The sequence below is a fragment of the Lutjanus erythropterus genome, chromosome 5 (assembly GCF_056507025.1).
Source record: "Lutjanus erythropterus isolate fLutEry1 chromosome 5, fLutEry1.hap2, whole genome shotgun sequence".
Lineage (NCBI taxonomy): Eukaryota > Metazoa > Chordata > Actinopteri > Lutjaniformes > Lutjanidae > Lutjanus > Lutjanus erythropterus.
Genome location: NC_139321.1, coordinates 27,767,944 through 27,840,032, shown reverse-complemented (window position 1 = coordinate 27,840,032; position 72,089 = coordinate 27,767,944). Strand labels below are relative to the sequence as shown.

Here is a 72,089-nt window from a genome sequence, read left to right as displayed (position 1 = left end):
AGAAACCAAGCCCGACTAAACCCAGCTGAACCCCACTGAGCTGTCGGGCACCTGTTTTTCTGCAAACGCCAGCGAGCTTTTGCACCTCACAATAACACCCTCCACTCACAGGCAGACCATCTCTCCCCTCCCCCAATGCTGAAATCTTGTCCTCAAGGGATTCAGACACCTCTTATCACAATTCCTCTGTCCTGGATTATTCCCATCCTGCGCAGTGACTAGTGGGTGCCAGCAGGCCACGACTGCCGACACAGATGGGAGTCCAGGCCTGTGATGGCTTCCATATGTCACATCACACTTGTGAGTCTGTGCTTTTTTTTTTTTTAATGTTTTTCTTTCCATCTCTCATCTCTTTCTCTGTTTTGCTCTTTAAAGCAGCCTGAGCAGGGAGGGAGAGGTGAGTGCCGCCGAGGTTGGAGAGGGTCAAACACGATGCCCATTAATACATTTCAGTGTGAAGCAGGGATTCAGCCCCAGCTTGAGGTCTACCTTTTGCTGAATGATTATTGAGAGGTTAAAGACTGCAAGGTTAAAACGACCACATTTTACTGCCAAAAAGCCAACGGGAGATAATTTGTACATTTTGGAGTGCCCTCGGTGTCCACTGGGGCCTTGGAATTGGACCCATGGTGAGATTTCCCACCATAACTCCTTCTCCCTTTAACTGTCACAGGCTTGAGACGTCTTAAAGCTGCCCTGGGGACACTGGGACTTGGCTCCATGTTGTTGTATGGTAAATATGAACTAATCGGAAGCTGAAAAGCATGCTTTGACATTGCAACACTGGGAGGTTTTCCCAGCTTGACTGACACACGAGAACGCTAATATTCCCTGTCTGATTATAATCCCTGTAGTCGACCTCATTAGCCAGGCATCCGCATTGAACCCTGGCTGAGCAGGGTCCAGGAGCTCAGCTGTCAGTCAACACCTTTTTCTTCAAACAAAGGGCATCAGGGAGAAATAATCCAGCTCTCCCTCTCTGGAGCTTATGAACAGCCTGTTTTGGGATTTGTGTAGACGTATGCATGCAAGCATGAACACAGTTATGACACGTCACCTTGGTTTCTAAATGTTTTGGGACAAAATCAAACAGAAAAGCTTAAATACACATGTGAAAGAAATAGAGAAAACGGATATTGGTCTCAGGAGTTGAAAATCCTGTCTTACTCAAAGTGAGGTAATTATTTTCAGTTTCTTTATCATTGCACTTTGACATGCAGAACATGGCCCAGATCTCTGCAGGAACAGTCCAAACCAAAACCCTCCCTGGTTTTCGCTCTAAACCTCTCCCATGAGCCCTCACACAAAGTAATTCATTGTATAAAGCGCACATGTTAATGCATGTTAACACTGATACGTTCAGGTTCACATCCTCAAAGAATGCAATAAAGCCTCCACTTTCCATACTAAAAGAATTAGCTGAATTCCTCGAGGTTCAGATTCTGGACAAAGGTTGGTTTGAGGTTCCCCTGCAAACTTTGTGCCGTCTTTCTGTAGGTGTCCCTCCATTCATCCCAAACACATCAGCATTTGAAGCAACATGATTTTAGAGCCCTCGTCTCGACAACATGGAGTGAAATAACAACCTATAAAGTGACACTGGCTACGGGCAGTCTGCCGCTTCAAAACACAGAGCTGCCAAGGTGATTTACGGCGTGCTCACTTTTCCTGAGGGTGACAGCGGAGACGGAGAGGAAGAGTGATTCAGGCCTTTGTGAGTTCTTCTCATAAAAGGTTGAGCGATGAGACCCCACTGCTCTCATAACATTCCTTTGTTGTTTAGGTAACATACCCAAACAGAAAATGATACGCCATTTATGGCATTCGTCGTGTCACCAAAAACTGACGCCGCTCGTCTTCATAAAGGAGAGCAGAAGTGGCTTTTCATGGGAAATTCACACGGACTGACAACTTTAACATGGATTGCAGTGAGACAGTTGTCCTTGCACTAATTCTATCATCTCTGGGGCTGCCCCCCCAAAAACAGAAGATTTGAATCATCAGTCAGAGACCCCTCAGTTGATTGAGATTCTTCCAGTTCACCATTGTACAAATAACATTAAATAACAGGATAAATCAATGAAGAATTATGGATAAGGGTATTCATATATATCATATATATCTTTATGTTGCTTAGCGCTCTTGACAACATGCACTTAACTGCTTAACTGATGAGAAAAGGTGAAAAATCTGTTTTTTTACTTCTGGTTTTTAACAGAGCAATGCAACAGAATGTCAAGCCGTAAACTTTACAAACTGTGTCTAAAAATCACCACAAATGGAAAAACTAACTGTGATGGAAGTGGAAAAGAGTGATGAAATGGAGTGCAGGCAACTTGCTGCAGCCACTTCACCCCAGCGCACCACAGAGTGTGCAGGTATATGATTGTCTGTTATTATGTGTCTGACAACATTATGAAAATGATCGCTATAGAGAGAAGCCTTCTTTTAAAGAGTAAGATATGCTTTGTTTAATGAGAAACTAACCAACTTTCACTTTGCAAAACTTGCAAAAATTTTTATATCATCATCAGCTTCATTCGACAGAAACAAAATAAAACTCACTTTGTACCATGTGCAGTTTTCATAGGCACTATTTACTATTTTGACCTATAATCTTAACTATCAATGTATATATTATTCTCATAACACTAGCTTGCTGAGCAGGGACACCTAATATAGCAGTTTGCCTCAAGAAGTATTTTATGTTCTAATTTTGTTTGCAGTATAAAAATGATGTTGCCAAAATAAAATTCACAAAGACTGACTGATGTGATGTGCATTGTTTCAGAAATATGAATCAAGATATAGAGGCCCTAGAAGTGAATGATTCTACTTTTTCCAGTGGTAAAACAAACTCATGCAGGCTGATATAGGAATATAGGAATTCCTAAATTAAGCATATATTGGCCAAATCTCATTCAACTGAAAAAAAAAAATTGTTAGTCGGGTACAGCCCAAATAATCTTCCTTGTCTGCGTTCTCTGTCTGCATTTTGTAACTCTATAGCTCAGCAATGTGGAGAAAACTGTGACTGTGCCAGTCCTTTTTCTTAGAGTTGAGAGAGTGCCACAGACATGAAAAACAGACAGACGATAGACAGATGGGCAGTCTGAGTGTAAGAGAGCTTTTTTTATGTATCTGTGTGTAGCCTGAACCGAACCCACATCGCCCCTACAAACAGGCACGGGAGGCCGGCCACGCTGCTATGTTAATATGAAATGCTGCAATGCCAATAGTGCAGCGTGGTGGGCTGCTCCTTACTCCCTCATGCCTGTGCACTCAACGTAGCACTGCTGGACCGCCGCCTGGGAAACAGATGGCAGGGAATAACACTGTCACCCACCCTGAACACTGACATCCTGGGCCAGGCCTCCGCCACGCACTTTGCTATCTGTCTGTTTGTATCGCCTGTGAAATCCCCCCCTTATCCTGAGCCACCAGCAGATTAGGAGATATACATGAGTGAAACTGACTGGACAGCTGAGCCCCATTAGCCAAACATACGCTTCCATTTTGCAATGAGTCCGTTTGCTCGAGGTTGTTTAAGTGGCCTAGGCGGGTCTGATGGGTGGGCGTTGTTTTGGGTTTAGGACAACCGGACAGATGACCAGTGAGCCTGACCCCATGTGAGCTCTTCAAGAGCTGGAATCTGAAGACAGGTCTCCTTATTACTCCCTATTGTCTGGATTTAGACAATTAGAAAATTAACTGGTTAAGAGGCATCAATTGGTCCTAGGATTAAGACCAACTGGAAATGCTGAAATGCTTCAGATTAGAAAAAGATTACAGAGACAACATAATGTTCTAATACTAATTTAAAGCAAAATAAGCCTCCTTACACCAAGGCGAAGCTGACATTTGATAATGAAGCTACAGTTCAAGGTCAAGTTGTCCAAAAGAGCAGAAAAGTTAGTTTTTTTTAACATATATTAAAATAAAATTCATTTTTACATATGTCATATGGTATTGTATTATCATCCATAATTTAATGTATGTGTTGGATTTGTAATATAGAAATTAAATGTTTACAATGTTACTGGCTATTTACCAGCTGCACTAATAAAAGTTTTAGGGATGCACAATAAATACTGGGGCCGATAATTTCCCAGCTAATATTGGTTTATCCAGCTATATCAGTCTATATTGGTATTAGCGTTTAGCGAATAAATATCAGCTAACTAATATCTAATTTAAAAGGCTGTCAGAGCATTTAATTTGAATTCTTAGGCCAATTTACAAGAACATTTGAAGAGTCAGAACGGCTCTTTGTTTTTGTTGTAACAGAGATGTCAGCTAGATTTGGTTCAGAGCTTTAACATATTAAGTCATCTATCTTTTCTCACTATATCCCAGTCTTACCCTCAGATGTCAGGTTATATGAACTTCTTTTACAAATACGATTTTTTGATTATCGGTATTGTTTGAAAGAAATCCATATTAAGGGCGATTATTGGCAGAATATGGCAGAAATGGAATATAATATTCATAAGTATGGTTACTGTTTTCCTTACCTTAGAATGAGCCATTTATAACTACAGAGGGTACAGGCCCTCCTCCATGGAGGCTGACACGTTGCACCACAATCTGGATAGACTATAGGAGTTTGCATGTTTTCTCCATGTTTGCACAGGTTTTTTCTGGGTGCTTAAGTTTCCCCAACCACACAAAAACATATTCAATCAATATACTGTAGTCAGTACCCCTGACCAAGGTGCTGGCTTACACCTGGTTCCTAGTCCTGAGACTAGGCTAAATTAAATATATAGAATGAATCTCATTGTATTTTATACTCTTGCAGTTTTCCCAAATGAGAAACTTTGACACTGAGCGTAGAACCACTCAATGACCTCAGACACGTGCACACCAACCAGACAACAAGGAGAAGTGACTTTAGCTGAAGCCACAAGGACAATTTCTCTGTCAGATTTTCTTCAGAGCGGGTTGTTTTCAGGAACAATCTCTCCTGAATGTGTAGCTCACTACTGTTCAAAGACTTGTCAGCAGCATGGGTCCTTTTTAATATCAGCCCGCTAGCCTCTCCTCACCCCCCTACCAGCACTTCTAATCTGGTTGGCAGGAAGTGATTTGATCTCAGTGAAAAGCGGAGCATCTGAAAATCTAATAGATTGGGACATGAAGCGACGCTATTTGACCTTGTGTGTTCATGCTGGTTTTGAGAGTGGGAGATGGTGACAGCAGGTGTTTTGCCTCCTGACCCTCTTGATGTCCTGTGGCAGCACTTTCATCTGTGATTTCTGTCTGAGGCCACAGAGGCAACAAGCAGAAAACACAGAGCAAAAAACAAGAAGAAAGTGTGAGAGTGTTGTTCTGGAAGTCAGGTTTACTGGCAGGAAAACTTCAATCTATAACTAACAGGTTCATCTGGGGATAACTCCAGTTTTATCACAGCTTTGATCATAATTCCTGACATTTGGGATCATGGCTACAACCAAGAAGCACAAGCCGGCAGAAGATCAAACAGGTTGTGAAGAAGCCAACAGTTTAGCCAGATTATCTAAAATACTTTGTTTGACCTACTGTACTTTGGCAAGTACAGTAGGTCAAATGTGAACCAGGAGCTCAGTCTTAAACTGTGGTCTGACTTCTTCCAAGCTATTTGTGCTGCATTCCCAGACCGCAGCAATAGACATTTTTCGAGCTATATTAATATGTAATAGTAGTGAAAACACAGGTGTTACCAATGATACTAATTAAGATCCTGTTCCATTTAGTGTAGCAGAGCCTTTCCAATGAGCTAACATGCAAAACAGCAGCACACAGAATAGAAGCTCTGCTCTCACTATTTCATGTCAAAATGGTGTGGAAAAAGGTCTACCATTACTTCAGTCAGGTGTAAGCTTGGAGGGGATCATGCGAGAGCAGACCTGGAGCTTGTCTGTGGCTAATCTTGCATACTACTGGACCCATCAGCCCTCTTTTTTCTGCATATTCATGACTGTACGCTGAAGGACGTCTGTGACTCACAATTTCTGAAAACCCTTTTTTTTTTTTTTAATGCCTCTACACCACCGACAGCCGTGGCCAGAGATAATACGTTTTCACTCATTCACAATATCTCAAGAACACCTTGTAGAAATTTCTCTAAACTTAGCACCAATGTCCACTTGGATTCCAGGATGAACTGATTTGATTTTGGTGGTCAAAGGTCGCTGTGACCTCACAAACACATTTCAAACAAGAATTTGGGGTTACATCCAAATATTGTTTTGAGTTTCCTGGTGGAGATCTGCCCTCTACTGAGTGCACTTATCATCTGAAAATGTTAATATACACAATTGCTGCATGACCGTTGAAACTATTAATATGAGACTCAAGCTGGAATAGCTCAAAATTATTCCTTTAAAAACTATTAGTTCTATGTCACCTGGCAACATTTCTATATTAAAATGTCTAAAAATACTGGACCTATGTCATATTTTGTGGAGTTTTGAACTTACATAATAGCAAGATTTGCAACAATTATCAACCCCAGAGAAATCCATAATTTATTCAAGGTAATGCTGCATTCCCCACTAGCCACTACACATCAGATATGATGTCAGTGATAAGACAGATGATGATAAGACAGTGAGGAAGGACAGTTGTGTGAAATATGGTGTAATGAGAGGATGTTGTGAAGTAGGAAACAAAAAAGACCAATGCAGAGGGCAGGGAGAGGAGAGAGCGTGTATAAATTTAACCAAACTGTGACCATTTTACAATGTCAACCAAGTGTTTAATGTCATGTGACTTACAGTACTCTCTACCAGTTATATGTGTCGTTTTGGGAGTGACTGGCAGTGAACCTGTTTTGTCCGATGTAATGATGTGTTGCCCAAGTCACAAAAGGATGAAACACAATCATCACAGTTTTCAATGGAATTTGGTTCTACCAAATAAATATGCAATAAAAACTGTTCACAGCCTGTATAATAACCAGGACAATATTTAATCCAACTCAAAGTCTCCTTACTGGCCTTTTACTGACTTTCAGTTGTGTCACATGGTTGTCAACAGTGGGTGGAATTTGCTCAGTTGTCATGGAGATTAATCTATTGACATGTGAGGTCAGTCACTGACATAATGTCATAACAGTTAAACAAAGTTGCTTAAGCCGACAAAGGGGACTGAACCTGGAAAAAGGTAGTAAGTGGATGTAAAGTCGAGAGAGCTGTTTTGACAATCAATAAGGTCAAGAATGCTGTTAATTGCTTTTGACTTTCTTCAGATGTATTTCTTCAAAACCTTTTTCTAAATTCCTTTTACCTCCACTGCAGTAGGTTGATTGCAGTTTTCGTGACAAAAACTGTCAGCACAAGTACATACCACTATGAGTAAATAGGAACATTGGGGTTTTTTGTGATTTTGACCTGACCTTTTAAATAATATGTAAAAGAATTCAAAATATTCCTGAGAAATTCTCTGGTTAGTGAGTAGATACCTTAAACACACTGCGGGCAATGACTTGCATTATCAAATGAGGGATTTTCCAAAAGTTGCTCACTTCACTATTGGTCAAAGGCAGACAAAACACATTACAGTCATGATTCTAAATAAATCCCACTCGGTTGCTCATCGCCAGCCAAGATAATTTTATTCCACCGGTTAAAATAATTCTGGCATCACTCACAGCTAAAATGCCAACTCTTAAAACAGTTCCCATGTATATATTAACACCTCTGAAGTAGAACAAGCAAAAGGAGTGTAACATGTCTTCTCATGCGGGTGACTCATATTCATAGCTGCTGCTTTCACTTCTCAGTTGGTGTTTGAACCTTTTCAGACTCGCTCAAAGTGCAAAATGTCAGAATACCCCAGTGACATTTTCCATGTTTCATTTTCCTCTGGACCTTGACTGGAGTCCCTGCAGTGTCTTATATCTCTTGCCTTCCCAGCCACAGTGTAAACTGTCACGCCACTGGTGACGCCGTCCTCACCTGAAAACCATCTCTGATGTAGACCACCAAAGGTGCCCTTGACTCAAAAATGTTGTTCCCTGTACACAAAACATCAAGGGAGCTTAAGTTTAAGTTGAGAGTGATTTCTTTAATAAGATTCGTCTCTGGCTCTGTGGGAGGAAACCAGTGTCCCTTTTTCCACAGGTGGCTCCACATCTGGAAGCTCCAGCTGCAGGAGAGCGTGGATCCGGAAGGGCAGATGGATGGATGCACTGTGGCTAGTGGAAGTCCTTATTACCCGTTCACATCCTTCCAGAGGAGCCCGCCTATTGAGGCCATTAATCCTTGGCTGCTTCAGGGGTCGTATGTCACTTCTAGTTCATCACTCCCTCGTCTGCCACGCCATCTCACACACACCAACATACACACTCACAATGTCTGGCAGGCCCAGGGAGACAGATTTGTTGTGATGGGTCTGAGTTAGCCATGCGTGAGGAGCCAATAGGATGTTTTCATCTCTGGGAGAGGTGCACTGACAACAGACAGAGTGGTAACCTCAACAGGTCAGTCAAACTCATCCACTATACCAGCAGTGTCTCCTCAAATCAGGCCCGGAATACGTTACAAACCCTGGAGAGATGTTTCTCTAAATACTTACAGTATATTCTCAAGACACGCACCAAGAATTTAATTTCCAAGCTGCAGACATCCAGAAAAATATCTCAATTTACGCAACTCCTCTAACCTCATAAAAGCAAAGGTGCTCTTCTGAACTTATTCCCACGAAAAACACGTGGGATTTGAGGACCCCACTGCACAGAAAAGGTAAACACCAGTTTAAACCTTTTAAGGAGAGCGAAACATATACGGCAAGATGACAAAAGATTCATCAAAGTGTCACCAAATCATGTGGGAGTGAAAAACTACAGCTCTTGTATTGTGTAAAGTGCGGATGTGGACCGTGCAAAGATAAGCAAGCAAGAATTCAGGAGAAACTGTGTCATTCTTCACTCAAATATCTCAGACTCACTGTTTTTTTTGAGATAGCATTGCTTACACGGAACTCTACCTGCTGATTAAACAGACATAAATGCCAGTGCCAGTAAAAGATTAAATTTGGATAGGAACAGGGTCCTCCGCCTATCTTCCATGAAAATACTGCTTAATCAGGCACTTCTCAGCTTGAGGACATCAAACTTCCGGTGAACAAAAGGGACTAGAGCACACTGATTAATTCACAGCCTTTAATTGTGCAAACAGATGTTTCAAAACTACTATGTCTGCATCAGAGTCTGAAATTTGAATGTAACATGTCGTTTTACCAAATTAATACTACAGGACAAAATACCAATTGTGATGTTTATACTTTATTTTACTAAGCCGGTAAAAGGTGCGGCTTTGTCTGCATGGTTTTGTTATTGTATATCTATTTACAGCAAGTTGCAGACAATAAAAATACATTATTTTTGTGTTATAACATTGCAGTTCTTGCACAGTGATCAAAATGTGACCATCAGTGACCAAATGACCATCCTGGTCCACAAAATAACTAAGGACATTATATTTTTGAAGCTAATGTCATGTTGTTAATTACACCATTATTATACAAAAATAGAAAACACCTTGAGCTACAGTAGAAAATCCTGTCTTCCATTTTTAACCAGTTACTATACAGTGAACATCCAGCAGAAACAATCTGTCTCTGGGGACTTTGAAAGCCCAGGACACAGCAAAGTAGTGATGAGTGAACCAGCTGTCCTTTCTGCCTCTTAAGCCCCCTGTGGAAGTGCACACACGCACAGCTACCTCTCATCTGCCTTTCTGCTTCCCTGATCTCCCACTTGTTTAATGTGTGTCTGCTTGGAGGGAACAGAGTAATCTTGCTTCAATGTCAAAACGCGGCACATCCACTCTTATCCATCTCCCCTCCCGAGTGTACAAGCTTCTGTCTTGGGAAACACGATATCACGTCAAAACAGTAGAAGAACAGAAATAAGTTATGGGCTGAAAGTGCCTGGGATCCCTTGAAAGTGTGCAGTGACACAAAAAAAAGATGACCGTCCTCTGTTTCCTTTTACAACAGGCAGCTGCTCTTGGCCCGTGACCCTCTAGATAATTGGTTTTGTTTGCAGGCACTGAATCATTTTTTCATCCCAAATTTCTCCTCACAGCTGTGGTTTAAGGCCTTACTACGTACTACACTATGACTCGTACATGTTGCAAACATATGAAGTGTTTCATAGACGGGAAGTATTATCTCACCAACGCCTCACTTTTGGCCCAACACCACACCATGCACTTATCTGCACGTACTCCATGACTGAAATCTTACACTGACCTCCTGACATTATGACTACTGCAGCCAGCAGTAGTCATTTTAATCCACTTAAAATCCTTCTTCTTGGTAATTACAAGTTTGACCAGTGTAAAAGCCAAAACAAACACCATGGACATACAGTATGATATTGTTTCAGATATTTTCATTGGAAGCGTTTGTGCAAAAAGCTTGACATTTATACAGGACAGAGTTCAATTTTGTACAATATTTCACAAACATGACTTTCAAAAAGGCGAGAGAGAAAACAAAGAAAAAGGAAAAAGGAAACAGAATGCTTGACTCAACACATGTTCATCCACCCACCCAGGACTAATTTTAATTTTTGAGTTGTATTCAGTTTGTCTTGTTCATGAAAAGAAATAAATGGTGACCATATATTTAAAGATTGCTTCAGTTTATCATTTTAAGAGGTACTGCATACTTAAACTTGTTTTGGAGCTGTAAACTAAATTATATCACTGTATTGTGATGAAACACATCAATGCTGGTGTTAATATTGACATTTCTTAATATATTGATATATTTATTTTACTTTTGTTGAGTTAGGCATTTTAATATGGGAGTGTATGGGGATTGACTCACTTTTGGAGTCAGCCTCAAGTGGCCATCCAAGGAACTGCTGTTTTTGGAACTTGCGAGTTCGTTCCATTTTTCAGCACCGCCAATCGTCTGGCACTTCTGACAACTATAGAAGCACTGCACCACTCCATTCTCTCCCTTGATGATGATCCAATGATAAACAGAGTGGTTACGGCTATGTACTGACACTCCCATATAAGATACATAACACAATTTATTTTTCAAATTTTCCTTTTTTTTTCTTTTTTTTTGTCAAGTTTCCTTATTCAAGAAATGGATCCATTACACAAAACAATATCAAATGAGGTGCTGTTACTTCCATGACTATTGATTAAATATTAATGAATACATTTCTAATTGGGTAAATTCTTGATGGCAATTAATTGACTAATGATTAATCAATAACATCCTTAACATTTGCTGCCACACCATTTTGTTTTGTTTTTCAGTTCTATGACTTTATTTTCATTAGCTAACGTCAGCTCCAGTTGTTTACCTGCAGACACTGTGATCCTCTTCGGTCTGAAAGGTGAAGCATTTAGTTAATTGTTGTCATGTTTTGTAGGTTAATGTGTAATATTTGCATTGCACAGTGCAATGTAGTGTGCATTTCAAGTACGTATGTTTAAGTACGATTTGGCGATTATAGACTGTGATTAAAAGCTTCAAATGGCTCTCAATATTCACAGGGTTTTTTGGACAGTGTTTTATATTATAAATCAATAAATTCTGCTCAATTTAAACTGCTTTCTGAGTGTTTTCTTAGTGTTAGACTAGATGACTAGTCTAAATTAAATTTTGCCAATAACTGACAGGAAAATTAGTCACCAGGAACATTCCTAGTATCAAGTATGAGAATATTGGGATATAAAGTATGATTTCTTAGAAAGACTTTAATGCCACAGGTGTTACTAAACATGATGACACAATTCCCACTCACGTCCTTTCCAGAAAATGACATCAATTCCTTTGATACGTGTTATTTTTCCCTCTCTGCATGTGGTCTGGTTATAGTTAAAGATTCTGTTCAGGAAGTTCAGTCAGAACATTAATGCAGGTCATAAATCAGCTGCTCACTGCTGGATTATCGAAGAACATCCTATGAAGCAGGCGTTTGGAGCGTGTCCAACTCATGAACAAAGAGCTGCCTATCTCTCCCTCTGCTCAGGCAATGCACTTGTTAAACCCTGCTGGACGTTTGTCTTTTTTGGCTTCCTGTAGGCCGGTATCACACTGCAACCAAAACTTTCATCTTGCCTTTTAAATGCTTTTTCTGCCCCCTTCTTTCTCTCGCCTCTGCTTCTTCTCTCCATCTCTTTCTAATTTGCTGGTCACAGTTAGAAGCCAGTCAAGTGGGACTTGGTCAGTAATTGGAGTCTCTGCAGTGACTGCCTACAGCACAGCTCCAAACGATGCACTGGGGAGGTTTCCTAGGGAAAACTCAATAAGCTCTTCACACTTAAGTGTAGTCATCATTAGGATTTTTCCACTGTAGTGAACAGTACACTACTTGTTGGCAATGCCTTCAAATGGGTAAAAGTAAGAAAAACCAAGCATTGTTCACTTTTTGGTGTATTTCTTTCACTTCACCTCTATTTTAAATTATCCTTGATTCATTTCCCACAGCACGACTTTGTTGTTTAAAGTGGGTCAAGGTCTTTTCCGTTCACAACATTGTCTTTTCCCAGTCTATCAGCAGTTACAGACGTTCAAAGCACATCACAGATTTGGACACAATCATTTGTAGCACAAAGCACATTATTCCTGCTGTTCTATTTTATTTCATTTCAACTTCATTGGTAGAATCTAGGGAGTTATGATTAAAATTTACTTTCCTACAAGGAAGACAATTTTGTATTGATTATGCCAACACAAAAAAACTGTAGGATCCTCTAAGTTTTGGATGAGATACCACTTCTAGCTGTTTCATTATCTTAGGAAAATTAATGCTGATGACCTGTTAGGCTACTGCTGTGTGCTGCGTAAATATTAACCAATAAGTATCAAAACACAGATTCAAGAGTCAGAGATTAGCCATAGATACACAACCTGTATCTACACAACCCCATCTGCCCAAAAGTCTGCATGAAATTCTGATCCTTCCATGTCTGTCTCACTCTCTTTCTCTACAGTCGTGCCACTCTGTGTCTGTGCATGTGAGGCTGCAGGCTAAGCACTGTCCAATATGGCAATAGCAAAGTGGGAAGTAGCATTGTTTCATTATTGTAGTACTTGAGATCAGTCTTGGTCTCAAGACTGCTTTTTGAAGGTCTTGGTTTAGTCTAAGAATCAGCCCCATTCTTACTTACTTACTAGTCTTGTCTTGGTCTCATGAGGTGAAAGACTTTTATTACAAGACTGGTCAAAACCATAATGACTAGGATATCACTAAATTTCCTTATCTAATTTGAAATTTCTGATACCATTACAGGCTGTTACTGCTCCCTACCCTTCATAAACTCTCCAAGAAAGTGAATGGAGAAAGGAAAAGAATCTGTGGCAGTCTGGGAGGAGGTGTCAGCCAAATCCTCTGTTGTAAAATTTGAAACCACAGCACTGTGTAAATTCTGCAGTACATCCCTTAATGAGACAGCTGGAATCACTTCATACTCTTATCTGCACTCAGAAAATAAGCATAAAGAAAGGTAAACTAAGTCTAAGTGACTCTAATAAAGCTAGCTAGCTGAGTTATGTTTTTGCCTGTAATAACCAATGACGAGACAGGCCACAAAAAGTTATGTAGCTATATATGGTTACATTACATTAACTTTTGCTAATGTCAGCTTCGTCACACTACATGCCACAGTATTACTCATCCATTTGAGTGAGAGAGCTAGAGATATGACAGCACATGGTCTTAACTTGGCTTCAGCCCCTTAAAGCCATGGTCTTGTCTTAACTTAGTCTCTGTTTAGGTGGTCTTGACTAAAACACTGAGTGTGCTCTGACAGTAAAGTCATTTAAGAGGAGCACAAGGCAAAAAAAATGTTAGCAGCTAATGCTACCTCTAATTGGACCAATCTCCTCTTCATGGTTACTAAAGCCATGTGGTTTTATTATTTTTTTATGAAGACATGCACAAACAATGTGTTATTAAAAATACCAAAAGCAGTGAGAGCACAAACCAAGTTCCTGAGTTAAACCCTGAGGAAACATGCCTGAACACCACCCCTGAGTGATTATTGTCCACAAAGGATAAAATCTGGTGTTATATCATGATGTTGTTGACAGCAAATAAAACTCCACATTATGAACTAAAACTACATCAAATGTGACAGAACAAAGGAGTTAAATATCCTGCTTGTTTCAGTGGTAACAGTCTATGGTTGACATTAAGTTAAGCCTGAAATCTATTTAAGACCTTAACATTGACTGCATATCTGTCTGACACTGTCTGCTTTGACAGAGATATTGACTAAGCTGCACTTGAGTAATAAAGGGGCATTAAACAGTGATGCCCCCTCCCACTTTAAAGATTATGTGCTTACCTCAGAGCCCACTGGGCACCAAAGTGAAAGCATAAACAAAGTGTTAATTGCAAAAAATGGATTCGCTGCCAAGTCAGCGGTATGGTAGTACTGCTGCTGCTCCACAAAGGTCTAACCCCCTCTGGCTGACACAGAAAACAGTCTACAGATTTCGTGTGAAGGAAAAAAGATGAAAGGGAATTGAGTCCAAACTGCCTTTCAAACATTTATATTGTTCTGCCTCCTGAGATCTGTCAAAGACTGGAAAATGAGCTCAGGCCTCCACTCTGCAGAGGAAACAGATCCCATCGGAGCAGGTATAGCTCTCAGGAGTAGGAGTATAAATTTCATCCTTAAGATGCTGCTTCTGGAGCTCAACATATATAATATGACAACCAGACCACACCATGAATCATGGCTGCTTGCCATCATTTCCTGATTAAGAGCCCCAAAAATTCAGACCCTTCTCACACCTGGTAAAGCACGCTGAGAGTCCTGACACGCAGGCACTTGGGTGACATTGTGATGAATGGGTAGGTGATGAAACACAGAGGCTCTGTGACCCCCCAACAAACAGTGCCACCGCCCCTCAGGAGGACACGATGTATTACATTCACCGCCTCCAGCCTTGGAAAAGATGTCGACATGATGGAGCAAAACTGCAGAGAGCGCTGCATGTTCTTCGATTAAGTCTTGTTTGCCTCACTGGCTGACAGTTTCATGTTCGTTATTAAAGCAAGGGAGGTTAAATATGATACCGAAACCTCCTGTAAGAAAATGCAATTGATCTACTGAAATTTAAGACGCTACACAACTCCCCGTGTGTAGTCATTGGAGGGAAGGAAACAGAGGAGATGATTGGCTGCTGAAGGGCCCATGTTGCCTAATTAAAACAGGAAGAGTGATGACTCGGCTCATCCTCAGCTGAATTATCATTTTCTGGGCGTCTCACTACACTGTGACTCAGCTCCCTGTGTCTTCCTCTAGATAGTGAGCTCGTGGCTCAGGCTTCCTAACAGGACAGTTCCTGCCACCTCTACAAGGCACGCCGCCCACCGCACATCATCAAGACACTGTGGAGCACAACTTGTTATGAAACAGCCATGATGATGCAACACTGGGAGCAATGCTGCCTTAAAGAGTATAAACAAAACACTTGGCTGTGGAATGGCAGATACCTCCCCTAAGCTGAAGATTTAGAGCTCTGTGATTGAATCTTAGCCTGTGCAGGAAGTGGTGGGCGATTTTTGAGATTTTTGAGGTGTAAAAAGAATGCTGCTTGTACAAAATGTCCATAATTCACGGGCTACTTGAGGGCTGCTCTTGGTCCACATGATGCTTAATGAGTTGGGGTGTATTTAAACAAGAGGGTCAACTCAGTCACATTAATGCAGTCCACTGCTGGTAGCATTGAACCGCGAAACCTGACATTAATCCTGAGGGTAATGTGGCCCTTCCTGTGGCTAATGAAATCTGAAGCTTTTAAATGGTTGCACCTAATGACACTCCCTGACAGTTTTTGAATTAAGCAGCCATGACTGCTGGGACTGGACTAAATAGCACACAGATGGCCCACACCAAAGTTTTGTCCACCCACCCCCATTGCTGTTTGCCCTTGGGCTGTTGCATATGACGCCGTACCTGCCTGAGCATTAAAGCAGCAGAAGATTTTGAATTAGACAACAGGAACCTCTACTTAGCTTTGATCAATAGTAATTTAGCTGGATAATTTTAGGTCACACTTTCTATGATCACTATAGTTAGTGCTATGACCATGCACATACAAAACCTTTATTTTTATTCTTGCATTAAATGTACCCTGTGGTGTTTTGTTGTAAATAAACCCAGTTATGTTTGCATACAATGTATCCTTGAGGCCTTACAAATGTGTTCAGTGCATTTTCTTCCCTTATTTGTAATATTTTGTAACCTACATCCTGTTTGCATTTTCTCCCTTGCCTTTCCTGACCCATTTCTACTGTTCTTGGCAACTGTCGAACAGTAGAGTAGTGTGAAACTGTGTCAGGAATGTGTATTGAGTTGCTTTAGTACTAGCATGCATGTGCATCCTCCTGTGTGTGCATGGTATACTACCAAAACATTGCTCCATAGCACAACTAGTGGGGAAAAACTGCACAGGGTACATTAAAAATCCTGTGTGCAAGATTTACAAGGTTTTATTAACAGAATTTGGCAGAAGTGGAATATAATGTTCATGAGTTTGTTTTTTCATAGTGTATGATCACTCAAAAGTAAGAATCTTTTTCATTACCTCTGCATAAGCCATTTATATCTACAGATATAAGCAGGCATAGGTCTGCCATGTTTCCATAGTAGCCCAAAACAGACACACTAACCACTGGCTCTAGACACTTGAAAAGGGAGGGTGAGGGAGGGTGTTTGCAATCTGCAAACTCACCACAAGATATTGCTAAATCCTACATACTAGTCCTTTAAAGTCCAGATGAAACAGCATTTCAAAAGTATCTAGCTTCGATATTATGACAGATTTGCAAATGAAACAGAATACACAAGTGGGACATAACACTGGATTTGATTTGTACACTGAAAGGTGGGCGTGTCATACAAACATGGAGAACGTACCATGCTGTTGCTAGCTAATTAATGTATCTTAGCTCTATGCTGTTAGACGTTAAAGATTAGTTTACATATTATTGTTTGAAATTGGTTGGTTCAAGCTTACATAAAAGTAGATCATTTTGTGTTTTACAAGAAGAAAATCTGATTAAATTTTGATATGATACAAAGAAATGTATTATTTTATGTTATTTGTTTTGTTGAATATGTGAACAATATTTCTAGGGATCTGATCTAAAAGACTTGAAAAGACATTTTTCATTTTATCTCAACTTGAGATGTCACATAAACTGCTTGTATTTATTTCCTTGCAGTGGTTTTTGAAACTGGCAATGTTTACTGTACATATATGTTTGCTCTGGCTAGTAGTCATCTTCTTCTTCCCTGCTGTTGCGTGGCACATAAGCAGAAACAGCTGCCAATACATGAAATAATTTAAAATATAACTTAGCCTCCCTGACATTTGATAAAAATGGCCAGTCTCTTAGGGAAATAGTTTTGTTTACCATTACAATGGGCAGTGGATGTATATGGCCAACAGGCAATACTGTAAGTTTCCAAGTCTCAATGTAAGATATTGTAAAAACATTAGCTAACTCTACTCTGGATCATGTTAATGGGTATTTTATGAGAGTTGGAAACAGGTGTCCAGTACCCATTGATTCCAATGAAAACTGCTCATTTAGCACATATGCCAAAAGTTTTCTCATTTTCGTTTCTGCCAGTCGGTCCTTACATTAAGATGATGTCACACACATAGCTTTGTGTTTGCAGTTTGAGGCGTTCTGTCAACAGTTTCACAGATGTCTCTTTTAGAATGGTCATCGATACCAAATAAGTTGGACTGATGTGATACTTACATTTGCTATGTTCATTTCTATATGACTGCATGATGAATTAAAGGTTCAGTGCAAAGAATGGTGGTCTATAGGCAAATGGTTTTTTGGGGTGGGCAGTGAGAATTTTTTATTAGTAATACCCTGGTTGCCTACTGGTTGCAAGGGTGATTTTATCTCATGTGCCTGATCTTGTTTCACCTTTCTGTTTTTTTTCTTCTTCATGTTTCATAGCGTTCATGCACTACAAATTTGTATTAATGCCCTCTGAGTACATGTGAATCATCTTGCATGTGCAAATATAGCACCGCAAGATGCAAAATGGGCATTTGTGCATGGAAAAAAAATGCTGGTACCACAACTGTGGAGATCAATAATGCCACAGGTTACCTTTAGCATTAAACATATATTGAACTGTCAGTCTTCCCACCAGGAAAAGAGAGATTCTATTTCATCTATTTAATCAAGTCTCTTCTCAGCAAGCTTGCGTGTGTCTGAATGTTTTAAGGAAAATATTGGACATGTTGTAGAGTAAAGAAAATATACAGTACCTTTCCTACATGTAATTTGATACAGAATATATTACATTTCCTGCTATTTTGTAGATTTGCTCCTTGCTGGTGCTTCAGTATTTTCCCAAAAGTGTACATTCTTGACTCCACGTGGAGAGCTAAGAGAAATTAGGAGGAGATATATAGTAATGACATTAACTGATAAAAGATGTGAATTCTTTCATGAAATACACCAAAGATTACACTATATTTTGATAACACCAGCATGTGTTCATGTCATGTCAACAAATTACTGCTTTGCATCCTATCTTTAGTCATGATGCCAGGCAATCAGGCTTTCTCAACAGACATTAAATGCAGCCAGACTTCTCCTGAGGACAGTCGAGCTTGTCACAGCTGGGCGCAAACATGGAATTTGAAACCACATAATTGCTGATTTGATTGCTCCAAATATGTGACGCGTGCAATCTTCCCAAACCAAATAAATCGATTAATTTACAAACTGCCAACCACGGAGAGAGCGGTCTCTGTTGGACTTTTTTCTGAGGCAGCGCCACGGTGAATAAACATCTGCAGAAAACAGCTCAGACCCATTTCTTTCATGTGCAACAAACAAACCATTCCAGCAACCCACAGAGGCACACTGCAACTGCTGCCAAGGGAGACAGAGTGTGAAAACGACTTTATATGGGTTGAAAACGCGTCACAAAACCAGAAAATAGAGCTTATTTCACACTCTTGAATGATATCAGATAGGGACGTTTTTCCAGAAATCTCAAGATGATGCCTTTTATTCCTTTGCTCACAAACTGCTTCTGTTTCTTAAAGGAGTAACATGTAGCAAATGCACCTCAGAAAATGAGTACTGCAGTCCAAATAGCAAGTTAAGCCACAGACTGTACATTAAATAGGTTGAAATCCCATTCAGTATTAAGTCTATGGTTGAAGTGAGTTGTTCCTTCCCTCCCCCTCCTCCCCAGACTTAAGGAAGCTCAGGCAGGCTGCATGAACACTGCAGGAGTGCATGACGAGCACAACATTGTAATATGACAACAACAAGTGACGATGAGTCCTATACCGTAAGTTAATCAGCTGTTTACAACTGTGAATTGTCTGTCGATGTAAAGCTAAGCCTGACAAAAGCCAACTGCTCTGAAAATACACACTCTGGTGCGACTGGCTGCCTTCTGCCTGCCAGACCCCATTAACATATTGCTCAATTTAGCTGTTATAATTATATTTATCTTCTTCCTCTGAAAGATTATTGATGATTTGTTATGACTCATAACCAGACACTTATTCTTTCAGCGAACATTTGGCATTAATTTTAACTCTCAATGACATGTGGGTGGCTGTAGCTCAGTGGTAGAGCAGGGTTGTCAACTAGTTAGAGGGTTGGCGGTTTAATCCCCAGCTCCCTCGAGTCCACATTTCTAAGTATCCTTGAGCAAGATACTGAACCCCAAAGGCAATTCATTTGTGTGTTTGAATGTGTTGTGTTGTAAATTATGTTGAGAGGTTGGAAGACAAGAAAAGCACAATGCAGGTACTATTTACATGAGACAAGCACAGAATAAAACTTTCAAAGGAGGAGGCTGCAGCATTCAACTAAGCATGTTTCATTTAGTCTGACGGCATATTGCGGCCATTTTATGATATATTACAGATTTCTCCTTAAATAGTAATCTTTACCAATTATAAACAACTCAGATATGGGAAGCATGTATCCCCGAAATGTTGGCTTTTCATCCATTAAATTTTAAGAAACAATATTTTCACACAACAGCAGCATCACTTTCATTGCACTATGCTTTTAAGTGACGCCAAACTCAGAGCATACCAGTCTTATCTGTACTGGAGAGCCTCCCACAGCACAGAACAGGCTCAGTGTCCAGATAATGAGGGGCCTGACCATTCATTTGATCACAAACACATCAGGACAAGCACAGCAAAACGCTGACACTCATTTAAACCAGTTGGAGTGGTGATCAGAGAGGGGAATGTGCTGCCATGATTGACACTTAGGCCGACTGAGCTTTTCCCAGAGAGTCACATCACCACCAAGAGCCCTGCTTGTTCGGGCAGAGCTGTCAGAAAGCTTTGGTGCTGGTGCTGAAATCCAGACGGACTCAGAAGTGCTCCAAAAGAAATAACTTACAGAATGACGACAAACATAAGGAGATCATATTGCAATTAACCCAAACATTTCAGGATTTTTGCTGGTTTGTTTGTCCTTTAGAAGAGAACTGTTGACAGAAAAAAGGCACTGAAACAAGTACTGCAATTGTGAGTGTTTACTTACTGTATAACACATTTCAAAAGTAAGCTCTGGTGTTACATGTATGGCAGTTTCATTTGGAATGAGTGCAATATTCAAATGGAAACAGACTGAAACCCTAAACATTTTTTTGAACATGCAGAAAATGATGTATGCAAGTTGTGTAATTGCTATGTTCACAATATTCGTATATCTCGTGATTCTTTTGTGTGTGCCATTGTGGCAAAAATGTGGTCCTGGAAACACCTACTATATCAGGGACTGCCAAAGAAGTGGTTTTGAGTACATTGCCAGGTGTTTATATGTATGTAGGAGAGACTTAATCTGTCACAAATCAAGTGCAATCCTCTAAAATTTCAGTCTTTTTAATATAAAGTTCTCACTTTGTGTTTGTCCTAACAGTGATTCCTCGCTGAGCTGTGGTGGATAACAACAGATAGCAGAGGTGCAAACGTGAGTCAAATGACTTGGACTCGAGGCAAATCTGATGACCTTTTGACTTGAGAATGCTTGATACCTTTCCCCAAACACAAAGATTAAAAAGTCTGTTATTTCTGAAGTGTTCCCTTCTGAATCAGCTAACATTAACGCTATTCCTTCCCAGTGAGTTAACACTTAATTCCCAGATCTACTTTGTTTGAATTAATTCTACGACATCCAATCAAGTTGCAGAAGAGAACCACGAAGAACAAATGTTATGATAGTGAGCCCCAATTGAAAAAAATCATCGTGTACAAAACAGCGTGGTGGCCATAAAATAAATTAATTGCAGTATGCCAGATGTGCATGTCAAAAATTATAGATGAAGATGCAGCAACTTCCAACTCTGTTCAAGCTTTGAAGTTGCACAAAGAACAGTTTATGACGCTGAACTTGACTTTGGACTTGCCTGTGTTGACTTGGGAGTTGAGTGCAAAGATGTGAGAATTACTGGTGACTTGCAAAACAATGGCTTGGTCCCACCTCTGACAGACGGTAGAAACCTTAACTTTGGAAGATAGCCTCTCAAGTAGACAAACCCAGACAGCTGAAGTCTAATATTAACTTCAGATACACTTTTTTGACCCCATCACTCACACTGGAAACACATTAGAAGCGGATCTCTTCATGGCCAGTATGACCAGGAGAAAGACGACAATATTGCAGGTCTGTAATGAACAAAAGTGAGACATGCTACAGTACACACCCATCCACCACCACAACCTCCACACTGTTACTTTCCACCTCGCTACATGCGAGTACACTGCTGCCAGCATTGCATTGAAAGTTGGCATTGCATGTAAATTGTTGAGTGCAGGAACGTCAAATATAGACATAATTCCTATGTACATGGCTGCTCAACCAGACTGCAGACCCAAATGACTGTGATCAGGGTGGTGAGGTAGGTGTCTTTGGGTTCATCTGTCGAGTTTGTAGTGTGCTTTAATGGTTTGATAGGAATGCTAAATGTCTCCAACATCTGAAACCTGAAGCAGGAGAACCAGACGCCAACATACAGCACAGCCAGATCCATGACACGTTTCAGAGAAGTATGAATACCAGTCTGGTCATCAGTGTCAAACTTAATAACTTTAAAGAGCCAAATGACTGACTTGAAAGTGGTGTGCTTTTAATCTGAGTGAATGGATTTTGTTTCTTTACTTCAGAGTTATTACAGTTTTTTATTTTTGTTTTCAATTTAGTTTAGTCTCAGTTACTTTCCAGAATACGTTTGCTCCTCGTTTCAGTTTTAGCTGGCTAGTTTGCAACAGCGGTGGCCAGAGGTATCATGTGTTAGGGTTGTCTGTCCGTACATTACTTTCTTGTGAACTTAGTATCTCAAGAACGCCATGACAGAATTTATTTAATCTTGGCATAAACGTCCACTTGGACTCAAGGCTGAACCGATTAGATTTGAGTGGTTAAGGTCACTGTGACCTCACGTCCATCCCAGTCTTTTGAACATGACTTCTCAGGAACGACGATGACAAAAAGTAAACCTAAAAACATATCCTATAATACTTGTTTTAGTTAGTTTTGTTGTATTGTTTCAGTTAGTCATTTTCATTATTTTCAAAAGTTTAACTTATTTTTTATTTCAGTTGACTTAAATGTTTTAGTTTTAGTTTAGTTTTATTTCATGCTAATAACCTAGCATTATAGATATCTATAATGCTACATTATCTCTCTCATTTTTTAATGGCTATACTTTTTTTAAAATCAGACTTTTCCTGTAAAATGTGGATTTGAAGCTGTTTGTAGTGGAGAGCTTGATTACTTTACTACAAAATAACAGGGAATTTAAAGTTGTTCAAATCTGTGGGGAGGCAGAAATGTGCTGCCACAACAACCACAAAACATTTTCCCATAATTACTTTTAAAGCTCCCCTGAAGCAACTAAATCAAAGTCAGTGACTTGAAAAAAATGTGAAATTCATCTGCAGGCATTCATGGACTTTTTCAGAAAATAAAGCATCAACAAATGTTTCAGTGATTTGTCACAGTGAAAATGTGTTCATTGTATGTAGCAACGTGTTGACATCACAGCACTAAAAGGCTTGGCTCTGGTGTGAAAGACTCCAGCCTCCAAGTGCTGATGTGTGAGAGTGGCTGTGTGTGTACATGTGTTTTGTGGGTTGGTGTGGGTTTATACTGAGGCATTCGCCATTTGTTGGGCTGTGTCACATCTAATGCCAGAAAAACAATGTCTGGCAGTTAGTGAAACCAAATAGCAGGAACTATTCAATTGACCCCAAACATAAGCCCAAGAGTTAAGAGAGAAAGAGTTAAGAAAATGTTATCCCTCTTCTTTAATGGAACACACGTCTGCTTTAGATTTATGGCTGTGTGTGCATTCATAGATAAAAATGATGTGAAATACAATTCCTAACGCCAAACGTCTAGTTGCTACGTAACTGAGAGAGGTCAGGCGTTCCCCGTGAGGAGACGCGGTTCCTTCAGAGACGTCCATTCATCAAGTGCTGCCAACATGCCGAAAGTACAAAGGACACGGCATATCCTTCGCTGGCTCCATTTCCCTTTTTGTTTGTCTTCTTTTAAACTCTTTTCACAGTCGTATTTAACTTCTTTAGCAAGAAAAGAAGAAAAGAAAAGACCATATTTCTTTCCTTTTTTTTTTTTGAATGGCAAGCAGACTTTGTTGGAGGAAAAGCATCACTAACTCGCTGACTTTTCCAATCTATTTTTCAATGCCACTCATAAATACCTTGTCCTACTGTTTGTCAAGTAAGCAAATCAAATAGTAGAGCAAAGAATTGAAGGAATATGAGCTTTCATTCAACTGTCAGGTGCTCTCCATCTGCATTTCATTGAGGTACATATAAAAAAAGGCTGTTTAATGGGTCTCAAAACTCATGTCGAGAAATGCCCTTCATCTACCCCAGCCGGGGCAGGTGGGGACCGGGGTGGCTCACATAAAACAGAAACAAATTATGCTTGGGATACTTGAAGTTCCAAGTACGCCATAAAACATAATGTGTCATTAATGAAGTTGCCTTTTCTTGCCCTTTTCCTCTTTTTGTTCATAACAATAGCAGCTGGGGAAATAGTCACCAGATCTGCTTCAACTTTATAGTCGGCGTGTGATCATGAATAATTTACTGTGATTGCACGAATCGGAAAAATAAAAAAGGGAAATTTCTGAAATGAAGGATTGTGGAGTTTTTCTTCCCGGAAAGAGCAAAGAGAATTCATAATGGGGGAAGGTGACAAGACATCAAAGAGAAATTTTACAGATAGATAAGACACAAAAGAACAGTGACTTCAAAACATTGCCAGAGTTTCCCCACTTTGTTCTTTAAGTAACCCTCACTTTTCTTTACTCGCTCACGCTCAACTAAAAGAGTCAGTCATAAAAGAAAAGTTCTTTTTCCTCAGTTATTTAAAGTGGCATTTCAAAGTCTTCCAGCCTTAAGAAGCAGTACACCATTACACTGTCTACAAGTATGAAAAAAATCAATCACAGCAGGAACAAGAGATCTGAGCTGCTTAATGTCCCACCGTAATTGCCATAATATATTAAACTATTATACTAATGATACCAATAATTAAGCTGTTTCATGCATTAATCAGATCTTCCCATGCTAATATGCAGCAGTCGTCATCTCTGAACACATGGGTGGTATTATGATTAATTCTGTTTCTTATCATATGACACAAGAAAGTGGCAAAGTCAAATTCATCCATGGGTCTTTGAAAAATATGTCATTTTAGAGGCTTGGTGGTGTATTAACTACCCACGGGGTTACTCGGTTGGTTACTGTGCTGGCAAACTAACCAGCTCGGCTAACACAAAAGCTCCCCTATTTTCCCATTTTCTCTGTACTGGCCTGTTTAATCCACCTGGGATTTTGTTCTCAGAATACTTAACCTTTTCATTTAATGAGGAGTTATCAACGTTAGAATATGCAGGATTGTCTGTAAATGCACCATTTAAAGTTGGCCTATCCTTCCTGTTTCAATGAATGAGAAAGTTAAAGAGAGTGAGTGAGTAGAGTGAAGGAGCACTGATAGTGAGAATGAAGCTGTAAATCAGAGAAATAAAACGTTATTCTTCTGATTGTTTCACAATGGTTAGTTACATTCTGAAGCACAAATAAACATGCCCACACCTCCGTACAACATTGGATTTTGTGTGAATGCAGCCGAAACAAACCTTCAGTCTGTTACTGTGTCCCAAGTCACTCACAGACAGAGGGCAGAGAAAAGAAACAGAGAATGTAAAGTAACTCTTGGTCGCTAAGCTATTATAGAGTCCCGACTTCAAAACCTGCTCATAAATGTCTGCAAACCATTCCTCTTTTGTGAGGCGGTCTTTACTTCGACAAAGAAGGCTTAAATTAAAATTAATCCTGCAACACAGCTAACTAGCTTCCTTAATTTTGAAGATCAGCACTGCCAAGATGGCTTGCTATTGGCCGAGTTTCCAAGTCAAAATTACCAGAGGTCAACTGAAGGTATAAAGAAATTGCAGACTCCGCTGGAATGACGTGATTTTGCAGAACAATTTTGCTGTTTAAAATACTTTTGTGACCAGATCATAGGTCTGGTGATATTCCACATTTTCTTACTGTAATCAAATCTTAGAAAAGAATAAAACCAACATTGAATTGATCCTACTACTACTGTACAGAATATTTCCTGCATGGCCAAAGCCTGATATAGACCTCCATGGTTGTCTGAAAAAAATACATCAGCGAGCGACACCGTTGCACTTGGTATCTTCATTAAAACGAATATGGGCACTGAAGTTCAATGTGAATCAATTCCATATTTACTGTTCTGCTGCAGTAAATACACACTTGTGTACTAAATGTGTATCAATCCACCACTGAAATTAGTCAACAAATTTACTATTTACTCATATTTGAGCAATGTTTACTAGAAAAATACCAGTGCCCAGCTGCTTTAATGAAGCCTTAGCCTTTTGCAAAGAAAAATAAATATTTGTGACCTGTTTTTAAAGATTTATGTCTTCAATAGAAACAAACAAGCTTGTGGCTGAGGACCAGGGTTAAGGTGGGTAAGTTGGAAAGCTTATGAACTAATGTGCTGCTTGTTTCGATCTTTTCACAAGATTTATTGGCAAAAACAAAAAAAATATAGATTTTCTCCATTAAGATGCAACATTGTGCTCCAAAATGTAATCAGATCATGATTTCTATAGGTGGAAGTTGTGATGTAAGGGAGATTTGTTTTGTAGTTTTTGTGCTGTAAGTAAGGTGCTGTCAGAGTAATCATGAGGAAAAATTAAACAGTGAGGTGCAACAATGAAACCATACGTCTATAGCAAAGGAGTTTAAGAGTTCAGGCTCCACTTTTAAAGGTAAAAAATTATGTTTTTTGACAACTGTGAACCTGTTGTCAAAGGACCACTTCTTCTGTGTCTTAAAACATCCCACAGCTTGTATCAAGGCGGAAGAAATTAGTGAATTTAGTGAAAGGTTCAGTGAGCTGGGTTCCGGCAGACGCTGATCTTCAGCTCCCTCACTTCACAGTACAGACTCAAGCTTTGTGAGCTTTCAAAGACACCTCATGTCTGTTTTCAGATTCTGTCTTCTCCCCCTGAAAACAACATTTCCTTATCGCTCATCTGTCAAGTCACAGTTCTCTGTCTCACTGTATGTCAGTGAGACCAAGCCGCGGCATGCTCGGTCTCCACCACTTAAAAAAACCCAGCGTCTTTAAGAAACAGATCAGCCATTTCCAAACTACGTGCCACTGTTCCGACAGATTAAACCTCTGATAACTGCAACAATATTAGAGGGGAAGAGAGCCGTTACCCACTTTGGATACAACACCTCCTCTACTTGGCTTGTTTTGACTCTGTTTGATCCTCTGCTACAATAAAGGATGGGTGGATGATCATCATATCTTCTACATACTGAGAAAAAAAACACTCCTGTGAAGAATAGTGCACTCAGGGAGCAGAAGATTGGTATTTTTAAGTGCACAGGAGCGTGTGAAAGTCTGGCACGCTGCCACCGATTCCCCTCTCTGCAGCGCATACCAACACACATCAACGAGCAAAGTTAAAGGTGAGGAGTCAAACTGAAGAAAGTTTCTGAGTATTGAAGAGGCATTCAGCGCTACCAGTGAAACATAGAGCTCTGAGGGTGATGTCAGAAGCTGGGTTAGTATCACCTGCCACCTGGAGAAAACCCTCAGTAGATTTTTATTCCTGATTAGATGGTGGAGAGTGCAGACAGACTCAAAGGACTTCCCTTATTTGTTGTTGTACAATTATCTGTGGAGAATCTGGCTCTGACAGGCTGATGAGGGTGGGAGCGTGTTTTCTACATGCTCTCTGAGTCTGATCCTGCCCCCGCCACAAACCAGAGCGACAAATGTACGGTAAAACACGAGAACATTTCAGGATTTGGATACCCACACCCTTAGAAACAAGGGTTCTTCTTCAAGGACTGAGGAACCATTTGCTTCTGAAGAATCAAGGATTCTTCAAGCCATAACATAAAAGGGTCCTCAGTAGAATCCACTGGGTGGATTCTAAATGAAACACTAGGGACATAAAAGGTTTCTCAGTTGAACCCGGAGGTGGGTTCTAGATAAAACACTGACAATATAAAAAGGTTTCTCGGCAGAACCCTCTGGTTGGGCTCTAGATAAAAACCTTGTAATATAAAAGGGTTCTTGATAGAACCTCTGGGTGTGTTCTACATAAAATATTTGCAGTATAAAAAGGTTCTCGGTAGAATCCCCCAGGTAGGTTCTACATAAAATGCTTGCAATATTACAAGGGTTCTCATTAGAACCCTGCAGGTGGGTTCTACATAAAACTTGGAACATAAAAAGGTCCTCGGTAGAACCCCCTGGTGGGTTCTAGATAAAAAAACTTGTAATATAAAAAGGGTTCTCAGTAGAACCTCCGGGGTGGGTTCTTGTTAGCACCCTTAGAGAGACAGGGTTCTAGGTGGAACCATTACACCTTAGAAAGGTTCTCTATAGAACCTCTGATGGGGGTTCTGGTGAGCCTTTCACAGATGGTTCTAGGTATAACCATTTATGTTGCATTCTGGGTAGAACCCTCTGGAATGGTTGCAAGTGGAACCTTTCGAAAAGGCTCTACCAGAAAGCAAAACGTTTCTCCTATGGAGACAAGCCAAAGAACCTTTTATGGTTCTAGTAAGCACCTCTGTTACTAAGAGTGTCCTCTGCGATGTGAATAGATTTTTTAAAAAACACGTCCTGCAGGTGCAACATCACAGGAAAAAAATCTGCCCTCCGCAGCTGCTAATCCGCTGAGAAGGAAGTCACCTGACAGGGATGTTGTGATTAATAAAACTGCAGGTGAAAAGAGCTCCCTGGAAATAAAAAGTAGCCTTTTTATCTAGGCGGTTACAGTGAATTGTCATCTCACAACCCATCTTTCTCCGATCTGCGGGCCCCTTTGTTTCCAAAGACTGATGAGCCATGTTGGACTGATTATAGAGACAACTGTATGAGAGTCACGCAACACCACAGCAGCACATGTTCCCCGGGGATAATGTGTCTGGTCGATTGAGTAAAAGAGCAGCGGTGAAAATGATTAAGAAGCTCATGATGAAAAATGTAATAATTTCTATTTGGTTATTTTGGATTTAAAATTACACTACAGAGGATGAATCTGTCAGAGCAGACAGAAGAAGAGGAGGAAGATGAGAGGTTGATTTGTATTTATATGATTATTGTTGTGTAAATTGCTTTCCTCTCTGGACCAGCAGCACTCTGATGTCAAGGGTTTGTGATTATTCTCAGTTCACGATAAAGTTCAGAGTCTGTCCAACATTAGAGGAGATAAACTCCAGCTGGTGTTCAAATTTAGGGATAAACAGACCTCCTGTCTGTCATAATTTCTTCCCAAAAAGACAGCAACTTAATAACTCACCATGTTATCTGCATGAAAAAAAGCGTTCTGCAGAAACAGTTTAAGATAATTGTAAACTGCTGTATTTCAGGGCAGCAGCAGTTCTCTATAGTCTTGTAATGATTACTAGGAACTTGATTCAAGCAAGTATGAAATTACAGAAAATATGTGTGTATGTGTGTGGTTGCTCTGAGGCAACACGACAGAATGAGAACCACAGACTGGCAGAAAATTGCCGCCCTATCTTCCAGGGAGCTTTGGTGAGCCCAGAACATTTCTCAGCTGAATTTGCAGTCGGCTGATAATGTCACGATTAAAGGCAGATAAGTTAATCCACCAAGCCTCTGATTCTTGACATTTCATGATACGAAGCACAGGCCGCCTGAGGGGAGAATCACATTTGTTTAAAGCTCCAGACGAGCAAAACTCAGCTCAGATCCTCTCATTTCTTAAAAAAAAACCCACACAGACTTTGAAATGTCCTAATGAAGATGTCACACTTTCTTCTCTCATCGCTGATCTCTCCGGAGAAGCTAATTAGCAGCCACGACCTGATCTCACATTGACATGCTGCATTCACACAAGCTGTTGACGCTTATCTTGATGGAGGCTTGATTTGTTTTCCATTTTAATAAAGGTGCGCTGCATCTGATGGAAGCTCTGGAAATGGAAGCGGAAGTGTGGAGTTCACTTTTGCACAACAATAATGACAACACGAGCGGCCTGCCACTGTTCATTCAGTCATCAAAACAACAATACAAACAAACATCCGCACACTTCATTAGCATTTCAGAAATCGGGGGCTTTATATAGAAGCGGATGATAAACAGGAAACACATTAATTGTGAATACAGTAAATAATGCAGCAAATCTTTCCTGAGATCAGGGGGACTGATTTAGCCACAGCTGAGAGGCCACCTGTTGACAATTTCTGTCGGGCTGATATTTGAAAAGAAAACGTGACTTTGAGGAAGTGGTGGAAGAAGTATTCAGATATTTCTCTCTCAGATCTTTTATTGAAGTAAAGGTAGCAATACAGTGTAGAAATACTGAAAGTGAAAAGAAAGAAGTGAAAATTCTACATTCAAAATCGTACTTAAAGGCATACTATGCAGCATTTTCTAAAAAAATAAATAAATAAAGACTCGTATAAACATAATCCTTCTAAATGATCACTTATGATCTACTAGAAGTATGTGGTGGTGTCTGTATCTGCAATGACCCTGCCCTCTGCTTGTTTTTCCATTTTTTCTCATTATTTTGCTGTGCTGTAGATGCTTTACCAACCCAAAACAGTGGTTCCCATTACAGTGACCAGCAGAGTGCTTATTCCTTACGTGTGTCCTGCAAAAACAAGCAGCTAGGAAGGGACTTGTCGTCCATATTGGCATTTAGAGTAGCAAATCATCTCCCGCCAGGCAGCTAAAGTGGTCAACGGATCTCGGAGGGAGCACGCTCCTATTAGCCAACTCTTCCCGGACTGAGTGCTCACAATGACCACGGACGGACCGGAACCAAAACAGCCTCCAACACCAGTGGAGGCCAGTTTGAGGACAGGGACTGCGTTACAGTATTGACATGTTTTTCTTGACACACTGGGGCTGAGTCATGGCTAACTGAGCTAATGGCACTTACCGGTTAGCTAAGCTACATTAATAACAAATGAAATTATCTTTATATCAGGAGACTCTGTAAATGACATTGGTACTATATTCCCTGTGGGGCTGCACAATTAATCAAAATCTTATAAAAATCTCAATATGACTTTCTGCAATTTTCAGATCACAGGAGGTGAAATATTTGTTAAAGGCAAAATGTTTGTCAAAAAACTTTTAAATTAATGAATATTGTGACATAAAGAAGTCCTGTCCTACACATCAGATACTACAGACTTACAAAACATCTTAATTTTTGTACAGACTCCCGCAAATAATCACACCATGGTCATTTTAACATGTTTTTTCAATCAGAAGAAGAATAATGATTTAAAAAAATAGCATTTCCTCTAATAATAGGATCTCTAATATCTAATATGGTCCAGTTTCACCAAAATCAGTCAATATACTATAAAGTTGTGCTTTTGTATAGTGAGGCCTGGCCCTAAACACTCCAGTTGTCTTCCATTCTCCCGGCATCAAAAGCAAGAAAGCTATTGGACATTAATTTAGTGTAAACCCCCAAGTGCAGGAAGAGTCATCAACAGAATATTTTCTTTATGAAAAGACAAACTCTGACATACCAATAAAAATACCCAACAACATCTATAAAACAATATTGTAATACATGTGATTTTGACTTCATGTAAATAAAAATACTCATTATTCAGAAACGCTCCTTTCAGAATAATATACATTATTGTGTTGTTGTGGTGTGTCATTTTAATATTGCAGCTGGTAAAGGTGGAGCTCATTGTAATTATTTTATATAGGCTACTGCTGGATCGGTTGAGAATTTACCCCATGAATCAATAAAGGGTTATTCTAACCTATAATAATAAATCAACATTCATTTGTTTATTATATGTTGTATTAATAATCTGAACCTGCAGTGTAACTAGTAACTTAAGCTATCAGATAAAAGCAGTGAAGTTAAAAATAAAATATTTCCCTCTGAAATTTGGCAGAGTAGAAGTAGAAAGTAGCAGAAAATATAAATACTCAAATAAAATAAAGGTGTATCAAAATTGTCCAAGTACAGCAATGCTTATTACTGTTGTTACTGTAATTCTGGGACATCCTGGAACAAGTATTTCCGTCTGGATTAATAAAGTTCTATCCTATCCTATCTGATTGGAGCTGTATTGTATACATTTTTAGTTGTATTGTTGTTTTTAAGGGTATATTTAGATATATGTTTTAGTTTCTCATGTTACACTGCTATGGGCTGAAGAGTGTTTTGTTTTAATGATGTATATGTACACAAGAAAATGACAATAAAGTCTTGACTGTTGAGTACTTGAGTAAAAGTACTTTGTTACTTTCCACCACCGTTCGGAGGAAATGCACAGATACCTTTTCCATCATCTGTGTTACAGATACCTGAGGAATGTTCTCCTGTTATTATTAAAAACTCAGGAATCAGGAAAAGTCGTCATCGGAACCAAATGCAGACATACGCCACATTCCTTCATCAAACACTTCCTGTAAACAGCCAAGTGTTTCCTGTGTTGAGATGCATGTGGCCGTATATCGCTGCCCTCTGACTGTTGTTGCCCCTGTCGTGTTGTTGGGTCTCTCGCTCCACATCCCTGGATGTAAAAAAAAGACAATCCTCCACTGGCTTACGCTCACGTCATGGCACACAGTCCACTGATACACTCCGAGGAAACACCATCTGTTACATTTTCATTGCAGGCTTTGCTTCAAGCTAAGACAATTACAGCTAATAGAGTGCAAATGTTTGAGCCCGCACTGCCAACTTTACAATGTCTCACACATTCGTATCCATATACATAAGACATTTTAATGACTGGTAAATCCACAGTCATAAATTATCATGGATAACACCTGGATTCAGCACATTCTGGACCTCAGTTTCAGTTCTGATACCCACATTAACTGTTTAATTTGAAATAACTCTGCAGGCAGTTATCCCACATTGCTTTGAAATGATTCCTGAATGTTGAATTTTGAATTACTCCTAACAACTCCTAACTACTAAGTGGGCTGGTAATGGCGCTATAATCCCCTCTATCTCTCATTATGCACAATTGGAAAGAATTGGTCATGCTTTCTGTCAGTGATCAGTGAGCACCTTTGAGAAAATGCTGCGAACAGATTCTTTTAAAGGCACTTGGGAGAATTATCTTTCGGCTAAAAAAAGGACAGGCTTGGATAAGCATCTTTAGCCCCCGGGGCTTGGCCACCCCCGAGGTGAGAGGATTGCTTCACATGAAGTGAAGGCTTCAAGTGCTGCATGTAAAAATGGAAGGTGCTCCTGTTGTTGGATCTCAAGTGGGTGGCACAGACATGTTGCCCTCTGGGACCCAGGGCCTTAGGGAGACAATGGGCGGGCTGTGTGAAGCAGGAGCTGCAGAGTTGAGGGTCACAGGGCCCCTCTTCTCAGGTCCACACCACTAAAGTGACTGTTTAGTGACAACACATAGAAAAGGCGGTTGTGTGAAGACTATGGTGGGGGGTTTGTGTCTGGAGGTTGTGACCAAAAGCGGTCCATCCATCATGTGTCACTTCAGCCCTTTGAGGGCCCAACGTGAACTAAATATTTCATAAAAAACACTTCTATTTAAGATTACTAAATTGATAGGTCCATGGCTCAACAATGAGCCACAACTTGCCATATGGAGCTAGTAAATCTAGCAACTCACTTGACAGACCAGGCAAGTGGTAAAAAAACATGAAATGAAAATACTATTTCCAGCCTCACGAATATGGAGATTTCCTGAGTTTCTCTATCTATTATCACATTTAACTGAATTTCTTTGGGTTTTGGACTGACAGAACAAGGTATTTATAAACATCACCTTGGATTTTGAGAAACTTTTATGTGTATTTTTCCACTTTTTTCTGATATTTTATTAATGTTGAAACTCTAATTAAACATGACAACTAACTTTAGTCGTTGTTATTTGATAACCACGAATAAATAAAAAACTTCTATTGGAGCACGTAAAAATTGACCTCAGCAGATTCTGACCCACATTAATGTTGAACCCTATAGATCAAAGTGTTTAAAATGACAGAGCTTGTTTGTGCCATTGTGTGACACCTTTTAATCCAAACTGTCCTTTTAAAACACCAAAATCAAACAATAACACAAATAGATCAAGGCAGGGGTAGACTTAAAACTGTGTGTGTTCTGCAAGGTAACATTATGGATTTCACCCACGGAGTTTGGTTGGTTTGGAGATAACGATATTTGGCTTAAAGAACACTGGTTTCTAGTCAGAAAACAGCAGAGGTGATAATATTCTATATATAGTATACACTTCAACTAACATTGATTTGTTTTTTGGTGGACCTTCTTGTAAGTGGCTGAAATGTGTTTTACTGCTGATCCTGTGTTGAGTTGCTTAGCTTCCGAGCTGCTACTAATCGGCTTCTACAAACTGGGGACGTGCCAATTGTCATCTACTGTTGGTATTACACTGACAGTCATTAAGTACTTCATAGAACCCCACCCCTACTAATCCAAACTATCCCTTTAAGATGATTAAATTGATAGGTTTATGTATTTAACACGGTGGTGATTAGGTTTCTTGACATTTATTACTTCTTTTGAGGGTTGTTGGACCAGATCTTCAGACTCTATGTTACAGGGCGGAGTGTGAAATGTCGTCATTGGGTGGAGTTGAATGTTTCTTTATGCATAGTTAAAGACATACAAAATTTATGGCCCCATCCACAACGATTTTCTTCTCAAGTGAGGATGTAGAAACTTGTAGCATTGATGTTGCTCTATGGCTTAACGCGATAAGAAAACTTGTTGTACTTCTGGTGCCTGTTCACAGTTCTCACAATTCACAGCACGAAATGCAACCTTTCCTGTTTATTGTGTGATAAACAAATGAAAAAAAAAATAAGTTGATTTATTTTATAGCCGCGCCTTTGTTCATGTAAAGAATATAATCTGTGTAACAAAATAAAACAAATGACTTCAGGGGGCAGTGGAACAAATAGTGCGCGCGATGGGATCAGGCAGAGTCTGATAAGTTTTTTCCTGCGGTTACTCCCAGTGTCACGGACGCTAACTTCAAACACCGTGGATGATTTAAGTCATACCTTTCTTTCGAGACGTGGGCCGCCATGCAGCGCCACTGTGGGTAAAGAATAGTGTGAGGAAGAAAGGTCCATACAGCTGGCGTAGATACAAAAGCAGGAAAGCATGAACCTCATCTCACACCTTCCCTTCTTTCATCTACTTCCCCTAATAAGCTGGTATTTTGATTCCTGGATTCCTGGCAAGCCGCCCTGTTTGCAATTCAAAGACTTTTCAACAAGAGCATCTGTTTGGGTATTATCATAAACCTGCATGCACCCCCCACCTCTCACCTCCCCAACTCCTCCTTCTCCACCCTCCCCTTTGCTACCTCTCCTCCTTCTCTTGTGCACTTGCATGTTTGTAGGAAAAGGGGTGGAGAGGGTGGGTGATGGTGGGGGCTCTTCCGTGACCCACAGAGTCAATGATACATAAGCCACATGACCAACACACACACTGACAGACAGACAGACCTGCAAGCACGGACTTCCAGCACATTCACAGCTCCACTGAACTTGTGCTGTTTCTCTGAGAGAAGAAAAGAAGACACACACACCTCCGTGGGAGAGCTCAGATAAAGACGTGCCTTCAGTCTTGGAGTGGCGCTGTCACACACTGATATACAAATACGCATTTAGACAAATACACAGGCACAGTCAGGGAGCCACCACACGCACGCACACACATACACACACATTCCCACAAATTGACACACTCACTTCTCTCTCTCTCACTCTCTCTCTCTCTCTCTCTCTCACACACACACACACACACACAGGGGAGCAAACAGTCTTTCTTGCTCGCTCAGCTGCTCTCTCTCTCCCCCTCTCCCTCCCTCCCATCCACATACACACACACACCAACACACACACACACACACACACACACATACACACACACACACCACTACAGTATATCAGCGAGTGACTAGCGGAGAGCCAGAGGGGAGTGCAGAAATGAATGTGAAGATCCTGACGCTGGTGATTGTGCTCTTGGTGTCTCTGCTGTGTTCTGCCAGTGCTGGTGAGTACAGGAGCGGCCAGCCTCGTCGCCGGTCGCTCGTCTCCCTCTGCTTTCTATTTCTCTCTCTGTTTGCCTTGGGCTCGTGCAGGCAGCTGTAGTTGATCAGTTACCCAGCATGGTTAGCCTTGTGTGGGCTCTAAAAGGCAGGAATATCAGCACCTGGCTGTATACAGTGCTGCACTGCAGTGGTTATAGTGTCTGCTATTGTACTGCTTTTATGGTAAACTTGAATGTGCTTTTCTTAGCTGAGATTGATCATTTTTCCTCCCTGCCTCACCTTGATGTAAGCTTGCAAGACTTGGGGATGAAATATTGAGAGGTTTTTGTTGTTGGTGTGTGGAGCTATTCCTGCTGACTGCTTGTGGCTGTTATGAAATGTAAGATATGCATGGCACATGTTCTTTAAGGTGGATCAGATTCATTTAAGGCTTGATGTATTCCATCTGACCCAAGTGCTACATGATTATTACATGACTGTGATTGTGCAGCAGGGCAACACAGCACCTATATATATGCGTGTGTGTGCCTCCTGTGGTGATGATAATGAGGACTGTAATTGTTGTACGCATCGATGAGGGGAACACAGATCCCAGATGCATGGATTGTATCCTAAGGGGCTCAGTCTTGATGCCTTGTCACAGTAAATTTCCGTAAAGTGCTGCTGCGTCTCTGGAGCCATTGTTGGACTAGATATCAATTCCTGTGTGGACCTGAAATGTCTTATATTTTGGAGCAAAAACATTGACTGTGGGACAATTATACAGGGGCAGGGCATATTCTCTCTGGTGGCTCGTGGGAGTAGATGGGTTGTGTGAAATGTGGCCAGGGGGTTAGTTTGGAGAGCGATGGGCAGTCTGCAGATGTGATGCAGGTAACATTGTGGTGTGAAAAAACAACAGTTAGGCCTGTGTAAATGTCTGGAACCATTCTTGGGATTATCACCTACCCACCAACTACAGTAGCTGAGAAGACACACAGGCAGAGGCTGTGTTTATATTTAATACATGTGGAAGATGCTTTGTAGACATAGAGAATATGAGATGTAGCACAGACTATGATTATTAGATGCTTTTGGAAGATAATAGGCCTGGGAAAATGTATAGAAAGATGCTGTATGGGCTGTATGTTGCTAGGTGCTGTATAGACTGTGGCTTTGTAGACTTTATGCTTGCAAGATGCTGTCCACTCTGTGTATCGATCCACGGCCACAGCACTCACAGTTCCCATGCTTCCCAGCACATTCGTTACAGCGACATGCTATTTTTGTCTGAGGCTCTCAGCACATGAGTAAATGGGAAGCAATTATCTAGCATCATGGTCAGTGTCGTTTTTCACGCCCTGCGTGTGGCTAAGCATGTTCCACGCCTGAGAGCCCACCGTGCTACACCAGCAATGGGGAAAACAAGGCTGCTGCGCCTCGGGCTTTTCATGGGAGCTTATCCTTCTCAACGTTGTTCAAGCCATGCCGCTTATGTTCCTCTCTCTGTCCCTCTGGCTGCTGCTACTGTAGTATCAGAGCTCCATTGACAGAGAGGAATAAGAGAGAGAAAGAGGAGGGGATGCAAGTGTGTTGCGGCGTTGATGGGTGTGGGGAGGGATGCTAGCTGGAGTGTGTCTGCGTAGCACAAGCCTCTGCTACAGTATGCGCTGTCGCGGGAAGGTGTCGGAAGAGGCTCTGCATGTAGGCAGTGGGTGTGAAGCCTTTCATCTTGAGACAAACGCTTTTCCAGTTCAGTGGGCTTTCTCTCTCCCTCTCAGGCATCTGTGTGTGTACATGTGTGTCTGAGAAAGAGGAGAGAGATGCACAGAGTGAGACAGAGAGAGCATGTGTGTGTGCACATGCAGGAAGCAGTGAATACAGAGCTGAATCTGACTGTTATACAGCGGGGTGTGGAAGTATGCATGATTTTACTTATGGATGTATTTGCATATTAGCAAGAACTCCTGGTGCAACAGGCACCTCAACAACCTAATGCTGCTCACAATATTCATTCAGTAGACGAAAAGAGCTACTGTGCCTGTTGTTTCTGTAATATTAGCATCCTTTAGCAGCACACTTCAATTACCCATCCTTGAAAAGCACTCTGGCTCAAGAGTGGGCTCCAGCTTTAGACATGTGGTATCCATAATTCATCCCGAGGCCGATCACTCTTCCACCCTGTGTAACTCTTAAGACTGGTATATAAACAGTCTTTATTCTCAAAACATTCTCTCTCTGTCACAGCCTCTTACACGTTATCAAAGCTTAATTTTCCTCCACTGTGGAAACACCCTGCCTGTCTTCACCTGGGGACGCACAGGATAAAAACAATAGCAGCTGGCTCAGACGAGGACATACACCTAGCGCCAACATGCACATACACACAGCAGGTGTAATTGTGAGACCTGGGTTGAACAGGTGAGCCAGTTGTGTGTGTGTGCGTGAGCGGGGCATGAGGCCCAGATCAGAGCCATTATCTGGCAGAGGAATCATCTGCTTGTAAAGGGGGGTGATTTTATGAGAGCTGTCAGCAGTGCTATTATTCCGTATTAAACTTTGATGTATTGTTGGGGCTGGCTGCTCTGTGGCACCGTCATGCATGCATACTGTACCATGGCGCACCTCACTCAGATGTTCAACCAAGTGTTACGGGTCAAAGTACACCCAAAATGACGAGGGTTCCACTATATGTTGCTACTCATTAAGACACCTGGAGGTATAAAACTCCTCCTAGCTCCATCTGATTAATCTGTTGACAACATCTATAGATCCAAAACAACCGTAACCAAGAAGCTTTAAATCATATTCCTGTTATTTTAATGTAAAGAAAGTGTTTGTGCCTCTGGACGTGATTATGGCAGCCGTGGAGAGAACAAAAGCAGCTAAACTTTTCCAGATGTCCAGGAATAACATAACAGTGGGCAAAAACTTGTGTCAGAGGGGGAGCAGTGGAAAGGTTATTACGGGATTATGGAGAATCACAGGGCCTTTTCTTTTTTTTTTTGCCCGTTTTTTGAGGTTCAGGAGCTTGCGAGCACCAGCTGGGTTTATGTCACACACACCACAAAGCACGCGCGCACACACACAGACAGGGTCAGATGAAATCCGTTTCATGAAGAACCTGGATTTCCTCTTCATGCTGCATTACGAGGAAATAGAGCCAGCAGTCTGCAGCTTCAGTGTAGTTTATCTGCTGCAGACAACACACACACACACACACACGCACACACACACACACACACACACACACTCCTTGAGTTGTGTTTGGGATGGGAGTAAAGAGTGATTTGTTATCCTCTTGATGATTTTGCTCTGGCCTCTGTGGGATTAAATAGTAGCATTAGAACAATGTTGTTATGATCCAGACTATATATATTTCTGTTGCTTGGGTTTAGCGGTTTGTGTTTGACAGTATATAATATGAGATTATATAAATTTGTCAGGTTTCCACACTATTTTTACTGTGGTGGTTAACCCTTTGATATTTCTGGGTGTACTTTGCCATAATCAGCCTAGTGGGCATTATATTGGGAATTTATGACAGAAGTAAAATCTCACACTTGCTAAAAGAACTACAGATGTGTCAACAAACTGTTGGCAACAAGACTGTAGGTGGCAATACTGGAATTGGAATGACACTAATACAATCAATTTAAGGCATTTAAAAGGAATGGACCACCGCAATTACAGCAAATAACGCTAGGCCCGGCCGCTAAAACACTATTGACACTTACAATAGACACTTGATCAATAGTGGTAAGAAAATCGCTCAGTAGAACGTTCAGTTGTTTCAATTAATCTCCATGAAAGCGCATAACAAATGTGCTTATTTATTTTCATTTATTTGTGTAAATCTAATTAGTTTTTCATTGCTGTGTTAACATTAAAATTATTGCGTGTACCTTGATAAATAATATCAGCCATATCAACCCTATAGGGTTTATAATATGCAACTCAGTTTAGCTGTAGGGTTCAATGAGGAGGGTTTCTGAGATAAACCACTTTGCATCTGTATAATATCACCCAAAATGAGCTTGGTGAATGGTACTCACAATTGCTCTGGAGTGGGTGGGAGTTGAGGAAGAGATTTAGTGCAAAATCATAACTCATTTGGTAGGGATATAAGGCTAACCTTTGGGCTAACACTCCCCGGAGAGCTCAGCTGTTAAAGACTGGCATATGTGACGGCTGGGCTGCTGTAATGTAATTCAGAACTCTTTGAATGAATAAATCTACTCACTTAGATCTTCCCTTGAGAGCAAATTCAGCGAGGGGGAGGAAAAAAAGCAAAGGGGGAGTAAAAGTCAGGCCGGAGAAGGACCGAAAAATAAAAGAGCGGACAGGAAGAGGGGCTATCTGGGAGCTGAGAGGTTGTGTAAGCTGTTCGTGAAGGAAGACACAGCTAAATCTAAAACCTCAGATGGTAATCTAGTCCGTCTTAAAGGGACAGTTCAGATTATTTGCAGTGGGGTTGTATGAAGTACTTATAATTCACTGACTACAATAATAGTCAGTGAATTAGCTACAGTAATTACACCCCCCAGTTTGGAGAAGCAGAGAGGAGTATCCGCACAGAAGCTGACAGGCTCAACAGGAAAAGTATTTTAGCCACTTAAAAAAGGTCTACCAAAAAAGATTAATATCATCTTAAGTATGTGTTTCTAATATTTTTCCATTGCAGTCAGACAGCCTGTTGGTACATAAGCCAAATATCACTCTCTCCACACCAACCAAACCCCATAAGCAAAATCAGTAATTTCACCTTGCAGAACACAGGAGGTTCTAATGTACCACAGCGTCGATCTGTTAGTTTGTTTGTGTTACTGTGATTTTGGCGAAGCTGAATTATTCTTTTAAAACACCATTGTCACACAATAACACAAACAAACCAACAGATCAACCAGCAATTCCCATGTTCTGCAAGGTAAAATGACTGATTGTTGGATTGTAGAGAGCGATATTTGGCTTCTATGACAGCAGTTTCCCATCAGAACACTCTGTCTGACAGCAAGGTAAAGTGATGAAAATATTCTTAATATTGTGGACACTTAAACTAATGTTAAGTTTTAGGTGGACCTTTTTTAAGTGGCTAAAATACCTTTTGTTGCTGAGACTGCCCATAGCTATATATGCCGTGTCCCTGTAACAATTTTTTTAAACATTGTTTATTGGGTTGTTCAAAAGACCATAGCTTGACAAAGGAGCTTACTGTACACATGTACAAACAGTTCAAATAGTTGATCACAGTTATAGTTGTTATATAACAAATTTCATATGTTGAATAATGACACTTCGTGGTCAAACATGCTAAATTACTTGTAAATGAAATTCTGACTCTACACTGCTTACTTATGTATAAGTCTTTTGCACTCCAGACCCCCCTTTGAGTGTTGAGGGCACAACCTGGAGGTTTAGGTGGTGGTGGGGGGTGTTGAGGGGGGTCCTGTGTTAACCAGACCTCATGTGATCACCAGACCCTATCCTCAAGCCTGGGGTGCTCCTTACAACTTAATTAGAGCCAGATATGTTCAAAAAACTGCACTGTTTTCCACCAGTGTCCAATATTAACGTGATTTATGGCTCTCTTTTTGAACATTAAGTGTTACATTCATTGTGGTAGTCCAGGCAGATCAGATTCCTGATCAAGATCCGAGTGGACATTTTTATTAACAGGCTGCCAGACCGCAGAATAACTATCGTGGTCTTTAGGAATGCAGGTGCTTTAATTACTTTCATGCTCAATTTGTAGGAACCCAGAATGGAAGAAATATGACTTCTGTATATTGCTTTAGAGATGTCATTTGTGGTAGAAATTCATACTTCAGCAGCTAAAGTGGTACGTAGGAGCAGAAGTGGATTACTTTGAAGAATCAAATAAATATGGTTTAGGGTATTGTCACCATTAACGTCAAACCTCTATAGGCGCCATCGTGGATCAGTGAGATTTCATATAATGTGGCTAAAAGCGCTGCACAGCTGGCTGTTGTTAGGCTGCTCTAAGTCAGAGGAGAGATTTCATTGCTGTGAAGATGGCAGTGTGGATTGGGGCTATGAGTGGTGTAGAGGGACTTAGTAGATTTTGGGTTCATTTAGTGACGCCCCCACTGGGATCTGCCTAAACTCCAAGCCTCAAGCAAAAGAACGTGCATGTCACTTTATTCTCAGAGAATTGCAGGATGTTGTGGTGTAGCTCATGTGGTTTCAAACTGTCAAGCACCTTATGTTCTCGCCTTAAATGAAATGCTTGAAAACCATAAGATCGCTTCCATCTTCCACAGAAGCGGGGCCCTTCTGTGACAACACAGAACTCATTCACTTATGAAACCATGTATTATTCATCGCAGTATCTCTATCTTTGATCACAAATGTTATTTTTCCTGGGAGACTATTTCACACATACAGGTCTACGCTTAAACATTGGCCAATCACATGATCTGTCACTTGCTAATAGCGAGGATCTCCCCACAGACAGGAGAGGGCCCCTTGCTGTGTCCCTATGTCTCATTCACTGTTTAGGAGAGGCTGCTCTGCTCTCAGGGTCCCTGAACATGAACAGATGTTTGTGAAATTCGGAGAGCAAAACAATATATGGAATTCATAAACATGCATCCACATCAGGCAAACAGTTTATCCTAACAGATGATGAAAACCTTGTAAACACAGAGGGCCAATAAACAGTAAACTTTAGCTCACCTGCAGCAGAGAGCAGCTGAACCTGTCAGTAAAAATCCTCATGAATTTTATTTCTTCAATAAATATGTGTGACAGAATTGCTTACTACATTTCATTGCATAACTTTTAGCCAAAAGTGCTTCTTTCCTGTACACCATGTGTTCAGTATATTAATAATAAAAGTCTGTTTTGGCAGACCCATTTCTTTAGACATCATTTAAACCTGCTACAAGTTAAACCTACTACAAAGAGTCTGTAACTGGTTATGAAACAGCCTCAATTCAATACTAATGCCTCTATATGACCTAAATAAGCAAACGAGACCATCGGTGAGAAGATTGTCTATTTTTAGTTGTTCTTAATGACTGCCAACGGGTCGGATGTGACATTAAATCAGATGAAATGAGCCTGTGTTTACTTTTTCCCAAGAAAAGTTACAATAAGTAGTATCTTAGCAACTTAAAAGAAAAAAAGGAAGATTTTCATCAACACAATATGAGAGGTCCTTGTAGTAGCTTTTAAGTAAATAAAAGTTTTAAAAGGTGTACCATCCAAACAGCAACTACTACTGGCAATTTAAAACAAATGCCACACACACACATATATATATATATAGTGTAATAAAAAATGTACCTTAGCCACATTCAGTGCGTGTATATACATTATTATAGACATTTTTATGTCTATGCTACAATAATGTTGTTTGTGCTAAAAAGCATTTAACTTCTCCAACACCAGTTTTACCTTATTTACTTACAGACAAGAGATAGCCATAACTCAACCACTACTTTTGAAATAATGTTTATATGCAACTAATTTGCAACAGGAAATATGTTTTGCAGGAAATGTAATGATGACAGAAATACATTTTTTATTAACAGAATGAGGATGTGGCAAAAACTTTAAGCAAGACGTTCACTGACAGCGTATGTCATTCGTTTTCAACAGAAATAGGCAATCTTGCAAGACACTATCCAGTCAGAGAGACCACAACATTATTCACAAGTCAGCAGTGACTTGAGACATAAGATTTGTTTATTAATATGTAAATGACATGACGATCTTTCCTTAATCTTAACCAATGTGGTTTTGTTTCCTAAATCTACCCAAAACCACATTATTTCCTAGCTTCCTAACAATATTTCCTCCTGCACCTATGTTGTAAGTATCTGGATGTGGTGTTTAAGTCCTGCACTTTGTACATGCTCCAGTCACCCAAACCAGCTCTTTATGAATCTTAGCGCATTACATAAATGTTTAGTTTCAAAGAAACATTGTATGAGAACATAACCCAGGCAAGAATTACATTGTCACTGCAATGTAATGAAAGTATTGAAAACAATTTCCTAAGAAACAACTGTAATTTGTACAAGACAGGGTTGTTCAGAGGTATCATGTCAATGTGGTTAATTTGTGTTATAGTTTTAGACAATTCGGCTGTTTAAATTAATAATTCCAAGGAAAATGCCATTACAAACTAAGGAAATTAGTTACTTAGGTTTTGTTGTACATATTTGAAGAGTTTTATCTGATGTAGTACATAGCAGTGGAACACAGGTTATTGTATTACACATTAATTTTGTTATTTAAATGTGAATTAGCACATATTTTCCATATATTTCAGATAGTGAGTACAGGTGATGCTTCCATGTTTTGAGTTAACCTCTCCAGTTACGCTTTAGGTGTCAGAGCCATTGTTTTGTATTCTTTAGTGTGTTTTAGACATAACACAGTCTGATGCAATGTTGCTGCTATTTTCCTTTAATAGTACTGTATGTGCTATGGGGAGAAGCGATGGTCCCCTCAGGCTTTAAGAGCTGCAGTGAACCCTGCGCAGTGACGTTTCTCTCCCTCTTTCTGTCTCTCTCTTTCTCCCACATCTCAAATGGGAGAAGGCACGCAGGTTCACAGCATGGGGGGGGAGTGATGATGACACAGAAGAGGGAGGGGCTGTGTTTCACATCTGATTAGCGTGCCCATGGAAACGGATGGTTGGAGGATCCCTTTGCCCTTGACATGCAATCTCTGGAGATTAGGGCAACGGTTGGTAGTTTTACCTGCCTACTGTACCTGCCATGCGCAAAACAGCAGCACCATCATCTCTCCTGCCCCTGCTCACACTCCTTGAGGAGAAGTTGTGAACAGAACTCTCCCGCTTGAAGTTATTTAGTCACACTTTATTTTACAGGTACACTACTGAGACGTAACAAGCCATACTTTTAATAAATTAAATAGAATAGAAATAGAATTAAATAGAAAATATAAATAATCTTTAAAATAGTATTAGCCAGTATTAGACCATTAATTAGACAATTTATTAGATTCTTATTAGCCTTTATTGAGGGTAATTGCGAACACATTACAACAGAAATATACCGTAAACTAAAGTGTATTTTTTCCTCGCAGTTAGACCCTTATCAGACTTTTGAGTTAACTGTACTGTTCTGTTGTAGTATCTTTATTACCCTCAAATAAAGTCTAAAATGGAGCCTAACAGTGGGAAATAATACACTTTAGTTTACAGTACTGTTCTGCTGTAATGTGCCCTAAATTGCCTTCTAATAAAGTCTAATAAGGACGAGTAAAGGGTGTAATGCTGTCTACTAAAGAACATATTAAAGGCCTATGTAATTTGATAAAAAAAAAAAAATGTCTTGTTACATCTTTATCCGTGTACCACTAAGTGTATGGTGTCTAATGAGGGTATATTTACTGCCCTAATAGTTTTTGTCTAATATATTGATATAAAATACATCTCGTTACATTTTATTAGTGTACTGTTAGATGTGTGGTGTGTAATTAGGGTATCGTTGTTTAATGTCTTATAAAGAACAAATTATTTCTAGTTTATTTCTAATTTGATATAAAGTGCAGCTTAAGTCTTACTCGTGTTCTGTAAAATAACTAGTTAATTTAATGTTTGCTTCTCTGGCTGCTTGTGTTCAGTAGGCTCCAACCTGCAGTAACCTTGTAGCCACAATTTCACCCCTTCAACTGGAGTGGGATTGTGAATAAACCAACAGGCAGTCAAGTGGTGAGGGGAGTCAGTGGCTTCATTAGCTGGCTCAATGCTGCTGCCGGCCCTTTGAACTCACAGCGCTCTGATCATAGCAGAGTACGCAGTCTCACACCTCATCATTTCATACACTCTCTAATTCAGGAGCATATATAGCAGTACACTTCACAGGCGGCCGGCTGGCTGACTCAAAGGGACATCTGCAGAAATCCAAAAACTAGCCGGCTGCACAGTTTGTTTTTAATTTGTTCTGAACCTTCTGTTAGAGTGGGGGGTTGCTTTCAGAGCAGGGTGGACAAGGGGTTAAGTTTACAAGCTGCAGTAATGGGAGCAACTTTTCATGCACTTTGGTTTCCTCACTAGAGTTTGTGTAGACAAAGCCCGCCTTCAACTCAGCCACAAGCCTAGCATTATCACAGCACAACAATGCTGCATATCAAACAGTCCCCGCCAGAAATAAAAGAAAGTGCTCACGACCAAAACAAACCCCCCTGAGAGGTGGAACACTCAGGCCAAGTGCGGTGGCCCACAGAGGAGGTTAAAAACATCACAGACACTGTCAGGGGGCTGATCGTGGATTCAGGCTGTGTGCAGTGAAATCTGTAAATTGAGAACCTGGTCGATTTCAGCTGACAATGTCATTCATTTTGCTCTAAACTGAGCGCCTTTCATGGTGGCTGCCATGGTAACGTGGTCTGAAAAGTCGGCAAAGCAATTGGTACCAGTTTCTGCCAAGGCCCAGACTTACTGGTAGGCATGCGATAAGCAGCATTTCCGACACTAAATGTTGGATTGTGAAAGCTGAACAACAAGGGACTGCCTCCTTAGTGAGGCACCATTCCATATGTGCAGGATGAATGTGCTATCAAGCAGCTACGATGCTGTAGCAGCAGTGCTGAGGCTTATTCTAGGTTAGAAGAATGTTTGGCTTGTATCTGGCACAATTAACACATCTCATCCTTGGCTAAATAATCCTGATCCCCTAATGTGCTTATGCAGTGGAAGCATCTCTGCCCATGACATGTCTGTGTCTGGCTGTGTGGGTTAGTATGTCTGTGGTAATGGCATGCTATGGAGGGATTCATCAGCTAAAGCTACTTTTAGTGAATGAAGGAGGGAGGCACACGATGGAGACAGCAGGCCTGCTCCTCCAACGTCATGGTAATAACCATGGCTACACACACCAGGGTATTTATTCTTCCTCTCTCCCACTAACACAAATACTGTTCTGTTACCCATAAGGATTACACACACAGACACATATATAATAAGCTAAAACTAATTCATGTATAGACACAAATCACTCTGTTATCTTTATATTACTGTGTATGTCTAGAAAATACTATAATGGTAGTCTCTGGTTTATTTTTGCAATAGAAAATCAATCTACATTATTTTGTTAGGGAGTGCTTTACGATTATGAGAGTTCATGGTAAGTAAATATGACTTGTAATTGTGAAAAGAGGGCAAGCTTTATTTGGGTCTCCAATCATAGTGTACAGGGAAGGAATTTCAGTTTAGATAGAAACAGCAAACTACAGTCATGCAAACAAGCCCAAAATGACAATGCCAACATGCTGATGTTTAGCAGGTATCATGTGTACCATGTTCACCATTAGAATAGCACATTAACGTGTTAACATCTGCTAATTAGCACTGAACACACAAATTAAACAACAAATTAAACTTTTGACCTGATTATGGCTCTATATTAAATGTTAATTACAATTCATCCTGATGGAGACATTAAGGTCTGTACTAAATGCCATGGTAATCCTTTCAATAGCTGTTGAGACGGTGCTCCAGTAAAAGTCAATGTCTCCTCTGGGGAACGCAAACCAAAATTTGGTGCCAATACATGTTACAGTTGTTGAGATATTTCAGTCCAAACCAAAGTGGTAAACCACCTGACCGACACTGCCATCCGCAGAAACATGGTGAGCAAACTTAAAAACACAGCAATCACCTGGCAAAGAATCTACTTATCCAGCTCCATGTTTGATGAGGACACTGTTTCTGTTGAAAAATGAGCCGAACTTCTCAACTAATTGAGGAAACTGGCAGCACAGACCATGGTACATTATATCCTTAGATGTCATATTTTAGCCACTTAAACTCCTGCTTCCTTTCACTCCTAAATATTTGTTAGCTTTTTGTGTTTCTGGTTCTTCTGTAATGATCATGATAGCCCTTAGAGTAGGTTTGGTAAACCCAGACTTCAGTGGCCCCAACATATTGTTAGCTAGCCCACAATGATTAGCGTTTGCTGTTTTTGTGAAATGTTGAACTAAAGTTGAAAAAGCATTGGGATGTTTGTGGCACTGTAATGTTGCTTGCAGTATGGGGAAAAAACTTGGTGGCCACAGGTGGCCACCTACATGGAATATCTGGTGGCCATGGGCCATGGTTAAAGTCAGACCCTCTGTAAGGTTGACTCCTCTCCTCTCATTCCAATAGCAACCCAGATTCATGACACAGAGGATTCAGATAAGTGATGCAGGGACAATAAAAAAACAGAGGAGAGATGAAATGTTTTTGAGATGCTCAGCCAACCAAGAAAACGGATCAATGAGATTGCATGCAATTGATTCATAATCAGTGTGACTGTGAGTGATGAGCAAGACGAGTAAACAAACAGACAAGATTCAAGAGGACAGCAAATCAATTTGCAGTGACACAGAGAAAATTAAACACAGCAAGGATTACATTTTGGAGGCCATGCTTGACTGTGCATGTTTACATTTGATGCAACAGTTTCTAAACCATGAGCACAACATCCCTGTGCTGATAACTTGTTGCTGTTGTTAGACTCACATGCTGGTATAGTTTAATCTCTCATGTCGTAGTGGCAGAAAAAACATTCTGCTGTGGCTGCATTTACAAGTGCAGACATTTGTTATGTGGTTGTTTTGGCAGGCGATACACACAAATCAGCTTTACAACTATTAATAAGCAGCTCTGGCCCATTTGCCATGCTGCCTGTGTTCCTGCATTGACACACAGCGCTGTAATATACAGTTTGCTCTTGGCAGCCATGAGGGCAGTTGATGAACTTGGCATTAAACCAGAGGACGACCATTTCTCTTCTCTGACTGGATGGACAAGCGCTGGGTGATGTATATCTCTCCCGGCTCCACTGAAGGACTGCTGCAGAATCAACAGGGATAAGCTGTCAATATTCCACTTTCTGCTGGGCCATAATAAGATAGAGAGTCAGCCATTTGAAAAAGACAACATAACAGATATCACCTTAGGAGGTGCTGGTTTAAACTAGGGTGGGGACTTAGGGAGAAGCCAAACAACCATTTACCAATTTGTGACACTGTCAACTACTCCCTTCTCTGCCTGACCACTTCTACTCTTCTCATTTTTAAGGAGGCGCCAGTGATGCAAGCAGCAGTTGTAGCAATAACCAGGCATTCCTGAAATTCCCCCTTTATTAAACTTTAATTAGGGAATTACCAAGTGGAGGACGAAGTGTTGAGATTTGGTGGAAAGAGGGCAAAACCGGGGCTCCAAGGTCATCAGAACTTGAGATAAGGCCCTTCTTATTATTGTGAGACATATGTTATCCTGCCATTTACTGTTTTACCAGCTGAATGTAAACATGGGAATGCCTCATGGGAAAAGATCAAATGGGATACTACAGAGACTGTATCCAATTTCAGAGCAATAAGATAGCTGAGATATCTTTGTTTACAGAGATGAAATATGCATTATCCAATGAAAAACCTGCCATGGAAACAATCAAAAGGTCTTATCCAGATGCAACAGATGCTGCCACATTCCATCTATGAGCAGATGGGTCGAGATACAAAGCTAGCTGTTGCGGTATGTCATATCTGTCACACAGAGATGCTTTCCCCACAGGCTGCAAGAGTTAATCTATACTGCCAGTGTTATCACTGGGGCCTGGCTTATTTTTAGCAGCTTTCATTACACTTTTCTATCCTGTAGCCAGATTGGATGGGTTGAGATTTGTCAGGAGAATCACAAGATGTTCTCCCTTCAAACCCCAGTGCCGAGCAGTGGCTGACAGCTTGCTATGGCAGGAGACATCTAAATTGTCTCATTATGGACCTGGGTTATGACAGCCTGAGCCACCCAGAGAGGAACAGCAGATGAGTTTTGTGAGCAAAGGTACAATTACTTTACCATCTTGCATTGCAGGGTTTGTATGTGGCTGCCTGTGCATAGCCACTGAGTGCGAGTCCATGCATGTGTTTGTAGCAACTGTTAAACTAGCCCATTGCTCAAACTTCAGCTGCAGTTGGCCATTGTGTAGCACTCCAGTTACTTCAGGTATCACTGTCAGACATGTAATGTGTCAGTAAGTTTTAACCAAAGTGCTTGTCGAATGGCCAAGTGAGAGTGTCTGAAACACCTTTCCACTGCTGCAGTTAACGGAGGTTGCATATGACAATTTACATAACCTTGTATAACTTTCCGAAACCAACAATCTCTTTATGCAGCAATTGGCCCTTCCTCTGTCCCGCCCCTTTTCACTCTGTGCTGTAATGACAGTTGAGAAACCTTGGTAGCTTGGTAAACTTTCTCCTTTCCTGTTTTTTGTAATCAAATATCCTTTTTGCTGCTTTGAAAACTACATTTTGAAGATGTTAAAAGACATTGCTGGGGGACCTGTAAAAGCCACATCACATCTTAAGTCAGTTAATATTAGCAAAATTAGTTAACCAGTTAACTAATCCACATTAATCATTAGCTAGCTAGTCGGCTAACAGTTTGCTAACATTGGCTAACTGGAGATGTGACCCCATATGTCTCGTCTAACAGGAAATGGTGAAAGTTGACCAAGGTACAAAAATGGCTAAACTTTTGAGCAAAAAGGGGTGGGACTTAGGAAGGTTTAATTGTTCTAGTGTGTAGAAGTGAGAAAGTAGGCAGGATTTTAACTTCTCCCTCAAGCTCTTTTATCATCCAGTTACTTCTGATACTTTTTCATGTCTTCAACCAAGTGCAACACTAAGAATGTTATCCTTGTTGATGTGAGTATTGTGTCAAACCCCTCTCACCCATTCATTAAAACAACTTCTGTCTTCAGATGTCATACACTGCACAATATGCATGTTCTGCCTCGAGGGGTCTCTCTAACAAAAGATGTAGTTTGATGATGTTGTGAGGTAGTGTGGGATCTTATACATCTTCGTTGTTCAACAATCACCATTGCCAATGAACATCTATCTGTCATGGCAGAAATCATGTTCATGGATAAGTTAAAAGTTTTATTCATGTTTACTCACGTTTGCCAACTTCCGTCCTCACTATCAGACATATCCAACATATCCTGGAAGTTGTGGCAACTATTGGTTAGTGGGACATGCATCATACATTGAATAAATTATGTATTTCTCTTAGTCTGACCATTGTTTAAATCATGTTATCATGCTGATAATTTAAGTACACAACTCAACAAAATATGTAACATATGTCTAGTGTTTCTAGACATTTTATATGGAAATGTTACATATTATAACTTAAAGTAGTGAAGACTGCCGCCTTGTACTTCTGTGCATTCTGCATCTAAAACATTTTTTCAGGGGCAAAAGGGAAGCAGGGCCCCATCAAAATCTACTCAAACACTGAGTGTTTTAACATTCAACCCCATGGATTTGAAAGAAATGAGCTGAAAGCCCCCAGTATGTGTCAACGTCCCTCATTCACTGTGTATCTGGAACAATAACAAAAGGATAATGTGCAGATTAGTGCTCCTAGGGGCAAAGATGGGCTTTAGATGCGGAAATATGCAACTCAGACTTTCCCTGCTGCAAATGAATTAGCCCACTGTTCACCCACGAATATAGTGTGTAATGTGCTTGTGGAAGAAGATTAGTGTGGAAATGGAACTTGAGACGTCTGGCATTTCAGGGATATACATCGAAAACATTCAACAAGCGGTCTAGCTCGATGGTGCAATTCACCATTATTTAAACCCTGAAAGGTAGAGACACTTCTATTTTCCTCTTTTTCTATGGAAAGTTTTTCTTTTAAACATGTCTTCAATATGCCACAGCTGAAGGTCAACCTTTAAAAAAGGCTGCAGAGAGACTTCGCCTTCCTCCTAATGGCATTTTGAAGTCTGCTCTTGAAGAAAGCTGCCCTCCATTCAAACAAATTGATCCTGGCTATTAGAGAAGCCTGAGTGTTTTGAACGCAGGTTTTCGAGACAGTCTTTAACATTTCAATCAGACGACATCCTTGGGGGCACAGCTGTGTCTTGTTCATATAACAGCCTGTGGTATCACCACTCTGCCTCAACTGAATACATGAACTGATGAAAAGAATCTTAAAGAACCAGGGAACTTAGCATCATCTTGGCTTTTGTAAGCTGCTCAGCTGCTGTTCTCAGTATACTTACTGCATTTTCCAGACATCTGCAGTAGACTGACTTATCTTAAGCTGTGTCTTCACCCAAGCCCTCGTAAACTGAAGGGAGGTCATTCTCTTGGGAATTCTAAAAATGGTGCCAGTGTCTCTGAGGAGAGGGGACAAGAATGTCATGACCCCATGCGAGTGATGTCAGTCAACTTTTTTGAAAAGACATGCCCAACGGGGATTTGTAGTTTCTTTTCTTTTGAGGAAAAGGAGTCAGTCTGGCTCTGAAAAAAGTCTTATAAATGCAGAGGGGATCATAGAACATAATATTAATTTTAGAAAACAAGAAAGTTGCACTGTTACAGGGGTGTAGTTGACCTGTGAAATCAGTTATACAATATCTTCTGTGGCTCTGTGGGCTGCTCTCTGAAGTTTAAGAGAACAATGTTGATAATGTCATTGGGGTTGTCTCGACTTTGTCTTGAGAATTACTATATATATATTTAACAAAAAGCTACATTATAAACATGGTTATTTAGGAGACAGGGGTGTCTAAAGAAAGATGCTATTGAGTTGCTTTATGGGAAATAAAGTACAGCCCTGTGTTTTTCAATGGTGCGCAGAGATTTTTCTATCTCTGTATCTGTATGTGGACAGAGGACCAAAAGTGAGCATGGTTTATACTGGAAGTCACATTAAATCTGGTGAATGTCTTACTTTCTAATGTAATATCCATTGGCAATGCAACTGTTCTGTCTACAAAGTGCCAAGATGATTTATTATTAGCATATAATTAAATATTTCCACATTCTCATACTGCAATTTACATCTCTCTCTCTCTTTTTATTTTTAGTTAAATTAAGTTTTATCAACTGACTGAAACCCACCAACCTCTCCCCTTTAACAGGGGGATCCTGGAAAATCAGAAATTGTAAAAACGAAATCAAAAGATTCTGTTTTAGAAATATAAACTCCAAAGTAAAGATAAACAAGTATATAGAAATATCCCTCAGCTGAAGGTAAATTTTCTCAGTGCATTAAATTTTTGATTGACCATTTTTAACTCTGCTGAGGTTATTGAATAATAATGAGCAACTTCAGATATAAGAAATATCTGTTTTCATCACATTGTTTGTGCTTATAACATATTCGGGGACATTACTAGTGTTTTTAAAGGCTGAGCCATAATATGGACAAAAAATAAGGATATCAGTGCATCTGCTGCTTAAATTCTTCAAAATATTCTTTTTGTCTTTTCTGCCTTTATTTTTATAGGTATGACAGCGAAAGTGAAGACATGATGGGGGAGAGAAAGTTAGGGAAAGCCATTCAGAAAAGGGCAGTCAAACCCACAGCCACTGCAGAGGACTCACAGCCTCGGAACATGGGGCAAATGCTCCACCGACTGAGCCACCAGGCAGTGGTGAACAGTGACTATTAGAGCTGAGACTTCGGTTCAGCCAGAACTAAGCCAGACACAACAAAATGTAAAATGATTTTATGAATAAGCGGCTGGCAGCCAGGTAGCTTGTGACGTGTTTGTGTTTGATATTAAGAGCTGTAAAAAACTATATGAATCATTCTGAATTTCTTTTTATCATTCTTATTTATCTGTTTCAGTACCACACAAGTAGCACAGATGTCCAGTTTTATTATTTCTGTCTACCAACACAGCTCTGTCGTACTGCACTGTTGGAAGTAGTTTTATAAAAGAAGATTCAAGTGCCTGAAAATTGTTTTCTAAAAGTTTCAGGGAAGACAATTTCAGTCTTCAAAATAACACAGTTCTTTCCAGATGCTCGACTACACTGAGAAAGTCTGCCTTGAAAAAGGCAGTGCTATCAAGTTAGCCAAGTAGCAACAGTGTCAGTCTGGTCTGCTTCATCTTGAGCGAGATACCACCTTCGAAAGGCCTGAGGGGATTATTTTTGTTCTCACCCACTGTAAATCAAAATGTGATTGGTTAACTCACCTGTCACTTTCTAAACAAACACACAGGCTGTGGCCTTCTGTCCCAGTGATGAAGTCCTAACCAATGAGTGAGCTAGCTCTAACCTTTCTCTGCCTAGAGACAACAACAACAACAAAAAAATCTGATTGGATAACTCTGTTTTGCTGTTTTCAGGACAGTAACCCTTTCATTGCTGAAGCAAAGCAGATAGAAAATGAGGCTGAAATTAGAAGGGAATAGCATTATAATTGAATGAAATAAATCAAATATGATATATTTAAACGTAACATTTGAAATATGGATATGTTAGGCCGTCTCTGAAGGCCCTCAGGGTTTCCCACTGTCACCAGGCCACCGTGCTGCTTTCAAGACTGTTTCTTAGGAGCTCTCCAAACTTTATGGAATTCAACTACTAAATCTCCCTTTAATCACATAAACACAGCTCCATTTCAGTAACATACTACATTTTTATATGAGCGTAATGAAGATTTATGTATATTTAATTGTTCATTGAAATGAAAACTTATTAAATAATTAAAAATACACCACCGTTTAAGTAACACATACTGTTTTAACCCCTTTGACATGCCCAAAAAGACCCAAATAAGACGTCCTGCTCTGCTCTTACTCAAATTTTACTGGACTAAATTTAACTGGCTGTAGTGTGAAAGATCACCCACATTAAATATCCAATTACAAGAAAAGATATTACTTCAAAACATGCTGAAAAAATCTCTGAGGGGAGGTCTTTCAGTTTGCAATAGGTTGAAAGGTCATAGAAGCACTTGATGTGGACCAAACCATTTGGAAAAGAGGGGCTTAAGGGGATCAGGCCACACTTATTGAGAGATGACTGAGAACATCTGGGATCACTCCCAAACACACATACACTCAAGACTTTCAGACACACATCCTCTGACACAGAGACACACTGCTATTAAACTCATCTCTAATCTTGGATCAAACACTGCGACAGGATGCACCTCCACGAGGTCTGGTGCTGCGCTGTTTGTAATCTTACCAGAGAGTGACAGAGACATGAGACATGAGGGTTTGGATTTCTCACTTCTATCTGCTATGCTGTGGTTCCACCACACTGACTTGATGAACTATAATGCTGGGTGGGCTTACAGAGGCCCACACACACACTCTGACACACACTTATCTATACATGTCTCTTGTTTCCTCATCCATTACCACTGTGATCCCTATTTGGATCTTGCCACACATTTTCCGTGGGCACCGATGGGCTTCAAAATGTGATACTCTATGTGAGAAGAGGTTGTGAAATATCATTCACTGGAGAGGTCATTTTTGGAGATCTAACTGGTCTCTCCTCCATGTGTGTCCTCCAGGTCCCATGGCCTCCACGGAGCATGGCAGAGAGCTGGAAGAGGCGGCTACAGTGAGAAAAATGGTCCAGCAAAACCCTGCGAGGGGCGGCCAAACCCACAGACCAGCCGGCTGGAAGAGGAGACGCCCACGGCCACGTCTTTCCCACAAGGGGCCCATGCCGTTCTAGAGCAAGGTGAGTTTCTGGCAGTCAGGGGTGAAGAGACGCTCATTAAGTTGTGTTTGGCCAAGCATACCATCAAACCAGTAATAAAACAGTCACTGTCACACAGTAAAATGCTTGTACCCACCGTGGATTCTCTATGTGGCTATCTTTGTTGCGTCTCCCTATCAGACCAACTTTCTGCCCAACTTTCTGTTAAGTCAGAGCTACGTGTTTCTCCAGAGAATATGAGCAAAAGCACTTTACAATATATTAAGTCATAACTGCTGACTACTGAGGAAACAATTTTTAAGAGGAATATCATTGTAAAGTCCTAAAATACTTTGTTGGCAGAATCTATTCGGATGTTTTCGATGACGAATGGGAAACTCACTGGAACCTCTGTCCACCGAGGCCAGACTCAACTCTTAACATAGGGATGTTATTGTTGGCACAAAAAACAGTGCGTGTCTTTACAGATTATTGGACCTTAGCCTACCAGCTTACATGTCTTAGTAGTACTACAAGGCTGTTTTTAAAGCTACGTCATTTATTTCCTCATACGGGAGACATATACTTAGAAACCCAACCTTTGAGTAAATTCAGCTGGCATACATCTTTTCTTTCCATCTGATAAAGTCAATTAAAAACCCTTTTCCAAAGATAATACTTTCTAGGGTTAAGTTACCAAGTGACACCTCTTTTCTCGTGAAGGAATGTTTAACTTGCTGTCAAGTAAAATAAGTCTTTGTGTGCAAACTCTTTCATCCAAAATCAGAGATAATATTTTACTTATCACCTTCTCACAGTTTGGTTTTCGATTCTAAACCAAAGCAAACTCTCTTTATTTCAATAAAAAACAGATCAAGCTTCATTGAGAGACTAAAACATGCTATAGCTAATTAAACAACACAATCAAATGTATAGTATATACAGATTAAAACTCTCTTGCTAATGTTCGGCAGTAGCAGTACAATTATGTCCTTGCATTAGGAAGCACGGGACCCATTCACATGTCTCTCCCAGACGCTGTGAGAGACAGCGAAACTCGACAAGACACAATATCTCAGCAGGAGGTGCCGACCATACAACACTGACCTGCAGAAGGCCACCATAAATTAAAGGAGCAGAGAGAGTAGGCTGCAGCCAAAGAGTGTCAAGGCATGGTTAATCAGTTTGAAGGAAAAGGGATCAAAGCTATAGAGGTTTGGGAGCTCTTTTCTCTAAAGCAGCCAGAAAGGTTTTACAATCTATAGCGAATTATTGATCATATATTTTTGAAAGGGTTAGACTTCTTTTGAACTCACTCTTGCTTTCAACACAAGACTCTAGAGGCTCAGCACAAAGGTGAAAACAATGAGTTAAGACCAAGCCAGGGTGGTTTGCACTTGAAGGACAGCACAGGCCCTCCAACTTTCCTCACTCTGCCAATAAAATGTGAGAATCCTCTCTGCGAGTTGAGCGGTCAGAGCTTGTGCTCAGTGCCAGAAGGCTGGCCACACAATACGGGCAGCTTCAGGAAGTTGTGAAGCTCTGTAAAAGTGAACGGCTCAGTGAGTCACAATGCTGCCTCTACAAACAGCACTTAAACCACAACACGCTGAAGATTTCCTTTTTTTGTTCACTTCCCACAGCGGCTCCTCTCATTCGTGCTAAGTTCATAGTTCATCTCATTCAAAGTTTTCCTCACATACCATGCCACGTTAACCCCACCTGAATGCAGTGTGTCCATTAGCAGTGTTTTACTGATAATACTACCAATTTTCGGTCAGTAAATGACAGGCCTGGAATTAAGTCATTTCTAAGGCACAGCCACTTTGGTCTTTGATAAATACAATTTTTTTGGAGTACTGCAGCCAAATTATTGGCACCAAGGCCAAAACCAATGGTGCAATAACAATTAGTGATGATTACATTGTGTGAAGACACAATAGTACTGTATTAGTACAATTAGCTTGACTTGGCAGTGTCAGTTATCAATATAAGCACACAGACTCTAAACCATCAACCACCAATGACTAATCACTAATGTCAGACAACAATATACAGTATTTTACTTTATTTACTTTACTTTATTTTAATTACAGTAGTTTCAATTGAGTGGAAGTTCTCTATGCTCTCTGAGGAAAAATATTACACCAAACTCCTTTTAAGAAATATGACATGTTCGCAAAAACACAGAACTCTACAAACATGAAATAAGAAGCTTCATATGTTGACAGTATAGAGATAAACTGTATTTCCAACAGCCTTTATATTTTGGATTTGTTGCCACACCTCATAACCAGCCTCCCTTGGTTTGCCGAACCATTTTACAAATTAGGATTCTCGTTAATAGGGTTAGGGGATGTCTACCGAAGTGGCCTATGATGATGTTGACACTGTAACACTGTAATGGACGATGACATTTTGGGGAGCACATTATGTTGATTTTTTTTTTTTCAGTAAATCAGGTACAAGTTGCTATTATAATAACCCTTCCTTCTTTTTTGCACTCTCTGGCTGACACTCCTTTAAATACAAAATACAAATTCATTCATCAGTTCTAAGTCACACTTTAATCACAACGTTACGATGGTAGAGGGCTCAGTGGTCAGTGACTCTTTAGCATCAGAGTCGGCCGAAGCCTACTCACTAAAATATGCTGTGGTTGGAGGATAAAGTAAACACTGACTTATAACACTGCTTATTGCTGTCTATCGTGTGTGTGTGTGTGACAGGAGTATTTTGGGCTTTACCAAAAGAACTACCCAGTTTGGTGCTTCCTGTTTGTTGCCAGTAAAGTATCAACCCCTCAGATCTCACAGCAAGTTATAAACTCTGTGTATGCATGTTTGAAGTTAGCTAAGACTATGCAGCTGTATCTGTAAACTTAAACAGATACGTGTATTTATACATACACTGTACAGTTTTTAGCTGCCCATCATTATAACATAATGTTAATTAAACCTCTTCACAGTTCAGTCACAGCTTGTTTTTTTTGGCATCAGTATGATGTATTCTGACTGGAGGAATTAAGGCTTCACAAGACCTGATATCTAGCGTCAATCCATCCTATAGCCTTATAGCTGCCTTGAAAGGCTCTACTCTTCCTCACGCCTGCTGCTTTCTTCTCCACTTTGAGCTGATGATGGGAAAAACACCTCTGGAAGCAGCTGGAGTTGCATTTTGGTTGATCAAAGCTAGAGTTCAAAAAGAGACATCCAGCTGAGGACTGGTGAGAGTCGTAGGCAGACAGACTGTATGTGGATGTCATTACTGGCCGAAACTTAATTACTGCGCTGTTGCAGTAAAGATTAAGAACAACGATTGACTTGACAGTGTCCATACACCCACCAGCTCTATGCTATTTAGTGAAATCTCCTTATTTCAGTGTCAAAAACAGCTCATCTTTTATTCCTTAAGACACCTGAGGCAAAGTTGGACGTTTCATCATTACACATTCCAGATGTGAGGGACTCTGAGAAGAAAGATGGCGACCCGGGTCATCCTCTTTGAGCATCTGAGTAGACTCAGATCCAAACGTGCTATTACAACTCTTGGATCTAAGCCATGCCAGTGACAGTCTAAAAGACGACAGGATATTACAGATTTAAAGCCGCAGGCAATTTATGAAAACCCCTTGAGACCCTGAGTGTGAGTAAGCTCAGTGAATGAGTCTTTTTCCCATCAAAATGATGTGGAGCAGGTCTGCAACTCCTCCCATACACTCACTCTGTGATGGAGTGTGACTTCAAGGAGCTGCTGCACTGAGATCATCCCGTGGACACAAAAAACACAAAAGGACAACAACAAACAACAATGCAACTCAATGGAGATTAGATATACCGTACATCAGCTCTCAGGGCATTACATGAGCACAGAAATATGTCATCTTGAAACAACGGCAGGCTCTTATCACTGAATGAACCTTGTTGTCATGCAACAAAGATGACTGCACTACTCATCTGAAATCTTGGGAAATAATCACACAACAGCAGAATATAAAAGACGAGGGAAAATAAAAGATTTCCTCATTGTTAAGGAGTGCTTCAGTGCCCCAAGCGTAGTATATGGTTGGGCTTCCACAGTTGGATATGTTTTGCTTACTCCCTGACGCACTTTTCTATCAAAGACCGTGAAATCTGGTTGGAACATGCCCAGGAAAACTTATTCTTCTTGTTCAAGTGCAAGAAAAAAGGCCAGATGTTTATAATGTCTGAAGAACAAGGATTAAGTACAGCCGTAGCATACTCACCCATTGTGATGTTATGGTAAAACTTATGTTAGCAGAGGACTCTGTGCGTGCTGGTACAGCTATCACAAGCACAGACTTGCAAGAGAAAGATAAAGGTTTAATATATGCACATAACTATACCAACTGCTCTCCAAAGTCAGATCAAGAATTGTTTTTCTGTATTGTGAAAAAGCATCTTTTACCCACTCTACAAAGCACACCCTGGTTAAAATGACAAATTTTGATGTAATCTACAGGTCATCCTCCAAAAATCCTCTCAATAAACTTGATGTCATCTACCACTTGTCACTTTGTCACCAGTGACCCTTTCAACTCTCATCACTGTAACCTGTACTCTCTAATCAACTGGCCATCAATCCATACCCGGGCATTGGTATCAGTTCCTTTGTAAAACAGTGGTAGAACCTCCCCATACCTCAGCTCAGGACTCAATATCTCTGACAGTAACCGCAATTTATGTTCATTAACATGGTCACCCCAAAAGTCGCACCTCCTTTGGCCATTTCTTATCACTTTGTTGTTCCTAGTGACTGGAACAAGCTGCAAAAGGAGCTAAAACTCCTCACCTCCATTCCGTTACCCATGTTTAATAACTTAACACAAGCAAAAGTCTCTGATCACTACATCTGCTCCTGAATTTGCTTCTTGGGAACACTGTTGTTGTATATACTGTATAAATTGTGATGATTGTTCCATGTTAAAATGTATCATGAATCGTATCATAGTCCACACAGTATCTAGAGATACGTATCGGACCATCGTGTAATGGAGAGATGCACACTTCTAATTTTTATGAAACAAAAAACACACACTGATGGCACTTATTTCTGTCTTATTTTCCTGTTTTGCAGGCACTGCTTTGAGCGCCCTCCCCCAGGTTCTGATTTCTATGCTCTTCCTTTGCCTTGGGGGGCCTTGCGACGAAGGGCCTATGCTTGCCCAGCCTGAAGAGTGATGTCCATAGCACCTGCTGGTTCTTCAAGCAACTCTGTCCACAAAAAATCAGGACAAGCCGCTCACCCTCAGCTCTAGGAGGAAATGGGGGCAGGGAAGGGGGGTGGGTGGGGGTATGGAGCCCGAGCTATCAGACTCTGTTTCTCTGTCTCTTTCTCCTTCTCTTTCTCTCACTCCCTCACTACTTATCTATCTCTGTCTTCTCCAAAGTGTTTTTTATTTTTTCAATTTTCCTATCATTTGCTTAATAGAGCCCAAACATAGCGATCTCCCTGAGTGTCTCACACACTTTGCATGACATGTGGTGGAGAGGGAGCCCGGTCAAAACAATCTGAGTCTTAAAGCATCTGTCACTTGTCCACGGTGTGGTATTCCCATCTTTCAGATCCAAAGGTTACTGCAGCCGCTGATTTCATTGCTGTGTAGCTACTTAATGGCTTTGCTAGCGGGAGAGGGCGCTTGATTATGCAGGAAGGGCAGTGTCAGTTTTAATAGTTGACAATAGCAAATATTATCTTCATTTATGATACTCTGGATGTCTGCTGCGAAAAGGAATTCAAGGTTTTAAAATGGACAAGCAGGACATTATAACCATCGCTTAATTATCATTATTAATGGTGCTTTGTACCTCCTAATGACAGTACGTCCACATACAAGTAAAGCTGGACTGAAAAGAGAGCACATATTGTCAAAACAATCTATTTAAGTGACAGAATAATTCCTTCATTTAGGAGATTCTTTAATCCAAAGCTATTTTGGTGTTTCTGAACTCATTAACACCTTGGGGAGGGGGTTTACTGACACGCTCAAGGTTACTGTAACATGTCCCACCTTGGATGAGTCCTTTGACCCCAAATCCCAATCCCAATCCTGTCCCCAATCCCCCAGCCTTCTCACCACACTGCTGCCCCAGCGCAGCTGCTCTATACACGACTGTTAACTGGCAGGGGCAGTCTGCTCCATCGACAGGCTGCCTTGCCTTTTAATGAAGTGCCAAATAATAACCTTCTCCACAATGCTGCCAGGAACGAGGGAATGAAAAGGTTAGGGAGAAACACATTACCTCTTGTTTGAAGTCTTGATACACTGACACATTATGCATTTTTAAATTTCTGCAAACAGAAATCCCACGTGAGATGATGTTAGCGAGGAGGACAGTTATTAAATTAGACCAAATAAAAAAAGAGTTTCAAAGTCAGCTCAGTTAATATGCCACCATGATCAGCCTACTACTAGTGCTCTGGCTGTTTTAATATTCAGCATTAAGGCTGGTTTGACCCGTTGACCGACATCTTTCACTAACGAAATGCTATGCCTTTCCATCATACTGGAATATATTACTGTTTATTTCTGTGTTTAAGTAGTTTTATTTCTTTTTTCTCAGGGTGCTGTGATAGAGGCTTGTATTAGAGCAGTCTATTTTGTGCATTTATTTAACAAAACACAACATTCAGTACATTTAAAGCCTATATGAGCATATTTTCGTATATCTTTACTCTCCCTTCTCTATGTATTCACCAATATAGCCATGATGTATCCAGATTCAGTCCTTTCCCTACATTATGTTGGGTACAGTTGCCTTTCTAGTCTGCCCTTCCACAGCACAGGTGGTCGTGGCTTTGATCATTACGCTCATTAAATCCTCGAGTTAATCTTTCTCAGATGGATCTCCCCAAGGCTGGCCGGGGCCACTTAGTCTGAGCTCATTGTTAAATTGGCTTAGACTGAAACCACACCCTTCCCCCCTTTTCCAATCCTCAAACCCCCTGCTGATTCAGTGTGTAACCATGTAACATATTAGGACTGTAACCTGTAGAGCAGCCACCTTGCAATCTTTAGTTGTGTATTGGGTGTGCGGAGCAACTTTCTAGGTAAAAATCTGATTTCAATCCACTGCGATTCAATCAGCAAACACTCCTATTTCAATAAGCAACTGGCAGGTTAACCTAGATTTCCAACACCTTTTCCCTCTCGCCATGTCTCATGCAAATATTATAATAAAACGCAGAGGCTTCTCAGTCCCAGCATGAGGAGCTTTTATTAAGAGAGCATCTAAAATCACAGTGGTAATCCACCCAGCCAAGATCACCTTGATTAAAAATGTATTAAATCCTAGGGCACTGTGAAGAGTAATAATTTCAGTTCTACCATTATTTTTTCATACCCTCTCAGACAGAGATGTAGATTTCATTAATGCTCCTCTTCGGGAGTGAGACAGCTTTGCTCAGGATGTCTCATGTATTATTGGGGAAGATAGTAGGAAGATATGAGCTGGGGATGGAAGTTCAAAGCTGCAGGAGTTGGGATGCTGGAAGTAGACTGGGTCATGACAAAGGGGTTCAAATCAATATTTCCCCCATCTCAGAAGTTATTGTTACGGAGCCGAGCAACGTCTGTATCCGCACTGTTCTTCATGAATGTATCCTCACCATCTGCACCAGCCATGCTGCCCTTTCAGAGACCAGAGCAAACCAATGTTTATGTGAAGAAGTACTCTTTTTAATCTTGGTCTGGTTATCAGTTGAATCCAAAAAACCAAAAGCCAAATATCCCACTGATCCAAAGCCTCCGGTGTCAACTATTCCCAACAAATAGACGTGGCTTTGCTCCAAGACTTCTCTGTATGGGTTTGCAAGGCTGCACTTTTGCAATTCCATTATGCTGCTGGAAAAATACACCCTGAAAACAAGAGTCTCTTGGTATGGAATGGTTTTCCAGTGTATTGTGACAATTTTTTTGTCTGATTCTTGTCTAGCTGGTTGTCCAAAGCTTACTTTTTGAATACAGTGTGAGAAGCTGTATCTTTTGTGGATGTAACAAAATAGAAAAGTAGTCTGCAGCACAATATGTCGTGGACACGTGAAAGCTTTCAGGCGTTCTTTTCTTGTAGATGATAGCCCACAGTCCTCCCCTGCACATCAGGTTAATGGGCCTTGTGGTGTGGAAGGACAAGCACGTCCAGGCTCAAACTGAAATGGTAAACCAATACATTATGCTCGGGGAGCAAAACCATTTTCCTTAATGGTCTTTTCCAGCAAGGCTTACACAAGAGAAACGATTCCTATCCTCTCAATGTTTCCTCTCCAGTTCCTCTTCTCTGTGACCATCACAAGGCCTGAGTAATGTTCCTATGCACTTGTTAGCATGTTTTCCTGGTAGAATAATGTTTGTTCTGAGAACTTGCCCCTTTGTGTTTAGTTCTTTTTGTCCAAAATGCATTTGGCTGGGAGTGTGTAAGGAGTGGGGATGAGCAGAGAGACATTTGTGTTCAAGGTGGAGGCGAGAATAAGCTAGCAGCAGGTTTTAAAATATTAGTTTAGCCATTGATCTCTGTTTCCCAATAGCTATAGACACAACGTCAACACAAAAAGATGACAAAAAACACAAGGTTGTTATGTTGATGTATTTTTTTTTTTTTATCCTATCGTCATTCTATACTCAGTTCTCTACCAGATAAAATTCCTTTAACCAAACATTTCACTCATTGTGGAAATGGAAACAGAGTTGGCACGCAACACATTCCATTATTTTACCTTGTGAATCACAAAGCCCATCAAACTGTATCATGTTGGCCTTCAGAGTGGGTGTCTGCAAGATCAAGTGGCTGATATTCAATCCAATGCATTCACACATTTCCACTGGCTGGGCAATCCAAAGGATAACTAGATTTTATCTCCCATGGGAAATGACTAAGATCTGTCATTATCTTGGAGCCTCAAAATGAGACTTCCTACACCCAGAATAGCACAGGCCCCTCCTGCCTTGATTGCGACACATTCTCCATCTATGTAACCACTGTGTCCGAGATCAGCTACATTCAGAACAATCTGAGGAAGAGATGCAGTCTGTAGGTTTACACGCCATCGCAACAGTGTTACTAGGTCTCAAGCAGATACCATTTAAAAAGACAATGTATTACTCCTGAAACTTATATTCTGTTTATGGTGTGTGCTCATATTACTCACCAGGCCAAATGTACAGTCCCTGTCTCTGTTTTGATGTTGAACTGGGCAAAAATAAATGACATAAATAAATAAATAAAACAAGTGTATCAGAAATGGTTGAAATACTGTGTACATATTTGAACTTTTGGTTTCTAATTTATAAAAGATAAGCTTTAGCTCTTGGAGTACTTATTTTATTTTTTCCTTTCATGCGTAGCTTTGTGTTTTTATTTTCTATTTCTGTAAAGTGTGTAAATATATCTTTATGATAATAAGTAATATTAAAAATCTTATTTTAAGAAAACACTGTGTCATGTATTCTTTTGGCAAATGAAAAAGTCACATCAGTGAAAATTAAGTAAAACCTGACAGCCATGCTAATGACTGAGGTTGTACTGTGCTGTACTACTGAGATTAATGCTAACGTCAATGAGAACATGCTGATATTTAGCAGGTTATGTTTATCATTGTAAGAGTCTCAACTTAGCATGTTTGAATGCTATTTGGTATATCAACATATAACACATATTTGCTAATTAGCACTAAAAGCAAAGTATCTATCATGAGGTCACCAACATTATTTTGCATAGTCACCCTGAAGGGACATGAATGTCTGCACCAAATAAAAAAAAATCTTGTAGAGAGATATTTAACTGGATAAATGAGAACCTACTTGTATAACGAAATGAAAAGATCATCTAAGTGTTAAGCATTCATGCTCTCCTTGAATAAATGTCCAAAATTTAATTTAAATCCACATAATTGTAATTGAGACATTTCACTAAAAACCAAAAAAGCCAACCTGCCAGTGGTGCATAAAGAAAAGTCAAAGGTTAACTAAAATCCTCTCTGGATCACGAATCCTACAAAATTTCACATCAGTCCATCCAATAGTTTTGCTATTTCACTCCAGACCAAAGTGTCTGACCAACCCAGTGAGCAGTTTTCCATTGAAAAGGTGAAACAGACAACTATGGTCACCTGTGAAAAGACATTCAGAACTGGTTCAAAAGTTCAAAGACTATTTAAAGACGTTGCTTAAACATTCGGATTTAGACCATATCAGTATGGTATTGTGATTACCAGTGTTTGCAATAGTGGCATTTTTCATCCTCTACAATGAGTAAATAATAGCCTATCATCACTTTGAGTTGTCACTAAGAAAATATATCCAAATTTCTCAGTTCAATCACAGGATTGAAACCCCAGCTGTCCGGACAAAAGTCCTGTGTTTAACCCATTAATCCACCACTTTTTCCTGTTCATCATGACTTCTTTGTCACTTTTTATACTACGTCCCGGTGCACATACCTTTGGAGGAGGTGAAGTTGTAAATAATAATCTTAAGTATTTGCATGTTAGGGCCCTGCAGTGAACTGGCAGCTTGTCCAGGGTGTACCCCACATCTGGCCCAATGTTAGCTGGGATAGGCTCCAGCCCCCCAGTGACTCTTCAAGGATAAGCGGTTACGGAAAATGAATGAATGAATGAATTTGCACATTAGGCTACAGCAGTATTTAATTTTACATAAAGAACATCTCCCACTACGAAGTCCTGAAATCTTATTTTTGGCAGCACACAGCCTATATAGTTCATATTTATGACATTCTTTGTGTAGACCACATGCTCCCTAGCAGTGAAATATTACTTTGGAGAAATACCATTACACTAATCAATACTGTCTCTCTCTTTTTTTTTAGTTTTAGACACACGTTCATGTAGCTGCAGTTTAGGTGGCTAAAAAGATTTTGAAAAGAAGTCTTAGATTGTTCAGACTAACTAACAACCATATTTCAACTAGAAATCTACCTTGAAATCCTGGTAGGTGCTCACTAAGAACAGTCAAACAGACATGACCATCTCTACATCCTCTATATTGTAGTGCCAGTTATCAAGATAACAATGGACAGAAGTTAAATGCACACTATAGCTGTTATAATAGAGTGCGATGTAAAAGTAAAATTGCACTCGGCAGAAACATTTGTCATCCTCTCCTTCGGTGACACAGCCGAGTGAAATCAACAAGCCGACTCACAATTGTTCAGTTCAAACGGGATGCTCTAATCAGAAAAAATCAGCCTCCTCATTACTCAACAGAAGTGCTCAGCCACTGAAGATTTACTCCCATCTTTAAAAATATTTTTACTGAAAGTCAGCACAGTTGTTTGTGTATTTCACCATTGTGTACCAGAACCTGGCCTGAAACTTGACAAAAGATGTTAAAAAAAAACAGCAACATGTTTACCAGACTGCTGAGGCCGTTAACCTTTACCTTCAGTTGGATCTTGTGTAGAAATTCATTCACTGCAGTATGCACATGCCTTTGGAAATGTAAATCAACTCCTCATCCATTAAGGAACACTTCACCAGTGACAGGTAGCCTTTACAGAGCTTATAGTGCATACTAAGCATGCTGCACATTAATGCATCGCAGCTGCTGAGCATGCATAGATACTACGGATATGTCTAAATGCACTCACATTCAGCATGCATACATGTCATATTTACATACAATAGACATTCCTCCAGTCCTTACTGTTGGATAATTTGAAAAGAATTCAGTAGAAGTAGGTAAACACAGAGTGTCAACATTTATATTTCAGATTTTTGGGGACACTTTCTATTGGAATTGACTCTTTATTCATTTCATAAATCCTTTATTATTAAATATGTGTACATTCCTGTGGTTAACTAATTAAATCCAAAGAGCAAGAGCCTCAATTTCTTCATAAAGGTACATTTGTCACAACATACTATTATAAATGAAGCACTGTGGTGCCACAGAGAAGCTTTGGCATACAAATCATATTCTCCAGATGTAAGGGAACATGCTTGTTTGACAAAAATTACATCATCATTTTTATATATATATTTTTTAGTTAAAATGCAAAAATTACCATTCCTGCTAAAATCATGACCATGGTTTATGCTAGACTTTTCTGATGGTAAATGTGGGCATTAATATTCAAGAATTCCATCCATATAGAACAACTACTGGACATATTTCAAATAGTCATATAATAGCAGAGGTGTAGTGCTAGTTGTTTGCTGAGTGCACCTATGACGCACGCATGCAAGCACATGCACACTTAAACTGTAGCTCGTTTCAGGTTATTTAACCACTGTTCCTATGGTGCCAAGTTTACACACATTAGTCAACTATAACCAATCCAACCAACTATAAATCAATCAAAGGTTAGACTGATTTTTTTGGACAGTTTCATCATGTTGAAGAATATAATGCAGCACACAGTCCACATCAGTACATCCTCTCATTCTGATTCACTTAGATTATTTTTAAATATGCAATTTTAATTTTTCTATGGCTTTCTACGGTCTATTTGGCATATTTCCAAACAAACGTGGTCGTTTTTATTTTCATCTGCCAGACAACTACATGTGAAAACAGCAAAAAGCCATCATATGCTGGCTAAAGTATAACCCTCATCGTGACACATATTGCAATTGTAACATCTGTTAGAATAATCGCAATATGATTTTTTTTTGCATATAATTCAGCCATTCTAGAAATAATTTGTTTGACACTATCGCTGCTTTCTCATTATATTGTTTATCTAAAAAGAAAGCTCCAGTGAGGCAATGAGTTGAAATGTACTGGGCCTTGCATGGGAGCCACTCTTCCTCCCAGAGCCCCACTGGGACCACTCAGGGAAGTGTCTGGTTAACGCACAGAGCTGACATGTCGTGATAGACAAGACGTGCACCCCTGAGCCCCAACAGACCCCAAAAGACGCCCAAGGTTATATCATCAAGCCTGGGTCAGCTGTATAATTGGGCTCGGGGTCACCGGGAGGATATGGAGCGTGACAATGAGGCTATAGGGTTACAGTTTGTAGCCAGGCAGCGAGGGCCGCCGGTGGGGCATTACTGTGAAGCCAGACGTCCCTTTAAAGAGTTCAAGGTCCATCTGCGAGAGCGGCTCCAGTCCTGTTCACTGTCACTGCTGGAATGTGTGTCACTGCCTGGGAGAGTGGGCGTAGGTGAAGCAGACGGTGGGTATGTTGGGTTTGTTATGAGAGAAAAATAAAACATTCAGGATGATGTGTGAGGTACTGTGAATAATGAGTGTCAGACACAAACTGCTGTGAGGTTCTTTTAATTATTGACAACATCCCTTCAGAGAAAGAGGAAAAGCAGCACGACTTACAGATCGGAAGTATGTGCTCTGCGCCTTTGGTACTATATATGTATACGTTCACTACAGAAACAGACCGTGCGTAACATCTGGATTGCTCTTGGCACAGAGTCCCAGAATCAACTTCTGCCACATCATAAAAACCTTAACTGCAGTTGGCTCTCCAACAATACCACCAACAAAGCCAAGAAATCCGCTGACAAACCCACAGTGATGGATATTACCCAGCTCACTGCTGTCGCTCAACCACCTGGACTCCACTGACTCAAATTATACAGAATGTGCAGACTGTGATTGCAAATTAAACACACATGTAATGAGCAGGTGTTGCAAAAGTTTTAATTACATTTTTATTAGTTGTATCAATAGTATTCTGGAGTTAAGTAGCAAGTAGATGATTCAAAAGGTGCATATGCAGTGTTTGAGCCAAGATTGTCTGAAATTAGTTTTCTGCTCTTCCCAAACTTTTCATATATTGAATATTTTGATTAGGACTACATGATTATGTTCATTATCAAATAACCTACTGATTATTTTTTTAATTAATCAGTTAATTATTTGGTCTATTAAGTGTCAGTAAATACCAAAATTGCCAATCATGAAGTCCAAGGTGACACCTGAAAAATGTATTATTTTGTCCAACTAATAGTGAAAAACCCCAAATACTCCCTTGAATGGAGCAATGCCTACAAGCTACTTCAGCCAGTCAGTTGGAGCTGCACTGCTCCACATGTCGCACGCTTCACTCTCCATAACCATTTACAAAATACTCCTATGGGGTATGTGACGATAGCCACAGTATCGCAATTCTGCAGTCATGTGATGCCTACCATGGAATTAACCTCATCTCCGTCATCACCGCAAAATTTTATTTTGAAGGATCAATCTCATGTTGAGATCAGCGCATCGATCTATTGATACATCTATGCATCGGTGCTGTCACACACAAGTCTGGAACACAACCTCTGATTGGTTCACAAGACAGGACGGATCCAGTCTGAGAGGCTGTTGACATTTTGGCTAAAAATATGGTATAAATGGAGTCTTTGGGGTCAAATTTTAATGTTGCAGCTTAAGGACACTTGGATTACACCACACAAGCAGTATGGAGAGATTTTGTGTTTTTTGTGTTCTTTTTTTACATTTTAAAACTGGTCACCGTTCACTTCAATTGTACTGGATTTGGCTGCAATGCTGTTTTCCGCTGAAGCTCCCGGAGTGTTTTGTGAACTGGAGGTCTTCACCCATCCTCACATCAGCACAGGGGTGAGTAGATATTGAGTGAAATTTCATTTTTGGGTGAACTATTGCTTTAAGCTGCAAAATTTGCAATATCTCCCTCTGCTCTGTCAATGCCACCGCTGCCCTGTATTTGTATCTCTGCCTGTTCTTTCAACTCCACCACCACCCCACCATAAGCATACAGGCTGGGATATTTAGTCAACACTCCTCAACATGTAAACACATCTTCAGGGAGTGATGAGGTCGGAGCTTAGATGTCAAACTCTAACTATGTTCTGCTGCTGTAATAACTATTTTAAACTTGGGTTGTCTGACTGAACTATCATACTGGTGATTATTTTTCCATTTTGAACAAAAAATGCTGTAATGAATTTATTAGCAAAACAGTTGTAGATTTATTGTCTGTCAATCAGCAAATTAATGAATCAAGTAATAGTTTCATTTTTAACTGAGGTCAACTTTAAAGAACTTTAAAAAACAGATCAATTTACTGTCCTTCACATTTAGTGATAATTTCACTGTGATATTAAAAAGTACTCTTCAAATGTTGTTTTTTTTCTGTGTGTTATGGCTTTATTGGATAGCTAATAGGAGGGACATTACAGGAAATGAGGGAAGAGAGAGATTGGAAACCATACGAAACAAAGGTCCACAAGTTGACTCAAACTGTAGACATTGTGATTCAAGTTGGCGCCTCAACCCCAGCACCACCAGGGCAGCCCGCTTTTTCATTACTCTCAACTGACATGACAGGCTGCTGCTCAGCCCTGAAGGTACGGAGATCTTGATTAAGATAATTAAGATACTGATGTGATGTGCTTAAAAGTAAACCGTAACTATTATTGAGTACCATTTACAGTTGGTCAATTTTCTACTGCTATCAAGTCAGAACATTTAGGAATGAAAAATGATAAGTACAGTTAGTACTAATAAGTACTAATGCCAGATCATTTATTGAAAATCAGTCTCAGTACTCTATTGGTCAAAAACAAGCAGTCTTCCCCAAATTCTTAAATCTGAGAATAGCACAGAATTGTATTTTTCTCTATAACAAACCATCATTAACAAAGCATTGATTGGTGGGGCAATTGACCACAGGGATGTTGTAGACACAGGACATTTTATGTTTTAAACAGTGGTGGACAAAATACTCAACCCCAGTACTTGAGTCAAAGTATAGATACTCCTGGTCAAATATTACTCAACTACAAGTGAAAGTTGCTCAGTCAAAATTTTACTTGAGTTAAAGTAGTAGAGTTCTTGCTTTTAAAAATACTTAAGTATTCAAAAGTACATGTTTTTAAAAATACTTAAGTTTTCAAAAGTACAAATTACAAAGTACATTTTCTAATATCAATACATGCTGTATTGTTTTCACGATGCATTTACAGAAGCTTGTAACTCTCTGAAACCATCTAATGATGCACTGATGCTTGGAGTGTTTGCTCGTGCTTGTTAGTGCACCTGGACGTATTTCTGCTTTTACATCAGTCCCATTTGAGAGGAGCTACTGTGATTGGTTTCTTTCTGTGAGGAACACAGCATGTGACCAACTGCATTTAAGAAAAGAAAAAAAAGCAACAGCTGACTTCAAAGCTGTGCTTAGTCGAAAAGTAACAACAACCTTCCTAGAAATGTAGTGGAGTCAAAAGTACAATATTTGTCTTTGAAATGTAGTGGAGTGAGAGTCATAAGTTTCCAAAAAAAAACAAATACTCAAGTAAAGTACAGATACTCAAAAAATGTACTTAAGTACAGTACTCAAGTAAATGTACTTCATTGCTGTCCACCACTGGTTTTAAGGCGTCATTGTCAAAGAAAATTCAAAATTCAAAAACTCCTGACTGCAAACAGAGCCTGGAGCCAGGTAAGAGGCAGGAACAACAGTGTGTGTAATGCACCTCAGCTGTATTAACACCAGCAGCTCTGCAGTGGCGACGGATCACTGGAGTGGTCATAAAAACAAAGCCAGCACAAACACAGGATGGGGAGGGGCAGCTGGTAGAGAAATGCAAAACTGGGATGGGGGGCATACAGACAAAATGAACTGCATGAGCTTCGCAGGAGTTTCGCTTCTGATGTACATCTTTAATTTTTTTTTAAACATCAATAGGAAAACATGACAATGGTGTCTAGGTAATTTGCACCTTTCTCTGAACTCAAGTCTCTTGTCAGGAAGCCAAGACTTCCTTGAGGATTATTCTATATGCTGTGCAGCTTAGCCACATTAGCTTTACCTCACAGGCCAGGAACAAAGTGAGTGCAGCAGCCCATAGACTAATATAATCAGGGTCATAACTTTCCCATCATTAGAACGTTACACATTGATGACGGATGGACTTAGGATATAAACTGTTAACTTCCTTAAGCCCTTCCTCAAGTGTCCCCTTTTGGGGTCAAGAGGACACTTCACATCCTATTACACAGAGAAATGTTGGCACCCGTCTCCCTGCCATAATTTCTTAAGCGTGGTTACACCACCAGTAAGGTGTCTTGTCTA

At 40.2% G+C, this 72,089-nt stretch overlaps 1 protein-coding gene across 1 annotated transcript; it reads left to right on the top strand.

The window, feature by feature from the left end:
* The first annotated feature begins 35,042 nt into the window (after positions 1-35,042).
* On the top strand, positions 35,043-64,495 carry apln (apelin). Its single transcript, XM_084719509.1, has 3 exons — positions 35,043-35,609; positions 54,917-55,089; positions 60,145-64,495. Exons 1-2 carry the CDS (start codon positions 35,543-35,545, stop codon positions 55,081-55,083), a joined length of 234 nt encoding a protein of 77 aa, XP_084575635.1. The 5' UTR covers positions 35,043-35,542; the 3' UTR covers positions 55,084-55,089; positions 60,145-64,495.
* Positions 64,496-72,089: the final 7,594 nt, after the last annotated feature.

Bases quoted from the DNA above. Each gene is read 5' to 3' on its own strand.
- apln (XM_084719509.1), top strand. From the start codon at position 35,543: ATGAATGTGAAGATCCTGACGCTGGTGATTGTGCTCTTGGTGTCTCTG. The intron at 35,610-54,916 runs GTGAGTACAGGA...TGTGTCCTCCAG, and splicing joins GCTGTGTTCTGCCAGTGCTG to GTCCCATGGCCTCCACGGAG.